This window comes from Lynx rufus, unplaced genomic scaffold, assembly GCF_022079265.1.
Source record: "Lynx rufus isolate CCGP_SWC_20201006 ecotype Redwood Valley unplaced genomic scaffold, mLynRuf1.p SCAF_16, whole genome shotgun sequence".
NCBI lineage: Eukaryota > Metazoa > Chordata > Mammalia > Carnivora > Felidae > Lynx > Lynx rufus.
The window spans coordinates 40,137,625-40,198,572 of record NW_025814830.1 but is presented as its reverse complement, the minus strand read 5'-3'; the positions used below and the strand labels follow the sequence as shown (position 1 = coordinate 40,198,572).

General features: G+C 46.5%; 1 protein-coding gene across 3 annotated transcripts; it reads right to left on the bottom strand.

Annotated features, from left to right (window-relative positions):
- Positions 1–1,356: 1,356 nt before the first annotated feature.
- On the bottom strand, positions 1,357–47,504 carry CDH3 (cadherin 3). 3 transcript variants are annotated; one of them, XM_047079245.1, is made up of 16 exons: positions 47,445–47,504; positions 47,121–47,241; positions 19,360–19,445; positions 18,230–18,355; positions 17,878–18,033; positions 17,642–17,786; positions 16,115–16,290; positions 15,318–15,446; positions 13,846–14,031; positions 12,268–12,509; positions 11,729–11,874; positions 10,753–10,977; positions 6,600–6,806; positions 4,106–4,236; positions 3,568–3,714; positions 1,357–1,566 (listed from the first exon to the last, which is right to left on the bottom strand). In XM_047079245.1, exons 1-16 carry the CDS (start codon positions 47,502–47,504, stop codon positions 1,357–1,359), a joined length of 2,493 nt encoding a protein of 830 aa, XP_046935201.1. The 3 variants fall into 3 exon arrangements, with proteins under 3 accessions (XP_046935201.1, XP_046935199.1, XP_046935200.1); XM_047079243.1 differs by having other exon boundaries at positions 18,230–18,365; positions 19,352–19,445; positions 47,121–47,235; XM_047079244.1 differs by lacking the exon at positions 47,445–47,504 and having other exon boundaries at positions 47,121–47,304.
- Between the last annotated feature and the right edge of the window lie 13,444 nt (positions 47,505–60,948).

Here is a 60,948-nt window from a genome sequence, read left to right as displayed (position 1 = left end):
CACCCAGTCTCCATAAAAATTCCCCATTTTATACATGAAAAATGTGAGGCAAATAGAGGTTAAATTACGTTGCTAGGAAGTGGCAGTATCAGATCCTCCCTAAACCCCCCGCCCCCACCACCCCGGCCTTTCCTTATAGAGCCCACCACACAGAAGAGGAAATGCTTGCCCACATGACAGCAGCCACTGTTCCAGAAAAGACGTTGCCTGTAGTCCTGGTGGGGGCTCAGCCTGGAGGTAAGGGAGTTAATGTTTCTGTCCCACAGAAGAGAAGCTCAGAATTTGCAGAGAGATGGGTGCCTCGCTGGTTTAGTCGGAAGAGCATGAGTCTTGATCTCAGAGTTGTGAGTTTGAGCACCACGTTGGGTGGTTTAAAAAAAAAAAAAAAAAAAAGAATTTGTAGAGAGAGGGCAGGCTCACCCTCATCAGGCCTCCTCGGACACGTATACAAATCCTGAGCTTCCTCCATCATCAGGACAAAGCTGGGTGAAGCCAGCAGGGTTAGATGTGCTCACTCCCCTTATAAAACTCTGAAAATTCTAAAAACCTCTGAATTGGACACCGAGGTGGGTGAATGGTATGGTATAGGACTCATAGGGCAATAAAATGGCAATAAAAAAAAGTTCACTCCCCAGGCACCTCTGGGAAAAATTCCTTTAATAAAAAAGTTGTAGTACATTTACACGATTGTCATCACCCTTTTTCTACAGCACTCAATAGGGAAAATAAAAAATAAAGGACAACCTAGTCGCGCTCAGTATAAAAACGCAGTAATTCATTCCAACAGGAGGCCTTATCGCCTGGAGAAGAGACACAAATGCATGAGGGCATGTAAGTTGAGCAGCTGAGGTCTGGACTTCTGGAGGAATCCAGAGGACGGCTGAAGACCCGCCTCTAACTTTTTGAAGACAGTATTCAAAAAAAAATTAAAAAAAAAATCCAGGTTGTGATAAGAGGCCTCATTCATTCTAAGGAGCTGGGTCCATTCCAGAGAAAACATCATCACGGGGCGGGGGGGGGGGCAGCGGGGGGGTGCAGGGGGTGGTCAGAGTCTGTCCAGTCTCAGGACATAGAGCCAGGCATTTTATGGCAGGTTATAGACTCCTGGAAATTTGGTCTCAGAAGCAACCCTGGCCTAGTCTGAGAGGTCTTCAGAAGTGAAATCAAACTGCCCATGGCCCTCTATTCTGAAAGGCTCAGAAACCACCCCTTAATGTCAGACTTGACACCTCTCTCCTCCAAGTTGCTAAGGCCACTTCTTGACAAGCTCCCAAGTTCTTGGCTGAGGAGAGGACTCAGGCTCCTTGGAAATGCCACTGTGGCCCACCTTTAGCCCGGGTCCTGTTGGAAGGCCGCCTAGTCGTCCTGGCCACCACCATACATGTCTGCCAGCTTCTTGAAGCGACTGCCCCACTCGTTCAGATAGTCATAGTCTTGGTCCTGGTCAGAGGCTGAGGAGGTGAGGGAGCTCAGGGACGCGGCATCAGAGCCGCTGCCCTCGTAGTCAAACACCAGCAGGGAGTCGTAGGGCGGGGCTGTGGGGTCCGTGTTTGCCGCCTTCAGGTTCTGTGGCGATAAGAGCAGGTGGTTAGGAGCGGCGGTCAGACACTCAGCAGCTGTGGGAGCTCAGGCAAGGTAGCTCACCCTGCCGAGCCTGCGTTTCCTCATCTGTGAAGACCTCTCTTTCCTCCATTCAGGTTTGAAGGGTGAAATGAAATAATGCACATGGATACTTAGCACTGAGCCCAGCATACAGCAGGTGCTCACTGTGGCAGGTCAAGAGCAGGGAGGAACTCTGAAACCAGACAGCTTGAGTCAGAACTCAGACTTCACATACTAGTTTTGTGACCTTGGGCAAACCCCTTTTTATCTCTAGGTGCTGTTTTTGTCTGGTCTCCAAAACGGGAGACTTCAAATAGTTTTAGAGGAATACACTAATACATGTAAATATATGTAAAGTGTGTATTAGAATAGTACCTGGCATATAGGGGAACATCATTTTCCTCATTTGTAAAATCAGGACAACAATAGGATTCCTTCCCTGCAGTCGATGTGGGGATTGAATGACATGGTATTTGCAAACTATCTGACACAGAGACATTCTGGAAATGGTCTTCATTTAACTGGAGGGAAAAGTTCCAGGTATTTAGTTCCAAGGCATCTTTTCAAACCATCTGCTCTGGGCAACTTTCCCCAGATGCTTTTGTTTTTGCACAGCTCTCTCAAATATGCTCATGCTAAACAATAGAGTCTAACCACCAGGCTACTTCTAGAAGGCAAGAAGGGGAAGCAGAAAGGTTCAAGCCAGGGTGAGGTATTTTGACAAGCCACTGGGCCCTCTGCCCATCATTGCTTCCCCAAACCCATCAATCTATCTTCCCTCCCTCTTACTGAGCACCTCTATTTTATAGGGCACCCAACTGGCTCAGTCAGTAAAGCAAGCAACTCTTGATCTAGGGGTCGTGAGTTCAAGCCCCACATTGGGTGCAGAGCTTAAGGAAAAAAAAGAAAGAAAAACCTCCATTTACTGCTAATGGGGTCCCAGGCTGTGAGAGGCTCCTATCATTTATTTCCTGTGTACCTAGTTCAGTGGTTATCACAACCCTGCCTGTATATTTGATTTTAAGCTTGGGGAACTTTAAAAAAATTGGAGTCTTAAAAAGAAATCCCTGGTTTCCAGGAATTGTTATTTTTCAAAATCCCACAGATAAATCAAATGTATGATCAGAATTAAGAACACTGGAGACACTCAGCTATTATCAACAATAACTATCATAACCTAATAAATGCCAGGGGTACCTGGGTGGCTCAGTTGGTTAGGCGTCCAACTTCAGCTCAGGTCATGATCTCACGGTTTGTGAGTTTGAATCCCCTGTTGGGCTCTGTGCTGACAATGCAGAGCCTGGAGCCTGCTTAGAGTTCTGTGTCTTCCTCTCTTTCTGCCCCTCCCCACCTCACCCTCTGTCTCTCTCTCAAAAATGAATAAACATTAAACAAATTTTTAAATAAAATAAAATAAATGCTACATGCCAGGCCAGTGGTTCCTAGACTCAAATTACTTGGGAATCTTTTAAAAATTCTGAAGCCCAGGCCATATCCAGATCAATTAAATCACAATCTCCATGGGGAGTCAGAAACGTCAGTAGTTTTTTAAGTTCCCCAGGAGATTTCAATGTTTGGAAACTACTGTTCTAGGTGCTTACTCATCTGACCCTTAAAGTGACTTATAACAGCGGGTCCCCAACTCTGTTCCACATTGGGATCAGCTGGGATCTTTAAAAATTTAAACCCAGGTAGTCTGGCTGCACAGTTTTCAAGCAACTGTTATGTGTGTTGCATAAATGAATAAATTATTCTTAACCTACTGTTAACCACTCTGCAACTTAGGGTTTTATGGAGGAGAAAACAGAAGCCCAGACGTTAGCCAAATGTCAGGAGGTCACACAGCTGGTTGGCAGGGGAGCCAAGATTTGAACCCAGAGCCAAGACTCCAAGCCCATGCTTTTTTCCCCCATGCTGCTGGTGCTTGAATCAAGGGCTTCCCTTGGCTGGCCCCCTATGCCTCACCTCGATGATGAAGTTCCCAATCTCATCTGGGTTGGCTGGACGTGGACGGTACATGGGTGTGGGGATGAAGGACGGCGCCACATCATTGCGGAGAACGACCTCAGGCCGGGCCTCCAGACCACGGTGGAGTTGGGTGATGTCATAGTCCTTCATGAAAGTCAAGGACAGCATGGGGTTGAGAAGTGAACTCCTCCACCATTTGTATGTCATGCCATTTCCCTGCCACTTGGATGTTCTGGTTCATGGGTCGGTCTTAAAAGATAGTCTGTCAGATATTTCTGAAAGCCCTTGTTCCCACAACTCCTCCTCCAAAATTAAGCACAGGCTCAAGGTCACCTTAGCTGGGGCCAAAGGGACTACAGCAGTAGACCAGACACCCTCTCAGAAGAGAAGAGGTATCAATCTTACATGAAGATGGATGCTTTAGGCCAGAGTCTAGTCAACATAGCTAATATGGTTAGTTGGTTAACCCAACCATCCCTGCCAGTGGCCCTGGAGGCATCCATTTCCCAACACTTAGACCTTCCCAGTGCCTCACCTGGTCCTCCTCACCACCTCCCTCTTCGCCATAGTAGAAGACATTGTCACGGGTGTCATCTTCTGGGAGCAGAAGGGGCTCCTTGACCTTCCTCTTCTTCCTCACCAACAAGAGGAGGACCAGCAGGAGAACTGCAAGAGTTAAGGAGTGTGAATATTCACCCCCCACAACCACAGAGCTGGCCAATAGCCCCAAACCCTTAGTGCCCCATCTAATTTTAGACCCCTTCACTCCGCAGCCAGGGTTGAAAACACTTCAGTGGCTCCCCTGCACCTAGGAAAACCCCCAACTCCTTATCAAAGTGTACTGGATTGGCCCCTGTCTTTCTCCACACATCTACACCCCCACGCAGGTCTAGTCACATTTGCCTCCTTGGAGTTCCTCAAATAACACCTAGCAGTTTACCACTTCAGGAGCTTCATGTGGGCTTTTCTCATCTGGAACATTTTGTACACATGGCTCTCACCCTTCAGGCCTCAGTCTACTATCCCCTCCTCCTAGCAGCAAACTGACTTCATTCCCCCACCAACAATTCTGTACCATTTATTGTCAGTCTTCCCTTATCGGTGATACTGGTCCTCAAGGAAACACTCCTCTATGGGGATGGGAATCTCCTAGCAGATGTTACTTTTCAACAAGACTCTTTTTCAGTCCCCAGTGACCCCTACATTAGCCACAGATTTTAAGTTAAAAAGCGAGACAGTGAAACTCTGATATGGTGCAGTAATTTGAACTTAGGTGCAAATACTATTTTGGTATTTCAAGAGAGGAACTTAGCTTTTAGTGATATGGTCTGAAAAGTTGGCAGGCCATGTGGACATGGGAGTATTGGCCAACTAATGCCTAGCTGTTCTCCCTAATGCCAGGACTACCCCCAGCTAATCCCATATGAAGAAGCGACCCCAGGGTCCTCTCTGTGGCTGTCCAATGTGACAGGATACACCCACCATTTAGCTTTAGCACTTTTTTTGGCCTGTTTACACAATTCCTGTCTATCTCTGGCCAGTCAAAACAGACCTAGCCTTCTTGGGGAGTCTGTGGGTTATCAGCATGCACACGTTATGTGGGCCAGACTGCAATCTTTGCCTCCCCTTTTCCTCCTCACTGAGTCTGGGGAAAGGCAGGAAGGAGGTGAAGTGGACTTCTCACCTGCACCAAAGTTACATGTCTGCCTACTGATATCTCCATTTGGACCGTCTGGCAATTCTCTTCCCATGATCCTTTCCAAACTGGCTAATGGAAATTCCAGTTTCTATTTGTTTGGGTATTAGAATCATTGATGGTTCTTTTCTTCATACCACATATGAATCTGAATAGATTCTGCCTTGAAATACAACCACCTCTCACCATCTCACTCCTAGAATATGGCAATAGCTCCTTAATAGTCTCCCTGTCTCCACCCTTACCCCTGTACAGTCTGTTTACTGGGAATCCTATAAAATTCAAGTCAAATCACATCACTGCTTTGCTCTAAACCTTCTGATGACTTCTCATTTCATCACATCCTCACAATAGCCTACAAGGCCCAACAGGATGCTCTGCCACAACCATCACCTCTCTGACTTCATCTCCTACTTTTTTCCCCTTTGCTTTTTCCACTCCAGCAATTTATTGTTTCCACACACCAAGCACAGTGCTGCCTTAGGGCCTTTGCACTTGCTGTTCCTGAGATAGCTGCATGATTTGCTGCCTCACCTTTTTCAGGTCTTTATTCAATATCCCTTCTCAACAAAGCCTTTCTTACCCATCCTACTTAAGATGGCAGACCTCCTCACTCCACTTCTTTTTCTCCATACCAATACCTATTTCTCTGCCAGATGATTCACTGTCTGCTCTCTGCATGCAAAGTAAGCTCCATGAGGACACAGAGTGGTCTGTGTTATAAAATGCTGCACCCCCAGCGCTGAAACAGTGCTTAGAGCACTGTATGTGGATTCGTTAAGTTTGCCCTTGTTGAATTCGTACCGGATTGTGTTTCTGTGTAAGGAATTCAGAGGGTAGAAAAAACAAAGGTGATAGGTTCTACCTTTAAAGAACCTAGCTTGTAACTAAACACTTCTGCCCACTAGACTCGTGACTCTCAAACTCCAGCATACATCAGAACCCGTGCTGGGCTTGTTAAAACACAGGTTACTGGGTCTTACCCCTAAGTTTCTGAATCAATGGGTCAGGAGTGGGCCTGAGAACTGGCCTTTTTAACAAGTTCCTGGGTAATTCTAATGTCGTTGGTCTGAAGATCACACCTTCAGAACCACTGCTCTAGCCTCTAGATGACATGACAGTTGGGCTGGGTCTGTCTGTTCACGACTGTATCCCCAAAGCCTGGCACATTCCAGAAGTTCCATCAACATCTATTGACTGAATGACACTCCTAGAATTAAGAGTATCAGGAACAGATATGCAATGTTGGGGATGTCTTAGTCCCAGCAGTCCAGGGTAGAAGTGGGTCTTCTAACTACCCCATCCAGAGAGGGGAGAGGGCACGGGTACTCACGCAGCAGAGCCAGGACAGCCCCCAGGACCGGGAGGAGGAAGCCCCCCTTCCAGGGTTTGGGGCAGGTCTCCACATGGCCGTGGCAGTCACACACCGTGGCGCTGATCACTGTCAGCTGTTCCTTGTTGCCATGGTCAGATAGAGAAAGGTGCACATTGTATGTGTCTTGCTTCAGGAACTTCTTCAAGGACAGGGCCACTGTGTTTCCTGGAGTGGACAGATAACATTCACCCTGGGAGACCCCCAAGTGGAACTGGGCAGATCATGTTGGAGGTCTGAGGAGACAGCCTCTACATCTGGGCAACAGGGAGAAATATCCCAAAAGCACACTTATGTCAAGTGTTAAAAGTTGATATTTGGCCAAAGCCAAATATGCACCATCATGGAAAGAATTACTGGAATAGGAAAATTTATTTATTGGGGCGCCTGGGTGACTCAGTCAGTTAAGCATCTGACTCTTGATTTTAGCAAAAGTCATGATCTCGCAGCCTGTGGGTGTAGGCCCTTGTGTCAGGCTCTGTGCTGACAGCATGGAGCCTGCTTGGGATTCTCCTTCTCTCTCTGCCCCTCCCCTTCTCACATTCCCTGTCTGCCCCCTCCCCTCTCTCAAAAGAAATAAACCTAAAATTTTTAAAAATAAGGGAAAAGAAATTCATCATTTTTCCCCCTTAAAATCAATAATTACACTATTTTTAAAATAACGATGTTTTTTAAAAAGTCATGTCATGCAAGGCCAAAAATTTCTCAGCACCATTAGCTGCTAGACTGTTCTCTGCCTCAAAAAAGAATACATTGGAATAAATTCTTTCTGAGAGATAATTAACTCATGAACCATTAGATCATGACCTGAGATGAAGTCAGAGATTCAACTGACTCAGCCACCCAGGCGCCCCTCAAACCATTTTTAGTTCAAAGTTTCTGCATGGGGTGCCTGGGTGGCTCAGTCGGTTAAGCGTCTAACTTCAGCTCAGGTCATGATCTCACAGTTCATGAGTTCGAGCCCCGCATCGGGCTCTTTGCTGACAGCTCAGAGCCTGAGCCTGCTTGTGATTCTGTGTCTCCCTCTCTCTCTGCCCCTTCCCAACTCATGCTCTGTCTCTGTCTCAAAAATGAATAAAGCATTAAAAAAAATTAAAAAAAAAAGTTTATGCAGACTCTCTGGCCTCCTCTTAGCAAGAAGGCTAGAAGGGAGAATTTGCCCTGTTCCAATTCAGCGATGGCAAGCAGAGAGGGAGCTCTGCAGGCTGAGAATTTAGTCTCCTACATAGATGCCAACATGGTGTGTTTCCCTGAAACATCCCTACCACCATCCTATCCCCATGCTGGATGGCGATTTCTCAGGGGCTGATGACAATGGTGGTGCCAGCGACTAAGCAGGCACTAACTGGGAGCCACGCCCTACTCTTCTCCACTACCACTTTAAGAGGCAGGTACTATTTTTTTTAATGTTTATTTACCTTTGAGAGAGAAAGTGGGGGAGGGGCAGGGCAAGAGGGACAGAGGATCCAAAACAGGCTCCACTGACAGCAGAGAACCCAATGCAAGGCTCAAACTCGTGGACTGTGAGATCACGACCTGAGCTGTAGTCTGACATTCAACGACTGAGCCACCCAGGTGCCCCAAGAGGCAGGTACTATTATTCTGATTTTACAAATGCAGAAATTGAAGCTCAGAGAGGTCAAGTAACTAATGTGAGATCACACTGGGGTAGGGGATGGATTAACTCCCCTGACAACAAGGACATGATCAGTTAGAAAAACTAAGCTAAGCTGAGACGCCTGGGTGGCTCAGTTGGTTAAGCAGCCGACTTCAGCTCAGGTCATGATCTTGCAGTCCATGAGTTCAAGCCCCGCATCGGGCTCTGTGCTGACAGCTTGGCGCCTAGAACCTGATTCAGATTCTGTGTCTCCCTCTCTCTCTGCCCCTTCCCCATTCGCACTCTGTTTTTAAAAAATGAATAAATGTTAAAACAAAAAACAAAAACTTAAGGGGCCACTGGGTGGTGTCCGACTTTGGCTCATGTCATGATCTCACAGTTCCTGGGTTTAAGCCCTGTGTCAGGCACTATGCTGACAGCTCAGAGCCTGGAGCTTGTCTCGGATTCTGTGTCTTCCTCTCTCTCTCTCTCTCAGCCCCTCCCCTGCTTGTGCTTACTCTCTCTTTCATAAATAAACAAACATACATTTAAAAAAAAAAAAAAGGAAAGAGAAACTAACTTAAAACCAAGAACCAGGTATCAATATTATCACCAGGTGTTGGTACCAGTGGGCTTTGGTCATAATGTTCAAACCTGACTGAACCAGATCTGTGATTGCTGCTGGGAAATAGTGGTGATGAATGAAGGTGGCTGTTCACACACCTACTGAGCACCGATGTACCAAACAACTTGTCTCTTGTGTCATCACTTAATCTTCACAATAACCGTATCGAAGTAGGTACACTTATCGGCACCATTCTACAGACAGGGATAACTGAGGAACAGTGAGGTTCAGTAGCTTGTCCATAATCATAAAGCTAGTAAATGGAGAAACTGGGTCTTGAACTAAGGCATTCTGGTTCCAGAGTCCATGCTGTATAAAAGATAAGGTCAGGGATGGGGAAAAAATGGCTTCCAGGCCACAACGGGGTAACAGGAGACCAACTTGCACTCCTCAAAGGAAAGGTGCTGGTCATACATAACCAAATCACAGGAATCACAAAATTGAGATCATGTGGGTATCTGAAGCAGGTCTCCTGAGTCCTTTCAGGGCTAGGCTCAGCAGCAGTAATAGACACTGGACATATCCAAGTAGGATATATAGATAAATATCCTATTTATAGGGGCAGAACCTATATATACTGGTTCCCCATTTCCTTCCTAGGGGACCTTAGCCCCAAGAGGAAAGGGGACACATTTTAAACCAAAGTGAACAGTGTCTCTCCAGGGGCCTTCCTGGCACTTGAGGCTGGATCCACCTTTCTCACACACCCCGGGTCCTCACCCACTTGATACCAAGTTAGACCCCTTTCAGTCTTGTGACAACTAAAATACCATGACAGACTGAGAACCTCTGGGTGGATGGAAAGAGAAAGCACAGGGAGATGGATTGGAGCGGGGTGTTGGGGAAAGGGACTGTGGCTTCAATTTCTGCTCCATACTTACCCACTCTGTGCCCTTGGGCATACTATTTAACCTCTCTGAGCCTCATTCTCATCTTTAAATAGGTATAAAAATACTGACCACAGAAGGTGGTAGAAATATTACAGAAGGAAAGAAAAAGCATTTTGCATACTGTTCAATATGCATTCAATAAATGGTAGGAAGCAGAGATCTGATGATAAATCAGACTGTCTGGATCCAAATTCTGGTGGCCATCATTTTCTAGCCATAAAGCCTTTGGCAAGCTATTTAACCTTCTGTAAGCCTTGGTTTCGTCGTGTAAAATGGGTGCATACACATTTATGTGTGTTAATAGTACCTTCTTCACCCAGGGTTGTTGTGAGGATTAAGTCACCTAATCTATGAAGCATCTGAAGTGGTAGAGTATATACCATATATAGTATATACCAGTGATATACTAGCACATACTAAGTATGCTCACGACATGTTAGCTATTATCACTGCAGGAATCCTAGCTCTTTTATTATGTGATACTGAGAAAGCCACACCCTCTCTCTCCCGGCCTCAGTTTTTCCATCTGTACGGGAAGGTGGTTGGACAAGAACAGTCTTAAAGGGCTGCTGTGGATTTCCACAGGCTAACACAAAGTTAATAAGTAGCGAAAGTGTTGAATGGTGTCTCTCCAACATTTTTTGTCTTTTTTTTCCTTTTTTTAAAAGTAGGCTTATGCCCAGCATGGAGCCCTGTGTGGGGCTTGAACTCATGATTCTGAGATCAAGAGTTGGATGCTTAGGGGTACCTGGGTGGATTCTCCTTCTCTCTCTTTTTGCTCCTCCCCCTCTGGTGCATGCTCGCTCTCTCTCTCTCTCTCTCTCTCTCTCTCTCTCAAAATAAATAAATAAACTTAAAAAAAAGTCAGATGCTTAACCAACTGAGCCACCCAGGCACCCATTGGTTGACGTTCTTAACTCAGTGACCCACAAGATGCTGGAATGTGTACAGGGTCCCGGTATGGGGCAGACACCCACCTACTACCCACCACCACTCAATTACCTTTCTCATTGACCTCTGCTGTCCAGTAGATATCCGAGTCATGTGTGAGCTGGGCCTGGAAAGGGGAGGTGTGGGGGGACAGGTCCTTGTCCGTGATGTTCAGCACTTGGGGCACAGGGCTTTGGTTGCAGATAGTGATCTGTCGGGGTTCGGGGACCGGGCCATGGTCATTGATGTCCATAAGTGTTAGCAGGAGGGTCCCAGTGCCAGTGGTGGGAGGGCTCCCTGTTCATAATTACACATAGGATCCCTTTTAGTATCTGCCGTTGGTTGGGGTGATGAATGAGTGTTAAGCTCTCCTATGACCTATCCAATCAGCCCCAGGGAGGTTCCTTTTAACTGCCCAGCTGTAACTTTTCAAGACCTTCCATGCCCTGCCCTGGTCTCATCATAGATCAAACCAGTGATGGTAAATCCATGGCGGTCATGCCATCTTTCCCATAGCAGACATTACTAAGCGATCCTAGCACCCTTACAGCCACTTCATCCATATGGCCACTACCAATCTATCACAAAAGAAAACCTACTGGCCATCTCAGGGCTGATGCAGTGTTTGCTAATGAGCTTTAGGGATGCTTCCCTTCACAGTTCTGCGAGAACCTTTCATCTGCCTCCAGACCTTGCTTCACTGTGTCAAGCAGCAATGTCAAGTCACATCCTAACTCCCAATCCTGTCATGGTATGACATCACTAATCAATCATGGCACTTTCCAGGCAGCCCCTTTCAATCAATCACAAGGCCAATTCTGGGCTCAGGGAACCACACACTTAGGCTAAAAGAAGTCATTCTCCTAACACTTGGGTCTTAGGGAAACCATAGCCAATCCTGGTCTTTGAAAGACTCCTCTAAAGTCCCCTTTGACCCTCCAGATTGGTTTGCTGACATCTTTCCCTGACACCATACTCTGTGGAGGGGATGTGCTGTGTCATGGGCTCCAAAGGTACCCAAGTGGAGGGATTGGGAGGAAGCTCTCACCATCATCTGTGGCCAAGACCATGACTTCATAGACATTGTTCTTCACAAACCGTTCATCCTCACGGTCTAAAACCCCCGTGGCAGTGACCTGTCCACTGTCTGGGTCCATTGCTAGCCACCCTGCTGGGTCTCTGAGGATGTGGTAGCTGGAGTGGAAAAGTTGAAAAGAGTCATTTCCAGAATATTTAGAATTCTGGTTGTCCTCCAAAGCCTACTCATTCAACTGGCAGATGCTGTTATGGGTCTCGGGGCTCCTAAGCAAGATCACATGAAGAATGCATCTCACCCCAAATGGAAGCGAGAGCGGCAGAAAGAGGGCCCAGCAGGGACACATGAGAGAGAGTGGGAATACCTGCCCCCTAGACCTCTGTTCAGAGTCTTCAGTGTTGGGGAGGGTAGGAAGGGAAGGTCCCGTGCAGGGATGATGTTCAAAATATTTAGCAATCTTTCTGGTAATGGGAGAAAACGCTGGCCATAATAAATAACCCGTCCAATACTACTAATGCTTTTGGATGCATCTGAGCCCAGCTCCTGTGTACCTGATCTTCTGATTTCCCTCGTCAGGGTCCTGCGCAGTGTAGGTGCAGACAGACTCCCCGACAGAGATGCCCTCCTGGACCTCGATGACTTTGGAGGGTGGGACAAACACAGGTGCCTCATTCACATCCTCCACATGAACTACTATGGTGGCCGTGGAGGTTGGGAGCTTCACCACAAAGGGAGCCTCATTGGTCACTTCAACGTACAGGGTGTGTTGGTTTTTGGCCTCGAAGTCTAAGCCCTGAGAGAGAAAAGGAAGGAGAACCTGAGCCACCAGTTTGTGAGGAGACCCCATGCAATGCTTTGAGGTCAGAAGGAAAGGGCCCACAGTGAGGGGCTCAAGGTTTCCAGGAACAGCAACGTTGCCCTTTCCATATAGCCTCCTGCACTTTGAGTGGACAGCCAGTGGGGCCTCTCAGACCACCCCTAAACCAGAAAGCCCTACAGTTGGTTCCCAACAGGGTGGTGGAGAAACTCGTGGAGGCCTTTCTGGTGATCCTAATGACTGGGGATGCCACTGGCATTTATAGGCTGGGGCAGGGAAACCAAGAACTATTCCACAGGCTGTGTGACTTGCCAATATCCCCCTGAACATTCATGTACTTGTGGGTGTGGAAAATCTGTTGATAATTCCAGTCTAGAACACGTTTTATGTGTTTCTGGTGCAGTTTTAATATATATGACTTTTCTAGGAATGCAAGCTTCTGAGGGGAGCCTGTAATTTGATTTGTTCAGGCCCTTCCCAAAAGCTGTTTATTTGCTGTCCTGTAAAGATACCAGTATGACTTGTGGTGTGTATGAGCCAACAGAGTGACACACAGCATCCGCTACAGTTGGATGAGTCTCCAAAGAGAGGCAAGTAACTGACCACCTTCATTGTGTTTTCTAGTATGTTCTCAGAAGATTGCGTACAGAAAATTTTCCTGTAAAATTCTTCTTTATTTCACAGTTAGGGCAATCTCTTTTTCTAGAAATTATGTAAGTTAGGTAAGTTTAATTATAAATGAAATTCATTTGACAATGTAAAAAGGGCATTACAAAGTTTTTGTTGAAAGAAGGGGATAGTTTTTAAAGTATTATATATAAAACTCTGCTTCTCAAACTAGGCCATTCTAAAAGCATCAATTTTATTCAAAGACTTTTTGAGAGACAACCGTATCTCTAACTACTAAGTAACATAAAACATTTTGCTATGCAAAAACCTAGACATGTGTTATGGATTAAATGCAAAATTTGCAAGCATTCCAATAAAACAGAGCCTCTCTGTTTAAGAAGGCTGACTGGTGACAGCCACTGGACACCAGGATCTGGGAGGAAGAGCTCTACTCATCTGCCTTAATCAAATCAGTGACTCCCACCTGTTTTTTTGAAAGGAGTCCCTGGTTAAGATTTAGTTTGAACAAAGCAATACACTGACACAAGAGGGATGGGAAAGGGTCAGAAGCCACCAGCTTGCTGCACTCCCCAGTTGAATGGTGCAAAGTAGGTGTCCCAAGGCAGATGGTACCTCCTTTTCCCGGAGGCCGCAGACCTGACTGTCCCAGGTGCGGGCTTGTCTAAAGCCCAAAATGACTCACCTTCCTGGTTGTCAGAATGCCCTGGTTGCTCTCGGGGTGGGTGGTGATGGTAAAATGGTCCCCATCGTCACCTTCCAAGATGCGGTAGGTGGCGTGCCATGCGGGTGAGTTGGGGGCATCCAGATCAGTCACTGTCAGCCTCTGCACCTCGTGCCCCACCATGTTCTCAGGCACTTGGGCCTCGTACTGTTGGTGTGGGAAGCACAGCACAGTCAGAGCAGAGACTGAACACCCTGAGACCGTTCCACGCTTCACCAGCTATGGATCCTCCATGTGACTCCATAGGAGCTCCATTCCATGCCGCTCACTCTTTCTGGGATCACCCAATACCACACACCAGGGTTTCAGGGCACACACAGACGCAGAATGTCCTGAGAGTCAGCCTTCCAGCTTCTGGGACAGACCACAGGGATGGTGAGCCTACTATTCGTACATCCAGGGCCTACTACTCCAGTAATCACACTGGTCTGGGTGCCCTAAACCCTGCCATGCCTAGCCACCTATCTAGCTGAGATCAGAAAGGTATGGAGAAGGTGGCAAGAGGGACTAGCTGCCTGACTGCTTTACGGCACTGAGCAGGAACTTTTTTGGAAGCTCTGGAGTAAGTGGCAAAAGTTGGGAACTTGGCTGCTCAGAACACATTTCTAATCAAGCCTAAATAATGTTCAGTAGCCAGAATTATCTAAGGATGGAAGGGGGGGTGGGTGTCATCTTGATTGGCACTGAATCCTCCGTCGCTGCAGGTGTACGAAGTATTCACTGGGTGAAGGTGGACAGGTATAGGTGTGAGGCAAATTATAAGTTTTCATAACAACACGGATTTTGTTCCTTTCTTTCCTCCTTCCTTCTTCCATTCTCTCTGTCTCTCCCTCTTTCTCTGTAAAGTAACCTCTACCTCTAATGTGGGGCTAACGGTCACGACACCACGATCAAGAGTCACAAGCTCCCCCTGACTGAGCCAGCCAGGGGCCCCTCAACAAGGATTTTCATATTAAGCACTTATGTACCAGGGATTGTGTTATGAACTGTACATAGATTATTTCATTTAAGACTCAGAACAATGCAGCAGGTATTACTATTACCTCCATTTCACAGATTAGGAAATGGGGCACAAAGAGGTTAGGTAGTTTGCCTCCAGTCTCACATCTAGTAAGCGGTGGCACAGGACTGGAAGCCATGTGGGCTGTTTCCAGAGTTTCATGAGAAAGAAAAACCTCAGGGGCATCTGGGTGGCTCAGTCAGTTAAGTGACCGACTCTTGATTTCGGCTCAAGTCATGATCTCACAGATCATGAGTTTGAGCCCTGCATGGGGCTCTGCACTGACAGTGCAGAACCTGCTAGGGATTCTCTCTCTGACCCTCCCCTGCTTGTGCGTGTGCTCACTTTCTCCCAAAATAAACAAACTTAGAAAAGAAAGAAAACTCAGTCCTTCATCATCTGATGAGGAAAGAAGGACTGAAATCAAATTTACCTTCTGAGGATCAAACACAGGAGCATTGTCATTGGCATCGAGGATTTCCACTATGGCCACTGCTGTGGTGGTAGAACCATCCCCATCCATGTCTGTAGCCTGGATGGTCAGTGTGTACTCAGGGACTCTCTGGGGAGGAAAGGCAAGTTCAGGCCAAGAGGTCCCTCAGCCTGGGCTCACAGAGGCACAGCTCTGGGATATATGTGGAGGGAAGGGGAATGTTTCCCCTTCTCACAGTGCTCTCTTAAATCCCTGCCCCACTACTCACCTACGGCAGAAAAGAACAGAGGCAAAGGGTGGAGGGGGAAGGGAAACACAGAACTAAATCGTTCTCCTGGGCCAACTGTGGGGTGGAGCCTGGGGATTGCCCCCTGACCCCGGGCTGATACAGAATGGGAGCTTTGAGTGGGGATTCGGGTAAAGGTATTAATTAGGAAACAGTAGGCAACTCCAATATCCATGGAGCTAATTCTACTTTGTAGCACACAAGGGACAAATCTGGGCAACGTGCATGCTAAGTGAGCCATTCCGAGAGGAAATGAGAAAACCTACAGAAAATATCAAACGCTTGCATTTTACAGCTGCCTCCTCAGCCTTAACGAGATCATTTGGCAGCATGCCATTGGCCCAAGAGAGCTGTGGGACATCAACATGGGAACACAGCAGCAGCCATTCCCTGCTGACTTGGATTCTCACTGCTCCACCTTGGGCTTTGGAGGCTTGGCTTCTGCTCTTGAATGTCAGGCCCCAGCCTGAGAAAGCCTGAGTAGGTGGCACTCTCCCTAAGGGCCACTCACCTCCCGGTCCAGGCCACTGGAGATGACGCTGATGGTACCCGTGCTCCGGTGGACGGTGAACATGAGGTCATGTGGGTCCTTTGGCTCTTGGCTATGGATAGAGTAAGCAACCACCCCATTGTAGGTGTTGATGGCATCGTCCTCATCTGTGGCTGTCACCTGCATCACAGAAGTGCCTGAAGGGGAGAAGGAATGAGTGAGCACCCTTCTCTCCCAGCTCCGATTACAGCATTCCAGAAGAACTATGAGAGGCTCCACCTTGGACCCATCCTCTATTTTGTGGCCGATTGCTAGGTGGTGTCCTTTTTCCTTTCTCTGCTTCTTTCTTAGAAACAAAATGCTCATAATCATTTTAGGCTGAGCACAAGGTCTGCCTGGAACAAAGATTATTTCCCATCCCTCTTGTAGCTAGCTGTGGCCTTGAGACTAAATTCTGACAAATGGGATATACGACTTTGGGAGAAGTGTTTTTCTGAGTATGGGACTTATTCTTCCCATCGCTTCCCTCCTTCCAGGTGTAATGGTTGGAACTCCAGGAGCAACCACAAAGTAATCTTGGAAATAAAGCCCCAATAGCAAAGCAATGAGAGAGAAGGAGCCTAGGTCTCCAACACTGCAAAGCACCATTGTAGTCTTGATTGTCCACCTCTAGATTTCCTGAATATAAGGAGAAAATAAGGTTTCATCTCATTTAAGGTCCTGTTCTTCTTTGGGGGATTTCTGTATTGGCAGCCTAACCAATTCATACTTCTCAAATCTTCCACAACTCAGAGAGGAAGGAAGAGGAGAACCCCTCCCCACCAGCATCGGTTTTTGAGGTCATTATGTGTTATATCCAATCTTCACAATTATGAGTAATATAATTCCCATTTTCAGATGTGAAGATTGAGGCTCAGAGATCATGAACTTGCCCAGGGTCACAGAAAAAAAGGTCACATGTAAAGAGGCAAATCAAGATTCAAATCTAGATCTTTGTAGCTCTAAAGCTAGTGGTTCCCAAACCTGAAGCTTCTGGGAAACTTTTAAATATACAGATTGCAAAGCTGTGTATTTAAGATCATCCTTATTCAGGGATCTTGGGATAGAGTAGGGGGAATCTGAATTTTTAAAGATTTTGGCTTTATTTTTAAATTTTTAATTTATTTTTTTAGAGAATGTGTGTGCAAGTGGGGGAGAGTGTTGGAGGAAAGAAAGAGAGGGAGAAGGAGAGAGAGAGGGAGAAAGAAAGAATCTTAAGCAGGCTCCATGCTCAGCTGGATGCAGGGCTCAATCCCACAACCCTGGCATCATGACCTAAGCTGAAATTTAGAGTGGGATGCCCACCCTACTGAGCCACCCAAGCACCCCAGGAATCTGATTTTTTAAGATTATCCCAGGTGATCTGATATACAGCCAAGGAAATCAAGTATAGAGGGTTTTTCCAGCCTTTAACGGTCTTGGCTGACCTCTAGATGGTTCTAGAAGTTGACCCAAGGCTATGTCTGGGCCTAGCAGACCTCTCTAGCTGTCCCCTCCCAGTCCTCTTACCGGGTAGTACCCCTTCCAAGACGCTCCCTCTGAAAACATCCTGGGTGAACTTGGGCTTGTGGTCGTTCTGGTCAGTTACAATGATGGAGATGTTCATGGGGTCTTCCACTGAGGCACCGTTCTCTGATACAGCGTGGCCAAAGAGCTGTGGGTGCACAGGTCCAGGGTCAGCCTGACCCCACCCTCCCCACCTGGCAACGGGGCCCTGCTTTTGTTGGATGCTCCAGATTACCTACCTCATACTTCGCAATCTTCTCCCGGTCCAGCGGCTTATTCAACAACAACCAGCCTGTTTCCTTCTCTATGGCGAAGACACCCTCAGGGGGGCTGTCTGCTCCAGGGCCTGTGATGCTGTAGAAAATCTTGGTGCCTCTGTCCTTATTAGATTTGAGCTGGAAGCACAAAAAAATAGCAGCTGACAAAGTGACAAATCTCTCACGACTGCCAACAAAAGTGAGGAGGGGTAAAGCCTTATCAGAAATTGTTCCCAGTACAGAAGCTTTCAGGAGCAAGAAACCTTATAGTAAGCCCTTTGGATGAGGGTCCCTGTACCCACCAGTGACTCCCTGGGAGAAAGCACAGTCATACCTGATTGAGCTTCTGGGGGAAGGGACCCTTGCCATTCTCAGAGACGGATATCGGTGGAACCACCCATTCTCTCTTGCGTCTTCGTAAGATACGGTTGGATGGGGAGATCTTCAATGGTTTCCTCTCCTGCAAGGAGAGAAGACCCCTTAACCCACGCAAACAGCTGGAAGATACTCGACATCCTCTCACTTACAGAAGTTAAGGGTGAGGAGGGAGACCTAAATAGGTTTATTGCACAAGACAAATTGAAAAGAATCCTAAGTGTTTATTTACAGAGAACCAATTAAATACACTAGAATATATAGTTTAGTATTTTATTTAATAACTTACATAATTAGTATGTACCAGCTTTTGTGTAAAAGTGTAGCAAAATAAAGCCGCATATTCATAGTGGCTTATATATAAACAAAACCTATTTTTAGATGCAGAAAGAAAGTGCATACATGTAAATAATATATCTTTTTGCATAAAAGAGAGGAGAAAAAAGTATTTTTAGATCTGTAAATATATAAAATACATAACATATGTTTAATATACATATAGAATGTATAAATAAACTTCAAAAGGAAAAATAACTGGTAACAGTGGTTATCTGTGTATTCTCTTGGAAAGGGCATTAGGTAAATGCAGAGAAACAAAAGGAGGTTATTCACTGTGTAACTTTTTAATATTTTAAAATTGTTGAGCCACATGGATATATTAGCTATTCAAAAAATTAAAAGAAAGAAATGTGGCTGAGTGCCTCAGGTCTGTCTTCCCAGAGGCTCATGGGATGTTCATGGGGTCTTGAATCACCTTCCCTTGGGGTTTAGCAAGATGATATGGGAAAGAAGGAAAGGGTGATGGGAAAGGGAATGGGAGGGGCAAAAGGTACTGGGCCATTGTTCACAAGGCAGTTCTTTGCCCCACTGGCCTGACTCTCTGGCGCCCCTAGTGGAAGGGTGCAGGCATTACCCTGCTTAGATCAGTAGCCACGCCCATAGGTGTGGGCAAACTGAGGGCTAACACTGCCTCTTCTGAAGGGGTAACATGGTTCATAACCCAGCAACCTCGAACTCCTGGCCAGCAGCAAGCTGGGCACGCAGAGAGAACATCTTCCTTCCTCCTGGCAGGTGCACATGGTGTCTTACCTGGACTGTTCTACCATTCAGCACAGCAAAGTCACCATCAGTGCTAAGCAGGGCTGACTCTTGCCCAGGGCAGTCCAGGAAAGTCACTGTGGGTAAGACAGAAACAGAGTATTAGGAAGAAGAAGGCTTCTGGAAGCTACCCTAGTGGAAGCAACACCTGACGACAGCCTCCTGACTGGATCAAAGATGGTTTCAAGCCACTGCAGGAGACCTGGCTTTGGTCTCCATTATAATCAAATACAAGTTTCAGATGGGGCTTCCAACTTTGGCCTCAAGAGGGAGGACTACATGGTGGTTTGTGGGCCAAGCTGCTTTCTTTGTTCATGAGACCAAAGAATCAAGATCATATACATTCAACAACATCAGCCCCAGATGGCCTCATGAGACAAAGGGTTGACCCGAGGTCATGGTTGAAGGCAGGAGATTTTCAGCATTTCAGAAGACCATGAGTCCACCTATATCTAATATGCATCCTGCTACACTGCTCCTCACACAAATCATTCTGGACAATCTCCAGCTGTTTCAGTTTGTCATGTTCCCTCTGAACCCCCTGCTTAGCCACCTTTTAAATAAGCACTCTGAGGTGATAACTACCACTCACTAAGCCAGAGACTGGGCCCATTTCATCCTAAACTACCTTAGCTAAGGTAGGTATTATCTCCTTTTCAAAGGTAAGAAAACTGAGGTTCAGAAGCCCTATCAGCCTGACTCCAAACCATCGGCTAGAGAGTACTTACAACCAATGTTCTTAACCACCCTTCCTTGAAGCCAAAGCAGGAGAAGAGGGTACCTGCTGAGGGAACACATGGGCCCATCAGCACCTGCTCTGGCCGAGACACCAGTCTGCATCGTTTTCCTAGGCTGCAGCACAACGAGGACCACAGGGACAGTGCTGTGCCACAGAGATGTCAGTGTGAGGCTTCCAAATGTCCTTTTTCGAAAAATTGTCCTTTAGTCTCAGATGATGAAGATTGTTGTCCCCCCACCCCTGCCTCCACCATTCCCTCCCTGTTTAAATTATTTATTTTGAGAGAGAGAGAGACAGAGAGCATGGTGGGGGGGGGGGGGGAGGGAGGGAAGGAGGAAGGGAGGGAGAGGGGGAGGGAGGGAGGGGGGGGAGAGAGAGAGAGAGAGAGAGAGAGAGAATGAATGAATATGAATCCTAAGCAGGCTCTGTGTTGTAAGCATGGAGCTCAATGTGGGGCTCAAACTCACAAACTGAGATCAAGACCTGAGCCAAAACCAACAGTCAATCGTTTAACCCACTGAGCCACCCAAGTACACCTACGATAACGGTTTTAAAAAAAATCCTTCCTTGGGTTGCCTGGGCGGCTCAGTCAGTTAAGCCTCCGACTTTGGCTCAGGTCATGATCTCATGGTTCCTGAGTTTGAGCCCTGCGTCAGGCTCTATGCTGACAGCTCAGAGCCTGCCTTCAGATCCTCTGTCCCCTTCTCTCTGGCCCTCCTCTGCTCGTTCTCTATCTCTCTTCGTTGGGGTGCCTAGTTGGCTTAGTCTGTAGAACATGAGACACTTCATCTCAGTGTTGTGAGTTCGAGCCCCACATTGGCTGTAGAGATTACTTAAAAATAAAATCTTAAAATCTGGGGTGCCTGGCTGGCTCAGTCAGTAGAGCATGTGACTCTTGATGTTGGGGTCATGGGTTCAAGCCCCACATTTGGGGTAGAGATTACTTAAATAAAATCTTTTAAAAACTCCTTCCATAAAATAAGAAAGGGTAATAGATGAGTAAACTACAAAAGTAATGTGAACATGCCAAAGAATTCAAACAGTATATGAGTATAATATAAAAAAGTAGAATTCTAAATTATAAGTATCCAGAATATAAAAACTCCTAAAACTCAACACCAACAAACATTCTAATTAAAGAAAAACAAAAAAAAAACAAAAACAAAAAAAAACGGGGGCACCTGGGTGGCTCCGTCGGTTAAGCATCTGATGTTGGTTCAGGTCATGATCTCACAGTTCCTGAGTTTGAGCCCTGCATCTGGCTCTGTGCTGACAGCTCAGAGCCTGGAGCCTACTTCAGATTCTGTGTCTCCCTCTCTCTCTGCTCCTCCCCTGCTCATGCTGTGTGTCTCTGTCTCAAAAATGAATAAACTTAAAAAAAAAAATTTTAAAAAGAAGAAAAAAGGGGGACGAAACATAAGAGACTCTTAAGTACAGAGAACAAACTGAGAGTTGCTGGAGGGACTGTGGGTGGGGGGGATGGGCTAAATGGGTAAGGAGCATTAGGGGAAACACTAGTTGGGGTGAGCACTGACTGGGTGTTATACATAGGGAATGAATCACTGGAATCTACTCCTGAAATCATTACAGCACTACATGCTAACTAAATTGGAGATAAATTAAAAAATAACTAAGTAAATAAATAAAAGAAAGAAAAAAGCAAAGGACCTGAAAAGACATTGACCTAAAGATATACAAATAACCAATAAGCATATGAAAAGATGCTCAGTATCATTAGTCATTAGGGAAATGCAAATCAGAATCAATTGTGGTACCACTTCACACCTGCTAGGAAAACTATTTTATTTTATTAAAAACAATTTTTTTTAATGTTTTATTTCTTTTTTTTCAACGTTTATTTATTTTTTTGGGACAGAGAGAGACAGAGCATGAACGGGGGAGGGGCAGAGAGAGAGGGAGACACAGAATCGGAAACAGGCTCCAGGCTCCGAGCCATCAGCCCAGAGCCCGACGCGGGGCTCGAACTCACGGACCGCGAGATCGTGACCCGGCTGAAGTCGGACGCTTAACCGACTGCGCCACCCAGGCGCCCCTTAATGTTTTATTTTTGAGAGAGAGAGAGAGTGCAAGCGAGGGGAGAGGAAAAGAGGGGTACAGAGGTCCAAAGCAGGCTCTGTGCGACAGAGCCTGACATGGGGCTCGAACCCACCAACGGTGAGATCATGACATAAGCTGAAGCTGGATGCCCTGGGAAAACTTTTTTTTTTTTTTAAAGAAAAACAAAGTCCTGCCAAGGTGGGAAGAAAATGGAACCCTCCTGTATTGGGAATGCAAAATGGTGTGAAAAAGTTTGGTGGTTCCTCACAAGGTAAACAGAATTACCGTATGATCCACAGTTCTACTTCTAGGGGTTTACCCCAAAGAAGTGAAAGCAGGAATGCACGAAGAAACTTGTACACTGATTTTCATAGCATCATTTTTCACAATAGCTGAAAGGTGCACACCACCCAAGACTCCATCAAGATATGAAGAGATAAAATGTGTTATATACATGCAGTGGAATGCTATTTGGCTTTCAAAAGTAATATAATTCTGATACATGCTACAATATGGGTGAACCTTGCCAACATTAAGCTAGGTGAAATAAGCCAGTCACAAAAGGACAAATACTGTAGAATTCTGTGTATATGAGCTACCTAGAATAGTTAACAGACATAGAAAATAGAATAGGGGTTACCAGGGGCTGGAGAGAGGGACAAATGGGGAGTTACCATTCAATGAGTGCAGAGTTTCTCCTGGAAGTAATGAAAAAGTTCTGGAGATGGATTATGATGCCAGTTGCACAACAGTGTGAATGTGCTTTAACGCCACTGAATTGTTTACTTTAAAATGGTTAAAACAGCCAATTTTAGGTCATGGATATTTTACCTCAGTAAGAAAAAACAGCAGAAGTCTGATGTGGGAGTATAAAACGGAATAGTTATTCTGGAGAACTGTTGGGTGGTATTTACCAAAGCTAAATATACACATTCCCCAAGACCCAGCAATTCCCCTTTGCAGTAGAGACCCAACAAAAACACATTCACCGGAAGGCATGTGTTATAATGTTCACAGCAGCACTATTTCTAATAGTGAAAAACTGGAAATAACCCAAAGGTCCATCAAGGGAGAATGGACAGAAACACTGTAGTATATTCACACAATGAGATCAACCACAAAGACAGACAACAACGTGGATGAACCTTACAAACATACAGCTGAGTAACAGAGGCTAGGTGTAAGAGAGGACACAGGTATGATCACATGGACAGGAGGTTCAAGAACAGGCACAACCAACCTAGGTGAAAGAAGTTAAGACATTGGTCATCTTTTGGAGAGAGGGGGTCAGTGAATGGAACGGAAAAGAGGGGAGGCTTAAAGGCATACAGAGGTGCCTTCAGCTCCCCAGAGCCCAGGGCAAGCTCCCTAGAACCCAAGAGCCCCACAGAGAGAGGCAGGATCCAGTCGGGGAAGGCTGGAATGTGCCTGTGACAAAGAGAGAAGATGTTTAAAAATCAGATTGCCCTACTGACAAGGTCCCCACTGAGGGGTGGTGGCCTGTGTGTGATATGCTTGGCCAGTAGGGGAAGAAAGTGGGATCTAGGCCTGAGTCAGTTCCAGGAGGCCCTGGAAACCGCGAGACTCTCAGGCCACCTTTCAGGGTGACCCTGACCTTTGCCTCCTGAACACAGCTCAGTAGTCTCAACATCTGAGGAATTTGCTCTAGGGCTAAAAGGCCCAGGAATGAGATGTGGCAAAGGTTAAATCACCTTAATATAGAGCAACAGTTAAATAATCCATGGATTTACACTCCAGTGTTTACACTCCATGGATTATTTATCCAACTATGCAAAATGGTATTTATAGTCGAGTTTTTAAGTTACCTAGGGAAGTTCTTATGCTATGAAGTGAAACCAAGTAAGCAGAAAGTAAGCAGAATGTAGAAAGACCTATATAATATATGCAACTATGCACATATAAAAGGTTTGGAAGGGGACACCTGGGTGGCTCAGTCAGTTAAGCCTCCAACTTTGGCTCAGGTCACCATCTCACAGTTCTGAGTTCGAGCCCGACATCAGGCTGTGTGCTGCCAGCGCAGAGTCTACTTCAGATCCTGTCTCCCTCTCTCTCTGCCCCTCCCCCACTCACTCACTCTCAAAGATAAACATTAGGGGCGCCTGGGTGGCGCAGTCGGTTAAGCGTCCGACTTCAGCCAGGTCACGATCTCGCGGTCCGTGAGTTCGAGCCCCGCGTCGGGCTCTGGGCTGATGGCTCAGAGCCTGGAGCCTGTTTCCGATTCTGTGTCTCCCTCTCTCTCTGCCCCTCCCCCGTTCATGCTCTGTCTCTCTCTGTCCCAAAGATAAATAAACGTTGAAAAAAAAATTAAAAAAAAAAAAAAAGATAAACATTAATATTTTTAAAAATAATAAATAAAATACTGGAAGGAGGGGCACCTGGCTGGCTCATTCGGTAGAGCACGTGATTTTTTTCCCCCCTTTTTTATTTTTGAGAAACAGAGCGTGAGTGGGGGAAGGGCAGAGAGAGAGGGAGACACAGAGACTCCAGGCTCTGAGCTGTCAGCACAGAGCCCGATGCGGGGCTGGAACTCAAGAACCACGGGATCATGACCTGAGCCAAAGCCCAACATGTAGCCAACTGAGCCACCCAGGTGCCCCAAGCATGTGACTCTTGATCTGGAGGTTGTGTTTGAGCCCCTCTTAAAAATAAAAAATCTTTAAAAAAGACTGGAAGGAAATAAACCTTTCCAATGACTGTGGTTACCAGCAACTACTGTTTACATTTTTCTGTAGATCCATTTTTCTTTTAACATGAATCATCTCCTCCCTCCAACTTCAATTCATATGTTTAAGTCCTAACCCCAACTACCTCCAAATGTGACTGTATTTGGAGACAGGGCCTTTAAAGAGGTGACTAACTTAAAACGATGCCATTAGGGTGGGCCCTAAGCTAGTATGACTATTGTCCTTATAGGAGGAAGGAATATGACCACAGAGAGAGAGAGAAGACCATGTAAAGACACAGAGAAGACAGCCAACTACAAGCTAAGGAGAGAGGCCTGAAACAAAACCGACCTGGCTGACACCTTACTTTTTGTTAAGACCCTCAACCTGGGTTACTTTGTTACCCTAGCAACCGAACACAGCTTACACCATTCTCAGCAGTCAAGAATCCCTGTGCTCCTGAATTCTCCCAACAGCGGACATTTAAATTTTTTTATTTTAAGATTTTATTTTTAAGTAATCTCTACAACCAACAAGGGGCTCAAACTCACAACCGTGAGATCAAGAATTACATGTTCTACCAACCAAGCCCCAGGCAGGTGCCCCAACAGCTGACATTTAAATACATTTTTTGGGGGGGCGCCTGGGTGGCTCAGTCGGTTAAGTGTCCGACTTCGGCTCAGGTCATGATCTCACGGTGAGTTCGAGCCCCGCGTCGGGCTCTGTGCTGACAGCTCAGAGCCTGGAGCCCATTTCAGATTCTGTGTCTCCCTCTCTCTCTGCCCCTCCCCTGTTCATACTCTGTCTTTCTCTGTCTCAAAAATAAATAAACGTTAAAAAAAATTTTTTTTAAATACCTTTCTTTTTTAGGAGAAAAAAAAAAAAACGCTGAGAATGGAGCCTGACATGGGGCTTGATCCCACAACTCTGGGATCACCACCTGAGCCAAAATCAAGAGTCAGACGCTTAACTGACTGAGCCACCCAGGCACCCCTTAAATACTTATTTAATCTTCACCAAGCACTCTATGAAATAGATTTAATGTCTGTTTTCTAGAATGGAAAACCGAGAGGTTAAATGAATTCACTAAAGTTACGTAGCTAGGAAATAGAGGAGCTAGAAGTGGTATCCACATCTGTCACAGCCTGTCATTTTCTTACCCACTAAGGTTAATCTTTCTGATACACCCAAGACTTAATTAATATCTTTTCCCTACTTCCCATTACCTCTTCTCCTCCAACTACTGAAATAGCAGACTCTGATTTCTGGATGCCCAATGAGGCAGTGTGAGATTTGGAATAAAGCACTAGACTTGGAAGAAGTAACAGCACTTCTCTTACAGTGTTGATGTGAGGACTGAATGAGAACACCAGTAAAGGGCTGACAGAATAGGATGCATTGGGTCAGGGTCTGCTGTTGATGCAGTTAATGGACACAGAGACCCCTGTAGGCATTGACATGAACTTGCTTGGTGCTCCTGGGTAAGGCATTTGAATTCTCCGGGTCTCACAATCAATCGTTAGCTGAAGCTTTGAACTTGAGGCCTGGTTTCCCTTGGTTTGAAAGGAGAAATGCATGCTATTAGAGTTACTCAAGAGTAGTATGGGGGCACCTAAGTGGCTCAGTTGGTTAAGCATCTGACTCTTGATATTGGTTCAGGTTCATGATCTTACGGTACTAGGATCAAGTCCCATGTTGGGCTCTGTGCTGGCAGCACAGTCTGCTTAGGATTCTCTCCCCCTCTCTCAAAATAAATAAACTTAAAAAAAAAAAAATAGCAGTAGGACCAAACATATTTGCTCCTTGATGTAATAAGAGTAAGAAAAGCTTAAAAGGAATACCTAAACCTCCTTAGGTGATTCAGCACTCCTGCAGGTGTTTTAAAGATGCATACAAAGATCCCACAAAACTGTCAGTTGGAAACATCATTATGTTCATGCAGAAATTGAAGCAATTTATTAGGAATTTATGTTTTCTCATTTGGAAGATGGAAATTAGACTTTACAGAGCCATCTTCAACACCAAACAAGATAGGGCTCAGGTCATCAAGGTTCTTGAGTTCAAGCCCCACATCGGGCTCTCTGCTGTCAGCATGGAGCCCGCTTTGGATCCTCTGTCTCTCTCTCTCTCTCTCTCTACCCCTCCGGAGTTTGCACTCTCTTAAATAAACATTTAAGATAAAAGTCTAGGGGCGCCTGGGTGGCTCAGTCGGTTGGGCATCCGACTTCGGCTCGGGTCAGGATCTCACAGTCTGTGAGTTCGAGCCCCGCGTCGGGCTCTGTGCTGACAGCTCAGAGCCTGGAGCCTGCTTCAGATTCTGGGTCACACTCCCTCTCTGCCCGTCCGCTGCTCATGCTCTGTCTCTGTCTCAAAAATAAAATAAAAAAACATTTTAAAAAATCTTTATAAAAGTCTAAACTACAAATTTGTGAGCCCCAAAAGCTTACATGGATTCTTATGCCACATGAGGAAACTGAGGTTCAGAACTGAGATGATAGCCCAAGGTTACACAACTAGTGAGCAGAAGTGGAGTTAGAACCCAGGGTAGTCAGATTCTAAAGCCAGGTTCCTCTTGTTCATTCAAGAGCTAGTGGAGCGCTTCCTTTGTGCTCCATTTTCTTCTAGAAACTAGGGATGCATTGGGGAACAACTATCTATCCTCAAGTATCTTTATTTAAATTTTTTTTTCAAATGTTTGTTTATTTGAGAGAGCAAGAAAGTGAGAATGAGTGGGGAAGGGGCAGAGAGAGAGAGAGAGAGAGAGGGAGACAGAAAATCCCAAGCAGCCTCTGTGCTATCAGCGCAGAGCCCGACTCAGGGCTCCATCAAACAAACCGTGAGATCCTGACCTGAGCTGAAATCAAGAGTTAGACACTTAACTGACTGAGCTACCCAGGCGCCCCTCAAGTACCTTCAATAAGTACAGGATACTGCCTCCTGTCCAAAATCAACTTTTTCAGCTACTTACCAAACTAATTAACAATGCATTGACTTGGGGCGCCTGGGTGGCGCAGTCGGTTAAGCGTCCGACTTCAGCCAGGTCACGATCTCGCGTTCCGTGGGTTCGAGCCCCGCGTCAGGCTCTGGGCTGATGGCTCAGAGCCTGGAGCCTGTTTCCGATTCTGTGTCTCCCTCTCTCTCTGCCCCTCGCCCGTTCATGCTCTGTCTCTCTCTGTCCCAAAAATAAATAAACGTTGAAAAAAAAAAATTAAAAAAAAAAAGAAAACAATGCATTGACTGTAATAGCAAAACTCCAGACAATCCAAATGCCCATCAATAAGAGATTAACTTTATGTTATAACAACATCTATATAAGAGAACACCATGCAGCAACAAAAAAAAGCTATAAATGAGGAGCAATCTCCTATGTATTATATGGAAAGCTTTCTAAGACATACAATTAAAAAAAGAGATACAGATCAATATAGTCTTTGCTAATTTGCTAACATTTGTATTTTTAATTTTGTTTGAAAATACCTTTGAAGGTAACCCCCAAACTGGGTTTATAGGTGGAAAAAACAGCAGGTAAGGAACAGAGATGAGTTTTCCTGTACACTATTCTGAATTCTGACCTGCATGAATGCAGTAGTTATTCAAACACTGATAAAAAAAAAAATTAAGTCACTTTTCCCATTCATTTTTTTTTTAATATTTATTTTTGAGAGACAGAAAGAGAGAGAACGAGTGCAAACAGGGGAGGGGCAGAGAGAGAGAGAGAGACAGAGAGAGAGAATCCAAAGCAGGCTCCAGGCTCTGCTGTCATCACAGAGCCAGATGCAGGGCTTGAACTCATGGACCATGAGATCATGACCTGGGTTGAAGTCAGACACTTAACTGACTGAGCCACCCTGGTGCCCCTCCCACTCAAAAAAAAAAAAAAAATATATATATATATATACACACACACACACACACACACACACACGCTTGCACAAGAGGGGTAGGGGCAGAGAAAGAGGGGGGCAAAGAATCCAAAGCAGTCTCTGCTGACAGCAGTGAGCCTGATGTGGGGCTTGAACTCATGAATCGTGAGATCATGACCTGAACCAAAGTAGATTAACCTACTGAGCCACCCAGGTGCCCTGCACTTTTCCCATTCTTAAAACAGCCTTCTTCCTAAGGTTAGGTCTTCAGCTAGCAGAGGGCTGGCCAGGTACGTCTGTCAGCTGTTTCCCTTAACCAGAGACTATCAGCTTTCCAATCCTCTCCTATCAGGTTGTCCAGCCAACAGCTAATGGACTGACGCCCCCATAAGAAGCCTTAATCCCCCAATTCTAAAAGTTGCCAGGAACCCAGAAAGCCTCTCCTTGTTTTCTACCAAATCTGCCCTGCCCCCCAAAATGTACAATACACTTCAGTGTCCTGTGTGCTGGCACATTTCCATTATCATATGGTTCCAAATATTTATAGTTGGGCTGTCCTATTGTTAGAGAGGACAGTGCAACAATCAAGAAGTCAACAGCGATGCACTCCAAGTGTACGTGCCTCCCACTCAGGCTGCATATTCCAGTTGCGTCAGAGGGCCTGGCCCCATCAGCTCTAACCTGCATTCAGTTAGATACAGAGCACATCAAGGGGCATGATTCAGGCAGGCAGGAACAAGCTTCAACCCACTCTGCCTGAGACACCCGGCTAAGTGTTTTCCTATCCAAATCCTCAGAAAATAACCTGCAAGGTGGCTATTACTGCCCCCATTCTCACAAGTCAGGAAACAAGAGGCTGCCTGGCATTGAAGTGCCTTAGGAAGCAGCTTCAGAAGGATCTGAGGCCCCACAGCTAGGAAGCAGTAGGACCAGATTTCAAATCCTAAAAGCAAGTAAATGATGTGGGATTTCATGTCCAAAAGACTTGGGCTCAAATTCATATTGTGTGGGGTGCCTGGGTGGCTCAGTCGGTTAAGCATCCAACTTTAGCTCAGGGCATGATCTCACGGTCCGTGGGTTCAAGCCCCTCGTCGGGCTCTGTGCCAACAGCTCGGAGCCTGGAGCCTGCTTTGGATTCTGTGTCTCCCTCTCTCTCTGCCCCTCCCCTGCTCATGCTCTGTCTCTCTCTGTCTCAAAAATAAATAAAAACACTAAAAAAAATAAAAATAAAAAAATTCATATTATGTGAGCATATGGAAGTGGTTTCCTCATCTAAAAATGGAGATGCTACTACCTAACTCATAAGATTTTGGGGAGGATTACGTAAGACAATGTTTGTAAAGCACTGAGCACTATGTCTGACCCACAGCAAGCCCTCAATAAAAGACACCTCTAGCTTACTCACAACTAATCGAGGTTTCTGATTCCAACTCTGAGTCTCTCCCTACACCACAGAGAAACCATCAGCTACAGCCAAATGCTTTACCTGAGGGATGAAGCACCAAAGCAAGGAGGAGATACACAGGACCAAAGAGCCTAAGAGGGAGCTGGCTTGGTCTGCATTTGGAAAGGACTGTGTTGCAGGGGTGCTCCATGGTTTATCGGGGACCTCAACAGACAAGTTCAACTGCCCAGGGAAACTTGCAGAGGCACCTGTAGGAACATGAACAGTTTTTTTCTGCAAGCCATGAGTCACAGAAAGGCTGGTAAATGGTAAGCCCTAGGGCAGATCGTTACAACTTCCTCCCAGATGTTCCTGGCACCACTGGCTTGTATTACTGGTTTCAAAAGGTAATTGATCTGAAACCAGGTCTCATCATCACTCATCCCCTTCTACCCCACCTTGTAACAGCTAGTGAAGTAAGCTGATTCCCATTCCTGACTGCAGCCTAGCTCCACAAGGCCACACATCTTGGCCAAGTCATGGGAGCATGAATGAACTTGTGTCAGACTCTTTCTGGGGAAAGCTGGTGAGCACTGATGAGCACATGGGGCAACAGTTCAGATCCTAATACTGGAAAAGACACCTAAACACAGCTCTCCCACACCCACCTGGAACCTTAAAGTCATGTGACCGCTTTAGACTCAAGAGATTCTGAATCACAAAGTCAATGAACCTGATGGAGAGTTCAGTATTTCTACCAATATAAATTGATAGCTTTCAGCCCTGAGCTTAAGTACACAATTCCTAGAATATTGTTGGGGAAGGGATTAGAAACTTGAGACTGCTTCCTGACAAATAGTTAAAAAATCAGAGCTCTGTGTATCTGCACTAGATAGAAAGACATCCAAGGGAACCAGGAGTCTCTGGCCTGTGCTCAAAGCTCCTGTCTAAAGACCATCCTACCAAGCCCAGCCTCAGACCCTGAACTGGCACCACTATACAAGCTGGTCAAGAAGAAGAGTTGAGTCCCTAGGGGTAAAAGAACTGTTGAAAAAAAGAAAGTTTTCTTAATATTTATTTTACGTAATTTTTTTAATGTTTATTATTTTTTTTTTTTTTTAATGAGCAGCCTTTTATTTATTTATTTTTTTTTTTTAATTTTTTTTTTTCAACGTTTATTTATTTTTGGGACAGAGAGAGACAGAGCATGAACGGGGGAGGGGCAGAGAGAGAGGGAGACACAGAATCGGAAACAGGCTCCAGGCTCTGAGCCATCAGCCCAGAGCCCGACGCGGGGCTCGAACCCACGGACCGCGAGATCGTGACCTGGCTGAAGTCGGACGCCCAACCGACTGCGCCACCCAGGCGCCCCTTTTAATGTTTATTTTTGAGAGAGCGAGAGAGACACAGTACGAGCAAGGGAGGAGCAGACAAAGAGGGAGACACAGAATCCGAAGCAGGCTCCAGGCTTTGAGCTGTCAGCGCAGAGCCTGAACCGGGGCTTGAACCCATGAACCGTTATATCATGACCTGAGCTGAAGTCAGATGCTTAACCGGCTGAGCCACTCAGGTGCTCTTTCAAAAGAAAGCTTTTAAAGTAGACTTCTAGGAACTGATGGATACTGGGCTGAGAATTCATCCCAGGCCAGCTTTTAGGTCGAATTGCCTAGACACCTCCAAACTGCCAAGGGAACACCCTTGAAGGGCAGGTAATTGTCTTCTCAGCCATGACACATAGGTACCATATTGTCCCAAAGTTCAACCTTACAGGGTGTTCTGAAAAAATAAAACCACCCATCTCTCGGGAAATAAAATGTCCTTCAAGTGATCAATCTTGGCCAGTTTCCTGCTGATCTTTGGGCATTTTGACTAGAATGGAAGGGTAATATCAGTTTTAAAGTACTGCAGCCCAAAGGAAGCTTGTGGGGGATGGAAGAAAGATAATCAAGTCTCCATTCTGGCTTGGCTTAGGGATAGACCTAGCTCATAAAGCAAACATGTGCTTCATAGCTATCACTGCTTTCTGGGGTAAGTATGCAAAATTGCTTGAAAAAAAGATTCTGGCATTTTCCTGAGTAAAACTACATATAGAAAAAAGTTCACTAAGAAATACAAAAGAGCAAGTGTTGTGGAATACTTTGGAAACAGGTGCTGCTATATACTATTAGGGAGGAGGGGAGTGTAAATTGGCACAACCTTTTTGCCAATTAAGAAGCCTTAAACAAGCCCTTTGGCCCAGGAATTGTGCCAGAAAGCATCCCAGACAGGACAAAACCATACCTGCAATTATGTCCATAACTGTTGCTCAAATTGTAAAAAAAAAAAAAAAAAAAAAAAAAAAAAAAAAAAAATAGGGGCACCTGGGTGGCTCAGTCAGTTGGGCGTCCGACCTCAGCTCAAGTCATGATCTCACGCCCTATGAGTTCAAGCCCGGCATCAGGCTCTGTGCTGACAGCTCAGAGCCTGGAGCCTGCTTTGAATTCTCAGTCTCCCTCCCTCTCTCTCAGAAATAAACATTAAAAAAAAAATTGTAAAAAAATAAGTCAGTCTCAACCACTTAACATTCAACAGAATAACTATGTGTGCCACTGTCACTCAAAGGTCTCACCTACAGCATTCAATGTCATAAAAGAAAACCTATGGGCAGGGGGGTGGGGGGTAGCTGCTGGGTGGCAGTCAGTTAAACATTGGACTTCGGCTCAGGTTGTGATCTCACAATTTGTGAGTTCAAGTCCCGCAGAGGGCTCACTGCTGTCAGCGCAGGGCCTGCTTCAGATCCTCTGTCTGCCTCTCTCTCTGCCCCTCCCTGATTTGCACTCTCTCACTGTCTCTCAAAAGTAAATAAACATTTTTTAAAAAGTTAAAAAGAAAGGGGGCGCCTGGGTGGCTCAGTCAGTTAAGTGTCCGACTTCAGCTCAGGTCATGATCTCACAGTGCGTGGGTTCAAGCCCTGCGTCGGGCTCTGTGCGGACAGCTCAGAGCCTGGAGCCTGCCTTGGATTCTGTGTCTCCCTCTCTCTCTGCCCCTCCCCTGCTCACACTCTTTCTCTCTCTCAAAAATAAATAAACATAAAAATTTTTTTTAAGTTAAAAAGAAAGAAAGAAAGAAAGAGGGAAAGAAGGAAAGAAAAAAAGAAAGAAAACCTATAAGGTGCCTGGCTGGCTTAGTAAGAAGTGCGTGCAAATCTTGATCTTGGGCTCTTGAGTTCGAGCCCCACATTGGGTGTAGAGATTACTTAAATTAATAAAAACTTATTTTTTTTTATTTAAAAAAAGATCTTTTTTTTAACGTTTATTTATTTCTGAGACAGAGAGAGACAGAGCATGAACGGGGGAGGGTCAGAGAGAGGGAGACACAGAATCTGAAATAGGCTCCAGGCTCTGAGCTGTCAGCACAGAGCCTGACGTGGGGCTCGAATTCACGGACTGCGAGATCATGACCTGAGCGAAGTCGGCCGCTCAAACGACTGAGCCACCCAGGCGCCCCTATGTTCATTTATTTTTAGTAATCTCTACACCCAACATAGGGCTCAAACTCACAACTCCGAGATCAAGAGTCCTATGCTCTTCCAAATGAGCCAGCCAGGCGCCCCACAATGCAGTCATTCATAGTTTGACAATTACAAAATATTAGTATTTTTATACCTGTAAAAGAGAGCAGAGATGGGGGAAGAAAAGACACAGAAAGAGAATGGGGCTGAGTCTTGGCACCAGTAAGGTGGCCCAGCTATCCCCAGAACCAACAATCCCAGAAGCAAAAGAAACCAAGATGGCAGAGGGTGAGCAAGACTTAACTTAAGGCACTTAGATTGGGTCAAGGGACCAGGTGCAAAGGAAGCTGGGAGTGGGTGGGGAGAGTCCATAAGGCATGCTGGGAAGCCAAGGGGCTCCAGGGGTCCCCAAGGCCATCCTCAGGACCTAGACTCTCCTTCCAAAAGCTGAGAGCAGAGCTAGCCAACTTGCTGTCATAGAGGTGTTCCTGATGATTCATCACTACCAGATCACCATTTTAGGGCAAGCCAAGGAATCAAGTACTGTGCTCGAGTGGAAACACTCGGTGGAAAGTGGCTACAGGGGCAGCAGTGGCTTTGCATACACAGCCAGCTCCTGGACGACAGCATGACCCTGGCAGAGTGTTGCCATACCTGGCAGATGGCCCCCTCAACGCACCGCTCATCTTGGACCTGGGTTTTCCAGCAGATGGGGCCAATGGAGCTTTAGAGGCCCTCGGCATGGAGCCTTCTCCTACCCACCGAAGTAGAAGATGAAGCTGGATTGCTAGGGAAGTGGGACTGGAGGGTGAAGTGTAGGGCAGTGAAGGAGTGGAGTGGAACTCAGGCCTTTTCCCTCAGATCAGGCATCAGTGAACACTTGGTTAGGGAAACGGACCTGGAAGATCTATTGAAAATGTTCATTTGATGGGGCGCCTGGGTGGCCCAGTCGGTTGAGCGTCTGACTTCGGCTCAGGTCACGATCTCACAGTCCGTGAGTTCCAGCCCCGCGTTGGGCTCTATGCTGATGGCTCAGAGCCTGGAGCCTGTTTCAGATTCTGTGTCTCCCTCTCTCTCTGACTCTCCCCCATTCATGCTCTGTCTCTCTCTGTCTCAAAAATAAATAAACGTTTAAAAAAAAATTAAAAAAAAAAAGAAAATGTTCATTTGAAACGACAAAGGTCCTTTATGGATGGTGGGCTTCCATTTTGCTTATCTTCCAGTTTTCCATAGTTAAACATGTTTTTGATTTGTTATCAGAATGAGACATTGTGATTCCCCCGTCTCCTGACTAGAAAAGTTGTATGGTAACCCCATATTGTTGAGGAGAAAACAGTTCTTTCTAGCAAGTTCCTTTTGTCTGTTGAAAATTCTGCAAAGAGCTCCATTATTCAGGTTCCTCCTTACCCTTGGGAGCCGGGGGTCCTCCCTTATAATCTGCAGAGAGAAACCCAAGATGGGCTGTACTCCACAGCACCCTGGAGTTTGGGATAGGGCTGACTCAGAATTAAGCATAAAGTGTGCTGTCTGGCTTAATGATTCCCACCCTCAACAACGATACCAGAACGGGGATCCTAGCTATCACTTTGGGACATCTGGGATAGCAATTAAGGGTCTGGTAGCTAAAAGCATTGGTTCCCAATCATAGCTGAATGGTTCACCTGGAGAATTTTTGAAAATCCAGATCCCCTACTTCTAGCCCATCCATCACTTCTTCTGAATCATCTGGAGGTAATCTTGGGAAGGCAGTTTATTGGTTTTTAAAAGTTCCTGGGGGTGCCTAGGGAGCTCAGTCGGTTAAGCATCTGACTTGGCTCAGTTCATGATCTCGCAGTCGATGAGTCCAAGCCCTGCATCAGGCTCTGTGCTGATAGCTCAGAGCCTGGAGCCAGCTTCAGATTCTGTGTCTCCCTCTCTCTCTGCCCCCTCCCCCATTCATGCTCTGTCTCTCTCTGTCCCAAAAATAAATAAACATTGAAAAAAAAAAAAAAAGTAAATAAACACTAAAAAAAAAAATTTTTTTTTTCACTTTACAGACAGGATACGTTTATTACCAAGTCTATACAAATAGTATTAAAATAAACCTTATAAACCAACCTCAGTATGAATATAGACCCAAACATTTTATTTTTTATTTAAAAAAATTTAATGTTCATTAAAAAAAATTTTTTTTAAAGCTCCTAATTGTCGGGGCGCCTGGGTGGCTCAGTCGGTTAAGCGGCTGACTTCGGCTCAGGTCATGATCTTGCGGTCCGTGAGTTCCAGCCCCGCGTTGGGCTCTGTGCTGACCGCTCAGAGCCTGGAGCCTGTTTCAGATTCTGTGTCTCCCTCTCTCTCTGACCCTCCCCCATTCATGCTCTGTCTCTCTCTGTCTCAAAAATAAATAAACGTTAAAAAAAAAAAAGTTTAAAAAAAATAAAAAAAAAATAAAGCTCCTAATTGTCTCATTTCTCTGAAATAGGCCAATTGGAATGGCTTTTTGAGGGCACTTCGAAAGATGTTATCAAGGTTTCAAACATCCAGATCCTTCCTCTGAACAACACATTTATCTGTTTATTCAGTATCACCCCCTGGAGGTTTTAAAGGTGACTTGAAATCAGTGTGTCAAAAACCAAATCCATGATCTCAGACTAAATATGGTTCTTTTCCACTGTCTCCTAGAGAAATGACATATCATGCACTTAGGTACTCAAACCCAAAATCTGGGTCTCAGAAGCAGCTCAGTCTGGGTCTAGAGTACCTGGGCTCAAATTTTGGCTCCACCACCAACTCTGGGCAAATTTATTTCCTCATCTATAAAATGAAATGATGCTAATAGTATCTATGTCAGTTAAATGAGTTAATACTTAGCACAGTGCCTGGCATATGGTTAGCTAGAGTCATCATCTTCTATGACCATTTCTCCTTCAGACTCTCCTTCAGATTCCAAGTCAATCACCAAGACTCCTTATGCCTCTTCATCTCTACTCACGGTACTTTAGTACATACCACATCATATTTACCCTGAGAGTGCAAATATTTCCATTTTAAAAAAAGGATGTTTTAAAAATGCAACAAATGATACATTTGAGAAAATGAAATAAGATCACTTCCTTGTTTGAAACTCATGCATGGTGTGCCATTGTTGTTCTTTAATGCGCTCACTCTCAGTTTCCACTGTCTAGTCACAGTAGTACTCTCCTTAAATACAGCATAACCCCCTTCCCACAGGACCTTTGCACATGCAGCCCCCTCTGTCTAGAACACTGTCTCCCTACACTCTCACTCCAGTTTACCCAGTTAACTCCCACCATCTTTCACATCCCAAAGCAGGTTACTTTCTCAGGAAAGCTCTATGTAACTTCCTGCTGTATAACTCATTACAACTGTAATTATATGTTTACTTGTTATTATCTAAATGCCTATCTCCCTTAATACTCTCAATATATGCCCAAAGGCAAAGACTATGTTAGAATTTGCTTATCACTGTATCTCAACACTTAGCTCAGTGCCTGATACAAGGTAAGTGTTCAGTAATTGTTGAGTGAACTATCAAAGTCCTTTGACCTAGCAATTTTGCTTCTAGGAATTCATTCTTTTTTTTTTTTTTAATTGATGTTTACTTATTTTTAAGAAAAAGCAAGAGCAGGGGAGAGGCAGAGAGGTGGGAAGAGGATCCAAAACAGGTTCTGTGCTGCCAGCAGGGAGCCCGATGTGGGGCTTGAACTCACAAACCGTGAGATAATGACCTAAGTGGAAGTCAGATGCCCAACTGACTGAGCCAGGTCAGTTGGTGCCCCTGAATGCCACATTTTCAAGCTCTCAACACCCAAGGAAAATAATGCAAGTCCTAAGAGATTTGACAGTTTACTTCTGAATTAAGCAGTTTACATTTTTAAAATTTTTGATGATTTGAAACATTCAGATAATTAAGTCATCAAACAATAGTTGGTGTGAAAACTAATGATTTTTTTTTTTTTTTTACGTTTTTATTTATTTTTTTTGGGACAGAGAGAGACAGAGCATGAACGGGGGAGGGGCAGAGAGAGAGGGAGACACAGAGTCGGAAACAGGCTCCAGGCTCCGAGCCATCAGCCCAGAGCCCGACGCGGGGCTCGAACTCACGGACCGCGAGATCGTGACCTGGCTGAAGTCGGACGCCCAACCGACTGCGCCACCCAGGCGCCCCTAAAACTAATGATTTTTAAACAGCACAGTAACCTTACTAAGCTTATTGCAAAGCCTATCTTAAAGGTATTATTCAAACATAAAAGCTTAATTTATCTGAATGGGGTTAAGATGAACAATTCATGTGATCATCCTTCTCCAGCAGTCTTTCCTAATAAGGTGATTCCTGACAGTCAGATTTCTGAAAATCCAAACACTTTACAACTTTTATGTTAACTCCTCCCCACTTCCACATCTGCAAAAGATAAAAGTGGGGTTAGCGAAATAAATCATGTATATCCACCACATAGAGGACAATGGAGCTGTTAAAAACAAGATAGATGTGTATTTAACAGTCTGCAGAGATGCCTGTGATTCAATTAAAAAGGCAAGTTGCAGGGGCACCTGGGTGACTCAGTCAGTTAAACCTCCGACTCTTGGTTTCGGCTCAGGTCATGATCTCAGTTTTGAGTTCGAGCTCCATGTTGGGCTCCGCGCTGGCAGTGTGGAGAGAGAGACACTCAACTGACTGAGCCACCCAGGAGCCCCCCTCCCAATTCTTGTTTTAAAAAAGTCCTGAATGCACACAGAAGCTTCCCCTAAAGAGAAAGGTCTACAAGGATTCACATTAAACCATTGGATGTGCTCATCCTTAGGCAGGAGAACTGAGAAAGGGAAGAACTTTCATGAGTTTATTTCTGGTTTGCTTCTATTGAGAGGCAGTGGCATTCAGTGGTTAAAGCTTGGGCTGGTTAGATTTTATTTATTTTTTTTTTAATTTTTTTTTTTAATTTTTTAACACTTTATTTATTTTTGAGACAGGGAGAGACAGAGCATGAACAGGGGAGGGTCAGAGAGAGGGAGACACAGAATCGGAAACAGGCTCCAGGCTCTGAGCCGTCAGCAGAGAGCCCGATGCGGGGCTCGAACTCACAGACCGTGAGATCATGACCTGAGCCGAAGTCGGCCGCTTAACCGACTGAGCCACCCAGGCGCCCCTGGGCTGGTTAGATTTTAATCCAAGCTCTGCTATTGACCACTTGTGCGATCTTGGGCAAGTTACTCAACCTCTCTGGCCTCAGTTTCCTCATCTGCAAAATGGGGATAATAACAGTACCTACTCCCAAGCATGTTATGGTGATTAAACATTATATATACACACACACACACACACAAATATAATTATATAACACATATAAGATGGTAAGAGCTGTACCTGTCACATACTAAGTGTTACATATTTTACTAAAAAACACGGTCTTTACAGTGAACATATATGTATTAATGTAAAATTCCAACCAACCAGCCCAACCCTAATAAACAATATAAAATGGTACATATGGAGGGGGATGTGATAATAATAAAAAGCTCCCTAGGCAATTCTGATATTCAGCCAAGCTTGCAAACTACTGACTCAGGGGCCAAAGACACTGGTAAACCAGTTGGAGTGTGGTTGAGTCCCAGCTGGGGAATGCAGGAGAATTCTGGAAGCGGAAAAAGACCATAAAAGACAAGAAAATAGCAAGTCAGGCAGCCCCGGTGGGAAGCTCTGGCTGAGGCCGACTCCACAAAGAGAGGGCAGGGTGTGGGCCTGGCACCTTGTTCTGGCTTGTAGACGAAGAGCCCACAAGCAGCTATCTTTTCTCTCTGCCTGAAGCTACAACAAGATGAGACTCGTTATGCAAAGGCAGCCAGCCTTAAGCAAGATGCCCAGCACAGTAGCATAGCACTCCAATCCTGCCCTCTTAGTGACCAGCCAGCAGTCCACCTCCTCATAGCTCCAGGGACATGAAGGCACTTCTCACACACAGGACAGTTAGAGCCTCAAGGCCGAGGAGCTGGGACCAAAGTAACTTGCCTCAGACCACATAGTTTGGGATAAGAAACCAAGTTGAGAACCCCCATCTTCCCCTGCCTGTGCCCAGATGCACACCACCAGGTCTGTCCCCACCACTGGGTTTGACAAGACTCTGAAGAACTGAATGGACGTGGGCTGGCGGCGGGGGCCAGTGGGGACAGTGTAGAATATGCTAGGTTTGCCAAATTTGCGGTGGGCGGGGGGGGGGGGGGGGCGTCATCTCAGAAAAATACATAGGCAGTCTTGGACACAATGAATTCCAGGGGAACAAGGACTTCCTAAAACTAACATGAGACCCTGAGGTCAGAACTCTAGGCAATATCAACCTACTTCTAGCCTCCACATAGGTTTAAGGTTTCTTGGTAAGAGAGATGGAACACTGAACTAATCTTATGTGCTCTTAAGCAAAAGTTAGGGTCCTGAGATTGAGAGGGAAGAGGAAACCTTGGGATTGTGCCTCCTTGGCCTGATCCCCTCATCCAGCTCTTGAGATGCCTGGGGGTCCCAGTGGAGAACAGATCTCTCCTCCCTGGAGTTCTGTTTAGCCTAGAGAGGCTCTCATGAAGGGAAAGCAGCCACCAACTTGCCCACCTCCTGGCTGTGGGGCCCTGGCTCTGAGCACTCTCCTCGGATGTCAGACAACAGAGTCAGAATTCTGAGTTCAAAGATGGGTAAGGGGAGAAAGGAAGGTGTCTGTTTGGCTTTATTTCCAGGATAAGGCATTTTGGTTTACTGAGAGCATAGCAGGATGCCAGCACCCCAGACCCACTACCATAGCCTGGAGGGGATTCTGTCAGCTTGAGGAATTTGCAGACCACTGATGCTCTAGTGACCCAGAATTGCAAGGGTGCCCACATTTGGCTGGGGGAGGGGGAGGGAGGCAGAGTATATCAAGCTCCTCCACTCAGAGCATGGTGGGGGTGGCGGGGAGGTGGGGGTGGCGGGGAGGTGGGGGGTGGCGGGGAGGTGGGGGTGGCGGGGAGGTGGGGGTGGCGGGGAGGTGGGGGTGGCGGGGAGGGTAGGGGTGGGGTGAGGAGAGGCAGAAGATAACCAGCCAGAAGGCAGATTCTCTCTGAGAACTGTCAGAGACAGTGCTTGCTATCAGGCGTGGTATCTGAACCTGCCCTGTCCTCCCACATCCTAGAAGAGGCCAGGGGTCCTGGAGAGAAATACCCCCGCCCCCCAACTCCAGCTCCTGGTGATTAACAAGAGGCCTGTGGAGGGAAAAGGAATTCAAATCCCTTGGGTCAGAAGTTAACTATTTCTCATCTTCCTTTAGCATGCCTGGGGTCAGAGGACTCACAATCTCTTACCCTCTCTCACACTCAGGGAGAGGGAGCTGGGTTCAAGTGCTACCTCCACAATTCACTAGCTGGGGGACCTCGGATAGGTTACAAAGTTACAAGCCTAGGTTTCCTGTCCAACTAAATGGGGCCAATTTCACCCCTCCCCCAGTGGGGCTTTTAGGAGGATTTAAAGGGCTTATTACATAAAGTACATAGCGTGGTCTCTGGAACTCAGTAAGCTCTCAGTAAATGGTATTTAGGTTGTGATTTTTTTTTGGTTGTTTTGTTTTGAGCCCTTCCTTGCGGGTAGCCCTGCTGCCTGGCAATGACAGGTAACTAAATGAAATGAGGGGGGAAATTTGACTGAGACTTATAACATCCTGAGGTCTGAGAAAAGCCAGGAAGGGGAGTCAGGAAGAGATGCTGGAGGTGGGGCCCAGCATCCTGGTTCCAAAGGAGACTTCAGCGACTCTGGCTTCCATGAAGGCATAATTGGGACTTCAGCCACATGTGCCTTGCTGCCTCCCTGATGGGGTGGCAGTCTAAACTGGACTGGGCCCTGCCTACTTCTTTTATTTACCTCTCCCCACCTTACACTCCATGGTCCAGCCAGACTAACTGTAGTTAAGTTCCTGGCCCCCATGCTGTTCCCTTGCCAGGAACACTCCCTGCTACCTCTCATACCCCAACTCCCCTGCAGAATTCTTCCTCAGCCTTCAGTGTGAACATCACTTCTTTCAGGTCCCCCCAAGAACATGTCAGCAGCCTTTCTTATCTGACTCCATATTTTTTCTCCCTCACTTCCTGCTGGATCATATGTATATACAACATGTGATATATATATAAACATATATATAACTTATATAAAAACATATATATAACTTATTTTGTCTATCTTTCTCCACTAGCAGGTAAATGGCCCCCAAAGCCTGGGTTTTGTGCATGTTTTCCTCATTAATAGAACCCTAGCACTTAGAACAACAGTATCTGGCATTTAGTAGGTGCTCAATAAATACTTGTTGTAGGTCAGATTCATAGTTAAAACTGCCTGGTGGCTGATCTGCTTCCTCCTCTAATTGCGGAGCTCATGATGTTAATGAGCTACGGGTCTTTGTCATCTCTGAACATCTACTAACATTCGTTGGCTGAATGACCACTCAGCTGGGCCTTGGGTCTCAGACACTTCACTGCCTCCCTAATGAGGCAGGAGCTAGATTTAACCACCTCATCCATGTGAGGAACCTGTTGCCCACTTATACACTGTCCAGGATAAACACCATCCAGGAAGCCCTCACCTAAAAAACCCAGGGCCATTTCCAGATTCCCTTTATATTTGGGGGGACAATAACAGGCATTGGCTTAAGGACAAATAAAGGGAAGGATTTCTCCCTCAACACAAAGGATGTGACCAAAGACATAATAAGTAAGATTTGCTGTCTCTTAGCATAGTGCTAAGGGAGAATCAAAAATCCAGCAAGGGTGGGGCACCTAGGTGGCTCAGTTGGTTAAGCATCCAACTCCTGGTTTCGGCTCAGGGCATGATGTCACAGTTTGTGGGTTCGAGCCCCGCATCGGGCTCCGTGCTGACGGTGCGAGGCCTGGAGCCTGCTTCAGATTCTGTCTCCCTCTTTCTTTGCCCTTCCCCCACTCATGCTCTGTCTCTCTCTCTCTCTCTCTCTCTCTCCCTCCCTCTCAAAAATGAAAGCTGACTTCTCAGTACAACAGCCACAGTACTGAGATGCTCACATAATCCTCAGTTAACCCAGCAATTATGCTCGCAGGTATGTACCTAACAGATAATGTACACTGAGACTGTCCACGGAGACTGGAACGATAATGTTCACAGCAGCACCAGTCATAACGGCCAAAACCCATAAACTCCTCAAATACCCATCGACAGTAAACGTGTCAATTGTCACATAATGGAATACTACAGGACAGTGAGAATCACCTACAACTACCTCTAGAACTATGGAAGCATCTCACAAAATGTGCGATACCCAAGAGGATATTCTGTACGGTTCTTTCAAATACAGGCAAGTTAACCTGTGGTATTAGAAGTCAAGATAGTGGTTTTCTTGCTGGGAAGGGTAGAGAACAAGAAGGGGCATCTGAGGTGCTGGCAATGCTGTTTCTTGATCTTGGTATGTGGGTGTTTTACATCTCTGACACTCATTGAGCTGTACACTTAGCATTTGGGCACTTTCCTCCATTTATGTTATTCTTCAATAACAGTGATTGATTCTCTGAATGGAGACAGTTCAGCCTCAGAACCAAAGCCTCAACTGATTTAGACAGGGGAGGTCCTTCTCTCCCTCCTGCTCCTCCATCATCCTCCAAATGCTTTGCAGAACTATAGTTTCCAGCCTTAGAAACCCACTGCTTAATGTAAGCAATGCCTTCCTCATCACACAGCAGGGAGGTGAGGGCACCCCGCACTGGGTAACCTAGGAACAGAGTGCCATGTGAGGAAGTGGGAAGGGAGATTAGAGGTTTGGGACCTGCTCCCCAAGCGCAAGCTAACAGTGATGTGCAACAGGCTTTAGCAACCTACCCCAGTCTGCTGCTGAGCCAGGAAGGCAGCCAGCCAGGCTCAAAGCCCGATTTCCCAAATAATTCATTCCTGAGGCAGATTTATTTGGCCCTGTGAAATCCCACTGGATTTAACATCCTGGCCTTACTGCTGACTGCCCCCGTGACCTCACACCAAGTTGCTTACCCTCTTTTACAACAAAAGGGAGTTACCACCACCTGCTTTGCAAGACAATCGTAAGCATAAAAAATATTGGACTATAAGCTCCCCAAGGGCAGGAGCTTAGTTTTGTTAATTGCTTTAGCCGTAGTTCTAGAATCCTGCCTGGTACACGCAGATGCTAAATATACGTTTACTGAAAGAACAAAATGTAAAAACAGAGGACATGGCCCAGGCTGGAGGCCCCAAAACAAAAGGCAATTTTTACACAAGTTCAAATAGCCAAACCATCTTGAAGTGAATTCATGCTCAGTCAGATTCATTACTGAACTTTGAAGTTTCCTACCGAAGCTAATGAGGGTTAGCTTTAATCTTACTCAAACACTGACTAAGGGTGAGTTGAACCTGCTGAGGGGCCGTAATGAAGTACTGGGTTTCTTTTACTGTAATTAAGCTGCCTCTCTCAACTGTTTGCCATTAATGATGTATAGACCACAGTTAGGTCAATCACTTTTAATCACTGTACTAATACCATGCAAATTCCTTCCTCCCACCTCTTCTTTGTCTTAGCTTCCAGACCACACTTGAAGGCAGCCCCCCAGACTGTGGGGTGGGGGTGGGGAGAACATTCCAACTCTTCCTCCAGATTAACCTCTTGCTCTTAGTCTAGGCACCCAAGCCCCATCACTAGGACACTTAGAGACTGTATCAAAGCCAGTTCCCCTACAGGAATGTTTCTGGAAAACCTTACGATAAGAATGAACAAATGATTAATTGCTCTTAGGACAGGGGGTGGTAACTGGTGTCTTTAGGATCTGGAGCTCCAACATTCTACTTCATTTCATCCACTTCCCACTTTCTGGTAGTAAAAAATGCCACTGAACTCAGGAGTCAAACTTCCATTCAAGTCACTGTAGTAATGACTTTCGTGAAGCCACAACCACTCAGGTTTCATTTGTAAAATAGTCAGACCTTCAGCAGATTGTCATGATTCACGCGAACACCTACTGGGCATCCTGTGAAGTATCAGGTCCTGGGAATAAACCTAAAGGCACAAGTGATGTTTGTGACCCTCACGGAAGCTCATGAGCTGTTCAGCCTAGCAAACTGAATCCATTAAGCTGTTCCTGTTTCTCCACCTTTAAAACCTCCAGCAGGGCTGGGCTACAGGTTTTCTGAAGTACCAACTCTGAGATTAAGAACTCAAGCTGTTTAATAGTTACCTTACCAGCTTTGAGAGAATGTCAGGAGGACAAAGCAAGCTCAGAGTTGTGGAAGTGCTTTGAAGAGGAAAGTGCACATGCAAACAAGGTATTAATTATATCAGATAATTTCTCTGAGCTCGACTTCATAGACACCTGTGATATTCATAACCCAGGGGCGAACAACAGAGGCAATTGTTCCTTAGCAATAAGGAAACTTGTCTGCTTGGCCAAACTTGAGAGTTTGTATGTACCCTCAGGATAACCCTTTCAACATGGCTGGATCCATTCTGTGCAGAGAGGACAGAGAGCCTGGGGTGGAGGTGGGGAGGTAGAAAGATGTCAGCAACTGAGGACTAAGAAGAGAAATGCCAGTATTTCTGTTGAGGTGTCTCAATTAGTTGAGACCAATTGGACTGGGAAACTTGCTTTTACTTAAAAAAGAAGGCAACAGTCTATTTCACAGGAAAACCACTCTAAGAACCAGTCATGTTGCAAGGAGGCTCAAGGTTAGCCAAGCACATTAACCCCCCCTTTTTTTTATAACCCAGGTGTGCTCCTGGCATGAACCCACCATTTTCACAACCATAAACCAGACATCCAAGAAAGCAGAATTTTCTCAAAAGGTTTAAAATGCCTGACGTCACTGGGAAGCATTCACCAGCCAACCGGACCATGAAATCGAAAACCTGATCACCGCTTCCCCTCGACAACCTCAAGCTTAGTGAAGTGACAGTTAATCTGATATTTCTTGCTTCAGTAAGAAAGATAAGGCACAGTCAACACTCAAAAGCCTCGAGATTGTAGCCAGAGAACTTGACAATGAGGGGGAGTACAGATCTGGCAGAGGTCTGGTTAGCAATAAAGCTTCCTCAGGGAGCCGGAATTGGATTTGGGGCCCTGCCCAAGGTAACATTTTTACAGGTTGGCTGAGTTGCAGTTTGTTAGCCAGTCAGTAATAAACCCATGTGCAAGAATTTAAAGTTTATGAGGCATGGCCTCTTAATGCCTCTGCTTGGCTCCCTACAGCCAAGAGTTTAAGGAGCCTGGCCTAGCCTGGGTGTTAATTGTTTTGTCAATCTGCAGGGTTATTCGGGGGGAAAAGAAAAAAAAAAAAGGCCCCCACAAACTCCAGACCCCAGTCCCCTTTTGGAGAAACAAAGGAGAGCCATCTGTCCCCTCGGCACTGACACCCCAACATTCAAACTGTGGAAATTTGTATGTGGGGTGAGGGGTATGCTGACGAGGGCATTAGATTACTGCTAGGTGGCAACAGTTTTTAGCTGTTTTGAAAGCCAGGTAAACTGTAGGTCCTCTCCCTGGGAAAATGCATACACAAATTCTTAAACAATCTCACAGGTTAGGGATCCTCTGGAACCCCACCCAAGGATCCTGGGTAATAGCTCTTTTTAAGAACTTGGGTTTGATCCGTGGAGAAACCCCCACTGTCCTGGATGGAGGGAAAGGGGCCCCCATCAGCCGGCAGCTGCAGGGGTTTCCTAACACCAAAGTGACTCCCCACTCTCCAGTTTTTGAACTTGTGGGGGGGTGGGGGTGGGGACAGGGAGACACAAGTAAACTGAGTGATCAAAAACATGCTTTGATCACCCAACCACCGCCCCCTCAGCTCAAGACCTTCCAGCTTGGGACCCCCCCCCCAATTCCCCCAAGTACCCTAACATTCCAGTCTCAACACGGGGGTGGGGTGGGGCGGGGGTGTCCTCAAGTGCGTGATGGCCCCAGCCCAGGTGTGCCAAGCCCAGTTTCCAGGAAGGCTGCGGGGGCTCAGGCCCTCCGGGAAGGGCAGGGTTAAGAGTGCATTCCAGAAGGCGGGGAAGAAGGGGGGCGGAGGAGGGGAGCGCGAAGAAGAGAAACAGACCCGGTCTGTCTGTCGGGAGACACAAAGCACGGTACACAAAGGGGGCCCGAGAGGGGCGAAGGGGGCTGCCCGGGGCACGGCTCATCCCCACACCTGCGCGGGGGTTGGGGGAGGAATGTGGACCGCGCATTCCTTTGCTGGGGCCAGTGGGGGAGAGCTTCCCACGTCCAGGCTGGGTGAGGAGCGCAGGCGCCTCGCACCCCGAAGCAGGTCAAGGTAAGCCGCCGCAAAGGGGCAAAGAGGGGTTGGACGTCAGAGGGCGCTATGCTCTCCATCCTCCTCGGTCCGCCATCCACCCGCGCGTTAGCCCCCGAGAGCCTTTCTGCGCCTTCTCCATACCTGAGGCGGAGCCGGCGGCGCCAGAAGTCCCCCGCCCCGGCCTGGACACCCCTCGCGCGGATCACACCGCGGCGGACCACGTGCGACCCCCCGCGCTGCGGTTCCACGGGGCTACCTCCCGGAGGGTCCTACCTCTCCTCGGAGCCTGGCCGGGCTCCAGCTCCGCGCCTCCCGACTCCAAAGTCACTTCAGCTTCCCCGAAGCCCGCCCGGCACGGCTCGGAGGCCACGCGAGGCAGCCAGCAGACCTGCGCCTGAGGGAAGAGGGGGAAAGAGGGAGGCCGGGTCACAGGCATGCCCGGTTTCTGCATACCCATCCCCAGATTCTTTACTGGCCTTTCGGGGCCACCTTGACTCCAAAGAACCCAGCCCCGCACTCTCCCCGACGCCACCACCGCCTGCGGACCCCACGCAGCCAGAACTGCCCGGCCCGGGCTAGGGCAAGACAGTGGAGTACCTGAAGGAGGAGGAGGAGGCGGAGGAGGAGGGACGCGAGAAACCCATTAGGGAGTCCCATGGCTGGAGAGAGAAGAACGAAGCTGCCGCGACGGCGGGCTAGCGCTCGGCTAAGCTTTCCGCTCCCCTTTGCGAGCAGCAGCCCGCGGGAGCGAGCGGGAGGGGGCCAGGTGAGCGCAGGTGGGTGCTGATTGGTCCGGCGCCGCAGGGTCCCGCCCCCTCGCAGGTGGGGCCGCGGCTGGCTTGGTCGAGGCACCGGCGAACGCCCTCCGGTCCTCTTTGATGCCTTCCAGCGATCCCTCGGCTTTTCTGGAGCTCCTCCCGGCAGGCGCGGAGGCCTTGTCTCACAGATTCCGGGTTCGAGGGGAAAAAACAAAAAACGAACCAACAAAAACCCACCCCGTTCCTCAGCCTCCGCAGCACGCGAAGAAAAATGTTTTGTGCCTTTCGGCTACAGTGGAAAAAACAGTGGAGATGCATCTGAACCCGACTGGAAACAGAGGCGCCCCATTCATACTCCCCCGAGGCATTCTGTTATCCAAAGCTTTGATGGAGGCCGGGTGTGTCCGCCCCACACCCGGCTACAGCCCGGGCTGCCCCCTGCCTCTTTCTCCACCTCCCACGCCAGCCAGCCCGCTTCGAGGACACAGAGTAAGGTTTAAAAGTGGCAGTGAGGTGCAATTTGCGGAAGACTCATTACGTCCACTGCACAGCCGAACAAATGGAGGCTGGAGAGAAGGTCCCAGTTTGGGACAGAGTTCGGAGGCTGTCGTGGGGCCCAACTGGGCAAGGTAGAGGGGTGGTTATTAGCCCCACCATCTCCAGCAATCCCCTTCCCCCATTAAATATAAATAACACTTTCTCAACTTTAGGTAACTTTTAAGTTTTTTAGTGTTTTTGAGAGAGACACAACGCAAGCGGGGGAGGGGCAGAGAGAGAGGGAGACACAGAATCCAAAGCAGGCTCCAAGCTGTCAGCACAGAGCCCCAGGCGGGGCCGAACCCACCAGCTGTGAGATCACGACCTGAGCGGAAGTCAGATGCTTAAGGGACTCAGCCACCCAGGCGTCCCAACTTTAAGTAATATTTAAATAAAAACTTTAAAAAAACATAAAGACATTTACCTGTTCCTGAGTGGTTCAGTTGGTTGGGCGTCAGACTTCATTTGGCTCAGGTCTTGGTCTCAGGGTTCATGGGATTGAGCCCTCCCTCCCTCTGTCTTGTCCCTTCCCACCCCACCTCAAAATAAAAAATAGACTTTTCAAAATGCGGCTGTTTTTATTGATCTGAAATACTGATATAAGTGAAAACTGTTATATGCAAGCAGCCTTCCAGTGAGCCTCCTTTGGCAACCACTCTCCCACCATCCTTCTCCCATCAACCTCCTTGAGAAATGCTGAACCGCCCAGCGGGGCTGGGATTTAGACCTACTTTAGACCTGAAGTGCTTCCCTCTTCAGGAAACACAACTGGGCCCCAGGCTCAGAAACTGTCCTGAGACTCAGTCCCTCCACTCTGCCAGCCTTCTCCCAATCAAGCCGAGTTTCCCCATCTTCCGGTTCCCTGAGGTCTCTCCACCTTCTCTAGATGCCCTGAGAACCCAAGCTGACACCTCCTGGACACTCTCCTTCGTCCTCCCCAGCTCAGATTCAGGGGTTTGAGGAGGGGACTAGAGTCTCTAATTAGAGATTGTTTGACCCTCAAGGGCTAACCTGGTGGCCTCCCTGGCTTACTAACTACCAGTCCTGTGGCTAGGAGGATGACACTTGCCATGAGACCATGGTAGTCCTCTCTCAAGCTGAGCATCAGCTCTGGGGCCCTACCACCTGTGTTCAAACCTGTGTTCCACCACGATTAGTGCTACAGCCTCGGGCAAGTGAAATACCTCTTTGAGGCTCAAATGGGACTGTGAGCATCAAATGGGACTATTAAGACATCTGCCCTGTAAAGTACTAGGATTAAGTGAGTTAATACATATAAATGAGGATTAAATTAATACGTTTAAAACCAAATCTCAGTACCTGGCACAGAACAAGTGCCCAAATGCTGCCTGGTATTATTGCTTTAGGATCTGGCTCATTTGTCCTCTGCCTCCTGAGTGGTTTCTCTCCTCCTTAGCACCCTCACATTCCCCAAAATAAGAAATGAGAAACACTGCAACCCTTCAATTTCACGGCTGATGGTAGAAGCAAGCAATTGGCATCTGGTGTTAAGGGAGAGCTCCTTTATCTGGCCTGTGGTCCCAGCAGCTGTGGGTTGGGCGTGGACAATGCGCAGGAATAGCCTGAGGCAGCTTGCTGAGCTGCAAGCCTGCCTTGCTTGCCCCGCTCCCCTGCAGGGGTCGCTTCCCGCCCTCCGCAGGGGTCGCTTTCCGTGCAGGAAAGAAGGTTACATGTACGTGCTGGGGAGCATGGTGGCAGCGAAGACCCCAGAGGGTACCCCGTGGCTCCACCTATCTTCGCCTCGAAGGTTCCGCTGAGCCGGCCCGGAACCAGATGAAGCCATTAGGTGGACCGTTAAACACAGACGAGCCTCGAGATACAGGCCCTAATTAAGTAAACACCCGGCTAGAGGGCTGTTGAGCGCGCTCATTTCCGCCTCCTTCTAGGGCACTCAGCATTCCGGGAGAGGGCGGGGAGAGGAGAAATGGAGAGTCAGCTCTTCTGCCTGCAACTTGGACCACACTCCTGTCTTCTTTGTGGCTCCCCCTTATTGGTCATATATTTATTCATTCATTCATTCAACAAATATTTGCTGGTAGCATGCTATGTGCCAAGCACCGGAGATACAATAGTGAACAAAACAGATAACTCTGCACCCTTGGACCTTCCATCCTCAAGTGTGGGGGTGGGGGGGAATCAAGGAAAATAACCAAATAAGTAAATGTATGTTAGATAATACATGCTGTGTAGATGAACAAGAACCAAGTGGGAAGTGCCAATTCATGAGACATAAGGTAGGGTTGGAAATTGTACATAAAGTGATCTGGAAGGTGTTTCAGTCAGGGTCCAGCAGAAGACAGACTCCAGGTCAAGTGGTTCAAGCCTTAGTGAAGGGACTAGAGGAATGGGCAGGGTTCAGAGAATCAAGAGGGATGTTGAGGCACCAGGGACCCACAACAGCAGAAAGGCCTTAGAACTTTAAAGCCTGAAGGGCAAAGGGAAGAAATGGTGTCATTGAAAGTTGGGGGTTGGGGAAAGCTGGAGAATGAAGGACCACCCCTCCCAGATGCAGCTGGTGTCCAAGCAGACAAAGGCACTGCCCAGAGCAGGGAGGATGTGGGAAAGCTCCAACATCTCTCTCCGTTTGCCATTCATCTCCTGGCAGCGCTTCCCATGGACTAAACCCGCCCAGAAGCCTGAGGGCAAGAAAGCCCAAGTAGTGGAGTGTCTAGGGGTCATTCTCCCCAGTCACATTGCAGGATGGGGGAAGACAGAAAGAAAATGGATGAGGGGTGGGTGAGCAAGGGGCAAAGTCCAGAGGCCTCAATGAGAAATGGACATTCGAACAATACCTGAAGGAAGTGAAGAAGCAGGTTACACAAGGATTCTGAAGAAAGAGTATGCCAGGCAGAGAAATCTGGGCAAAGGCCCTGAGGCAGTAGTTTACTTGGGACAGAAAAAAAAAAGAGAGAGAGAGAGAGACAGTGGCTGGAGTAGAGTGAGCAAGTAGGAAATGAGTCAGAGTTGGAAGGGTGGGGAATAAATCATAGGCCACTGTCAGAACTTGGGTTTTACTGAGTGGGAAGGAAGGAAGGCACTGGAGACCTTGAGCAGAGGAGTAGTATTGAGACCGCAGAGGATGAGGGTAGAGGCAGGCAGGTCAGCTGGGATCCTACTGCAATCATCCAGGCAAAAACTGAAAAGGCTTGGTTTAGGGTGGACATTGTAGAAGGGATAAGAAATGATCGGATTAAAAAACAAAACAAAACAGAAAATAAGCGTTGGTGAGGATATGGAAAAATTGGAACGTTTGTGCATTGTTGGTGGGAATGTAAAATGGTGTAGCCAGTATGGAAAACAGTGGAAAACAGCATGACAGTTACTAAAAAAATTAAAAATAGAATTGTCATATGGTCTAGCAATTCCACTTCTAGATACATACTCACAAGAATTGAGAGCAGGGACTCAATTAGATATTTGAATATCCCTGTTCGGGGCACCTGGGTGGCTCAGTAGGTTGACTGTCCGACTGCGGGTCAGGTCATGATCTCGCAGTTTGTGAGTTCGAGCCCCGCGTCAGGCTCTGTGTTGACGGCTCAGAGCCTGGAGCCTGTTTCAGATTCTGTGTCTCCCTCTCTCTACCCTTTCCCCACTCATACTCTGTCTGTCTCTGTCTCTCAAAAAAGAATAAACGTTAAAAATTTTTTTTTGAATATCCATGTTCTTTTTTTTTTTAATGTTTATTTATTTTTGAGACTGAGAGAGACAGAGCATGAATGGGGGAGGGTCAGAGAGAGGGAGACACAGAATCTGAAACAGGCTCCAGGCTCTGAGCGGTCAGCACAGAGCCCAATGCGGGGCTTGAACTCACGGACTGCAAGATCATGACCTGACCCGAAGTCAGCCCACTTAACTGACTGAGCCACCCAGGCGCCCCTTGAATATCCATGTTCATAGCAGCATTATTTGCAATAGGCAAGAGGCGGGAGTAATCCAAGTGTCCATCCACACATGAATAAATAAACAAGATGTTCAACAGGTACAGAGTTTTAGTTTTGCATGATGAAAAGAGTTCTGTGGATGGATGGTGGTGAGGGTTGCACAACATTGTGAATGTACTTAATGCCACTGAACTGTATGTTACATGAATTCTACCACAATTTTTAAGAAGTTACTTTAAAAGAGTGATTAGGCTCTGAGTATATTTTAAAGATACAGCCAGGACACCTGGCTGGCTCAGTCAGTAGAGCATGGGACTCTTGAGCTCCCAATCATGAAATCCAGCCCCATTTTGGGCGTAGAGATTACTTTAAAAAATTCTTTTTTTTAATAAAGATATTGCCAACAACAAGATTGGCTAAAGGATTGGATATGGGTGTGATAGAAAGAGTAGGTCAAGGATGACTCCAGGGTTTGAGGCCTGAGCAACCAGCAGGATGGCAACACCATTTTTTGAGTTTGGGAAGGTATGTGTAGTAGACATGGTGAGGGTACCACTCAGATCCTCCCTGGGATCCCTTTGATGGTTTCTGAGCTCCCCTTTCTTGGCTTGTGTGTGCTGATGCTTCTAGCAGCCTGCACATGTGACCCTCTTCAGAGACCTGCCCGTCTGCTACTGGGGTTCCTTTGCTCTTGTAAGGAAGTGCCTAGGAGCTCACTTCCCCAACTCTTAGCCAATAACCAACTGGTGCAGGAATATGGAAGCCCAGGTCCCTTTCCCCCAGCCTGACAAATTCAGAGTAACTTACATTAGCATTCTTCTGTGGGATCAGGCTGAAGCTACTCTCTGGGGACTTGGTCTGAAATCACACCCCTGTTCAGCTTCTTGCCTCCCTGTCCTCCTTCTTCTTTTTCTTCTTCTCCTCTTCCTCCTCCTCCTGATCCTCCTCCTCTCCTTCTTCTTCTTCTCCTTCTTCTCTTTATCCGTCTCCTTCTTCTTCTTCTTCTCCTTCTTTTTTATTTTTTTTTATTATTTATTTTTTTTTTTAATTTTTTTTTCAACGTTTATTTATTTTTGGGACAGAGAGAGACAGAGCATGAACGGGGGAGGGGCAGAGAGAGAGGGAGACACAGAATCGGAAACAGGCTCCAGGCTCTGAGCCATCAGCCCAGAGCCCGACGCGGGGCTCGAACTCACGGACCGCAAGATCGTGACCTGGCTGAAGTCGGACGCTCAACCGACTGTGCCACCCAGGCGCCCCAATTCTCCTTCTTTTTTAAATTTATTTTTTTCATAATCTTACACCCAACATGGGGCTCCAACACATGACCCTGAGATCAACAGTCACATGCTCTTCTGACTGAGCAAGCCAGATGCCCCACTAGGGGCCTTTTTTGTCCTGTTTCTCCCACTCCTTTACCTACTCCTCTTGGGGTCCCTTCCTTAGTAAGTCATCCAGGCACATGAATCCATCTCAGGGTGGGCTTCTTGGAATCCCACTGCAGATGGAACAAGTTTGGAATTGGGGGAAGATCAGGACTTCAAATTGGGGCATGTTTAGAGATGCCTGGTAGTAGCATGTTGAGGAGGCTGTGGTTGGAGACACCAGGTCTGGGGGATATGTCTTGTCTGGGGATATACATTTGTCGTGTTGGGAAAGCATCAGTTCTAGGGGCAGTCTGTAGAAAAAGACCTGCCTGGGTAGAATTCTGGGCCTCTGGGGCCTTCCCATCTCTGACAGAGCATGGCCTTCAGCAGTCAGAATGTCTATACTGTCCGGGGCACCCTCCACGTACACAGAGCCAGGAGTCTTTCATTTTTTGCTTTTTCGAAAAGAAGTACACAAAATGAGAGAGAGAGAGAGAGAGAGAGAGAGAAAAGAACATAAGAAAAGTAAACTTTTCTCTGATTAAAAAAACAAGAATTACACTTTTCCTGAGTTTCTTGTCTGCATTTAAACTCCTGCTAGGGGTACCTGGGTGGCTCAATCTATTAAGCATGCGACTTGATTTTGGCAGTCATGATCTCATAGTCAGGTCTTGAGATCCAGCCCTGTGTCAGCTCACACTGGGCGTGGAGACTGCTTAAGATTCATTCTCTCTCTCTCTCTCTCTCTCTCTCCCTCTCTCTCTCTCCCTCTCTCTCTCTCGATCTCTCTTTCTCTGTACCTCTGCCCCTCCCCCAAGCATGCTCCCATGTGCTTGCTCTCTCTCGCTCTCTCTCAAAATAAATAAATAATAAACTCATGCTACTTACTGTGATGTGCAGTCTCTGGCATTGTTACTTTCCTCTGTCTTTCTACCTCACTCTCTAGCACCCCTTTTCTCCCTCATTGGGAGCTCCTTGGGTCAGGGATCAGAATATAACTTCTCCAGATTCCCCCACACCACCCAACCCGGGAAAGGCCTGTGGCATTGAAATTAAGGTTGACAGACACGAGTCTGAACCTTGCCTCTAAAGACGACTGCCTGAGTGACCCGGGGTGAGTTATTTAATCCCTCAAAGCCCTCTGGAGTTAGTCGTTCCTATTTGATGGGTGATGGTGAGAATTATCCCAAACTGAACTCCTGACTTCCCCTATAAACCTGCTCCTCTCACAATCTGTCCATCTCAGTGAAAGGCAATTGCATGCTTCCAGCCTGAGGTGTCTTTCACTCCCTGACTCATCTTGTACTCACTCTGCTTTTCCAGCACTCGCCTCCCTGCGGTTCTCGGAACACACCAGGCGCGGGCCTGCCTGCAGCCTTTGACTTGTGCTTCCCTCTGCTGGATCACCCTTCCCAAAGACGTCCACCTGCCTCTCTCCCTCACTCCTTCAGGCCTCTGCTCAGATGTTGCTCCTTTGAGAAGGCTTCCCTGACCATCATGCATAGAGAGCATTCTCCCATCACCCTCTTTCGCCCTTCACCCTGCTTTATTTTTTCAGAGCGTTTATCACACACTAATTTATTAGTACATACATTAATTTTTTTTTTCTTTTCGGAGGCAACACACAGTAATGATTAAGAGCAAGGACTCCAGGGGCGACTGGGTAGCTTAGTCGGTTAAGTGTCTGACTCTTTATTTCGGCTCAAGACATGATCTCATGGTTTGTGGAATCGAGCCGTGTCTTGGGCTCTGTGCAGGGGGGAGAAACTACTTAAGATTCTCTCTCTGTCCCTCTGCCCCTCTCCCCTGTGTACTCGCTTGCCTGTGTTCTCTCTTCCTCCCTCCCTCTCTCTCTCTCTAAGAAAAGAAAAAGAAAAAGAAAAAAGAGTAAGTGGCAAGAGCCACTGTCTGGCTTTGAATCCTGAATCCAGCTTTTCTGACCTATGGGATTAGGTAGGTGATTCTAACTGCCGTGTGTTCCAGTATTCTCTAGGGGTTCCGGGCTGGCTCAGTTGGTAGAGCCTGAGACCCTTGATCAACTCTCTTGTGCTCCAGCAGTCTCATCTAGAAAATGGGATAAGCATAATAATACCTTCCTCATAGGTTATGATTTACTATTTGTAAAGCACTTTAGAACATTATAAACATAAGTGCTTATTAAATTGTATTTATTGTCACTCTCCCCTCATTGAGTGTATCCTCTGTGAAAGATAGGTAATTTTTTAAGTTTATTTATTTATTTTTGGAGAGAGGTGGGGGAGGGGGGAGAGAGAGAGCTGGAGAGGCCAGAGAGAGAGAGAGGGAGAGAGAATCCCGAGCAAGCTCCACGTTGTCAGTGCAGAGCCTGATGTCAGGCCTGAACTCATGAACCATGAGATCGTGACCTGAACCAAAACCAAGAGATGAATGAAGGTTTAACCGACTGAGCCACCCAGATGCCCGTGAAAAGTATTTTTGTCTGCTGTTCACTGTTGTACATTCAGTGCCTAGAACAGCCTAGCATAAAATACTCAAGTATTTATTGAATGGATGAAATCAACAAGATCTTTCTGATGAGAGATCCAATGAGCTAATACAGAGATAAGTGTTTTGCAAAGTGTCATACAAATAAAACAAGTCATAATAAAATGAACTACTACTATTTCCTGAGCATGCACTGGACACAGACTCTGTACTAATTACTTTTATGCATGAACTCATTCGAATCCTCACAACTTGACATAGTAGTTCATATTATTCTCTTTTCACAGACAAGGAAACTGGGGTTAAGTCCCTTGCCCAAGACCATACAGGTAAGGCAGAGGCAGAGCCATAGTGCAACCCAGTTCTGCCTCACTTCAGCATTCATTGCCTGAACCAGTTGCCAAGCTGCTATCCATCAGTATTTGCTGGAAGAATGAATTTGTAAAGCAGGTCTTTGGTATATTAGGAAGAATTCCACAATATCCAATCCTTTCTCTTAAAAACCTCTTAAAATAAATATATTTGCCCCTGGTTCAAGGTTAAATTCTGGGTCCTCCAAGAAACATTTAGAAAGAGCTTTCCTGCCCATTTTTGGTAGCAAAAATTCCCAGATCTCCACTCCCACACAGCACATTTATGGGGATGTGTCCCAAAGACAAGCGGGTATTTTGTAGTCTTTTCTAGGAAGTAGCCTTAAAACTGGGTGAGGTCCTATTTCCTGTCCCTCCCCTCCACTGCCCAGTGCTCTGAACAAACGATTCCATAGTCTTACTTCTTTATATTTGTTCTTGATTTTTCTGAGACCTTCCTTTTTGTCTGGCAATGTCACTGGCCAACTCCTTCCATCTATCACTTCTGAATCCTTTAAGGTGCTGAGACAGCTGATCCCCAGCAAGAAACTTGATCCATATGCTTTCCCTTTCCTTGAATCTTGGGAGGGGCTGTGCTGCCTTCAGCACTGGTGAAGTTTTGCCAAGGTCTGAGCTGTCAGTTTCCAGAGATCAGAGGCCAAGCATTTATGTATGTGTGTACACTGAGCACACAGAATCAATTAATCGATAAGCACGCACAAAGCCCTGAAGACTTGTGGTTGGCCAAGGTCTAGAGACTTTGAGAAGTGTATGGCCAAAAAGGGCCTTAAAGAAAATAATAATAACAATAAAATAATAATAATAATCTATCCTCAAAGCCATTCTTCATCCTTCCTCTAAGAGGCAGGTGACCTGCAATTTAGGTTTCCCAGGCTCCCTTGAGAGATAACTTCCTGCTGGGGTCGGACAGTGGGAAGCACTAGAGGGAGACTAGAAGGTGGGACAATGGAAAGGCCAGGGTATTTCTTCTCCTACAGCAGTGTCTTGGCAAAGGCTGTGTCTTGTCTACAGCTCCAGCTCCTGCTGTGGTTCCAGGTTCTGCCAGACTCTGGGCTCCAGTAACACCACCGTTTCCCTCTCTTCTTCCTGCTCAGTGGTGGATGATTTCTTGCTGCCTAATCTGTAGGTCACATCACTGTCCTCTATTTGACTTCTCAGCCTCTCCATCACTTCTGTATTAAGTTCCCTTTGCTTTAAAGACTCACAGTGTTTTATGCCTTCCCTATTGGAACTTGACTGATAGAAGAGTTAAAACTTACACAGTGCTGGGGCACCTGGGTAGCTCAGTCAGTTGGGCATTTGACTCAGATCATGATCTTGAGGTTTGTGAGTTCAAGCTCCGCATGGAGCTCTCTGCTGTCAGCACAGGGCCCACTTCAGATCCTCTATCCCCCTCTTTCTCTGCCCCTCCTCCGCTTGTGCTCGTGCGCTGTCTCTCTCTCTCTCTCTCTCTCTCAGAAATAATAAACATAAAAAAAAGAAAACTTACAAATACGTGCCAGTGTTCTAAGTGTATTATGTAAGATAACTTTCTCAATTCTACCATCTGAGGAATGATTACAGTCTACAGATCACATTTACATCACAAAACTGAGGCACAAAGAGTTTGATCTACCCTAGTAACATCCCAAATCTGGATGCATATCAAAAATTTGCTCAGGAAGCAAATTAAAAATAGAGGAGATGATGGATGCCATCCTATACCTACTGAATCAGACTCGTTGGTCCATGGGCCCAGGAATCTGGATATTTAAAAGATCCCCAGGTGATTCAGATGCTGCTAACCCAGCAGGCCTCCATGAACTGGTATTCAGGAAACCCTGACCTTGTTCTGGTGATGAAGACACCTAGATCCAGATCAGGAAGGTGGCCTGCCCCAGCTGCACAGCAAGCTCTCTGGCAGACAAAAACACGGCCAAGGGCAGCAGTTTCTGCTATCGTCACTGCCTTCTCCTTCAAGGTCACATGGCTGGTTCTGACGTTTGGACTTGCTTTCCCTAGGAGGCATCTGAAGCCACTTCTTATAAGAACTGTTTTGGAAAATTCAGTGTATAAACAGACATGTACGCAGGATTTCTGACTGGCAGATCAGCGTTTGGGAAAGAAAAAAGGAGGCACTTTAATCCACATAATCTCTTATTTTCAGTCCTTTCTGAATGACTTCAGGGAGTTAGTTAATCCTGCATTCTACCTTCCCTATTCTGACCGAGACTCTGGTTGGGTGAAGAATATATACTTTTTAACAGGAGCCCATGGCGATCAGACAATTTGGAAAAGATGATCAAAATCCAAAAAGCCCACAATCTAAATGGACTTCATAATAACCAACCCCATAAAGGCTGGACTTTTGTCTCCTCTCCGCACACCATTACTATATTCCCAGCACCAACAGCAGTGCCTGGCACTTAGCAGGTGCTTAATAAATATTTGTTGAATGAAATAAAATAGTAATACTTTTTCTTGAATTTTGAAAATATTTTTGGTACAGTTATTCCCTGATCCCCACGATGGACAGGATAGATATCAGAGTCTTCATTTTACAAATGAAACTGAGTTCAGAGAGACTGGGTGCCCTACCAGGTCACACAGCTAATGAGAAGTGTTAGAAGCTCTCTCGATGAAATTCTCCCTCCCAGCCAGTGGTGATGAGGAGAAACACAAGTGGGAAGATGCACATATGAATGAAGAATAAACTGTCAGAATACAGTTCAAATAACTTGACAAGGGAAGAAATTCTAGCCTTTTACCAGAGGAGGAGATTGGGGGCTCAAAAATTCCAGAGGATACACAAATCTCTCTCTCTCTCTCTCTCTCTCTCTCTCTCTCTCTGAACTCAGCACTTTCCTTAGTCATTAGTTCAGGCAGCCCTTGCTTGCCTGCTTTATTGGTAATAGTAACTCCCCCTTTGTCCATATCATCAAATGCTAAATGCTTTGTGCATCTTATTCTACCATCTCTCTCCTGGACGACTGCAGTAGCCTTCCTTAATTCCCCTCCTACCTGTTTTCCCCACTCATGTCAGACTGATCACTTAAAACTGCCTAAATAGGGGTGCCTGGGGGGCTCAGTAGGTTGAATGTCTGACTTTTGATTTTGGCTCAGGTCATGATCTCATGGTTTGTGAGTTTGAGCTCCGCATCGGGCTCTGCGCTGACCGCATGGAGCCCGCTTGGGATTCTCTCTCTCTCTCTCTCTCTCTCTCTCTCTCTCTCTTTCTCTCTCTCTCTCTCTCTCTCTCCCTCTCTCTCTGCCCTCCCCTGCTTGCACTCTCTCTCTTTCTCAAAACAAAGAAACGTTTTAAAATAAAACTTCCTAAATGAATAAACAAATAAAACATAAAACATAAACAAACAAACAAACAGATCACTTTATCTGATTAAAATTCCTAAAGGCCTCTGCACTATGCTCTGTCAAGGTTCTGCCTGGTCTAGTCCCCACCTACCTCTCCATTTATTACATTCAAGAAATACTTATTGAGGGCCTACCATGTGTCAGGTGCTATTTGGGGCATCGAGGATGCAGCAGGAAATCAAATAAACAAGGTCCTTTCAAGGAGTTTATAAGAAAAAAAGTAGAGAAGTTAACAAACAAGATGATTAGACACTACTGAAAGTGCTAAGGTGGAGATAAAGTAACAAGAAAATCTCTAGGGAAGCCAATTTATTGACAGAATGGTCAGGGCAGATGCTCTGAGGAAGCAACACTGAAGCTCAGACCTGAAGGCTGAGAAGGAGTCAGTCATGGAAAAGTTGGGAGAAAGTATTCCAGGCAGAAGGAACAGGCATGTGCCAAGGTCCTGAGGTAAGCAACTTCTACAAATCAGGAACAAAGAAGTCAGTGTGGCCGAAGCAGAATGAATCAGAGAGACAGATGAGGTAACAGCAGAGAAACAGGTGTGCGCCAGATCATATAGGGCTCTGTAGCCACAGAGAGTAGTCTTTTATTCCAGAATAAAAGAAAATCACTGAAAAATTTTAAGCAGAGGAGGAATATTGCCTGATTTATATTTTGTAACAATCCTTCCGGCTGCTGTGTGAAAATGAACTGGGGGCAGGAGGAATGAATGAAGGACAAGAGAGAAGGCTGGTGCTGGGTCCAGACAAGAGATGATGAGCTTGCCTGGGGCCACAAGACAAGATGAAGTAGAGTGGTCAGATTCCTGATAGAGCTTTGGGGTGGAATTGACAAGACTTGATGATAGATTGATTTTGACGATGAAGGAAAAGAGGAGATGGTGCTATTTATGGAGACAAAATCAAGTGCAGGAGGAATCAAGTTACATCTGGATTGTGAAGTTGGAGCTAGCCAGATGCAGATGTCAAGTTCACCATGGGCTATGGGCAGGGTTGGATATACCAACATGGGTATCTCCGAACAGTCAGCACTTAAATGCATTGGATTAGCCCTGTTGCCCTCTGACGTTTGAAGACTGGGCAGGGAAGGAGGGACTAAGAGAGGTAAAAGGAAAACCAACCATAAGATTGAAGTCCACAAATGAAAGGGTTTCAGAAAAGAGGAAGTGATCAGTTGGGTCAAAGTTGCTGGGAGCTTGAAAGATGTGGTCAGAGATATGTCCATTGAATTTGGCTGCTCGAGTTTGTTGGGAGCATAGTTTTAGCAAGAAATCAACCCAGTAACAATACTGGATTAGACAGAAGAGTAAATTAGAGGTGAGGAAAAATGTATGGAGAATTCTTTTCAAG

Excerpts from the sequence above, each read along its gene's own strand:
- CDH3 (XM_047079243.1), bottom strand. The coding sequence starts at position 47,504 with ATGGGACTCCCTAATGGGTTTCTCGCGTCCCTCCTCCTCCGCCTCCTC. Across the intron at positions 15,447-16,114 it reads CCAGTGGCCTGGACCGGGAG|AGAGTCCCTGAGTACACACT; the intron begins GTGAGTGGCCCT and ends TTTCCTCCCCAG. Across the intron at positions 10,978-11,728 it reads GGTCTTGGCCACAGATGATG|GGAGCCCTCCCACCACTGGC; the intron begins GTGAGAGCTTCC and ends AATTATGAACAG.